Source organism: Aegilops tauschii, chromosome 2 (genome assembly GCF_002575655.3).
Source record: "Aegilops tauschii subsp. strangulata cultivar AL8/78 chromosome 2, Aet v6.0, whole genome shotgun sequence".
Lineage (NCBI taxonomy): Eukaryota > Viridiplantae > Streptophyta > Magnoliopsida > Poales > Poaceae > Aegilops > Aegilops tauschii.
Window position 1 is genome coordinate 82,226,130 of NC_053036.3, and position 67,297 is coordinate 82,293,426.

A 67,297-nucleotide genomic window follows, 5' to 3' on the forward strand; every position below is an offset into this window, starting at 1 on the left:
AGCTACATAATTATTTAACTATTCATTGATCTTCACTTATATCTTTTTGGAGTAGTTTGTCATTTACTCGTGTGCTTCACTTATATCCTATGAGTAAATGGTTGAATGATTTGAATATCATAAATCTGAAATTATATATGTTTCATATGCTTATCCCATGGGGAGTAATGACTTCACATATAAGAAGTAGAGGTGGTAAATTTATTGAAGGTTAGCAAACATTGTATTGGTCACTTGAACAATTCATGAAAGAATATTGAAGGAAGAGAGATTTCACATATAAGTATACTATCTTGGACATCTTCTCTGATTGTGAGCCCCATTAATTATTTTCAAACCCGAGCAAATTAGTTGAAGTTGGACAAGGAAGACAACATAATGAGTTATGCTTGGGTATATTTGTATAGAAGTTCTATTGTTATGGATCCTCTAACATGTGGTGCTTGCTATTTAGAATCCTTTGCTAGCCAAAATATCTGTACTAAGCGGGAATACTGCTTGTGCATCCAAATTCCTTGAACCAAGTTTCTTCCATGAGTGTCCACCATATCCACCTATATGCGGTATTTACCTGCCGTTCCAAGTAAATTTGCATGTGCCAAACTCTAAACCTTCAAATAATAATCTGTTTTGTATGCCCGAATCGCTCATGTAGCGACTAGGGGCTGTCAGTATCTTCCATGCTAGGTGGGTTATTCTCACGATGAGTGGACTCCGCTCATCATTCACGAGAAATGGCTGGTAACTGGGATGCCCAGTCCTATGATCAAAAGATCAAAAACAAAATCGCAAATAATTTAAACAAAACTCCCCCAGGATTGTTGATAGTTGGACGGCACCCGTTGTTTCGGACAAGCCGTGGAGTGTGATTGTTGGTGGAGGGGGAGTAAAATCTTTACCTTTCTGTTTGGGAACCGCCTATAATGTATCTAGTATGGAAGATATTGGGAACTCTTGGTCGTTATGTTGACAATGAAAGCATACCTCTCAAAATTATTTTCATCTCCGTTTTAAAGCTTCGAACTCTGGCACCTATGCAAATCCCTGCTTCCCTCTGCGAAGGGTCTATCTTTTACTTTTATGCAAGAGTCAGTAGTATTCCTTCTCATTCCAACCTACTCTTTAGTTGGCAAGCATCATGTGATGGGGAAAGATCTAAGCATATATGGCCATTCAAATATATTTGATCATGAATTATTATTGTTGACAATTATCTATATGATAAATAAGTTGGGAGGCGAAACGTTAAGCCCCTATCTTTCTCTGTGTTCGATGGATGCTATTTGTTCTAAAAATATGCTTTGAGTGGTAGCAATCATGGAAGACTATATGATAGTTGAGTATGTGGGATTTTCTAAATCAAAGCTCTTACATAGACCCTTCCTGGAAATAAGATGAATTGCAATTGTTTGATGACTGAGAACTGTTTGTTAGTTTTCAAGAAAGTTTATGATCTGTACTTTAACATGTGAATAGCTTGTTACTTGATCATGAGAAGCTTTATGATATGAGCTACTATTATGACATATAATGATGCTAGAAAAGGTTATTGAAATTATCAGTGATCAAACTTGTGCACCTGCTAGCATTCACACTTCATAAATTATTTCTTTTATCATTTACCTACTCGAGGACGAGCAGGAATTAAGCTTGGGGATGCTGATACGTCTCCAACGTATCTATAATTTATGAAGTATTCATGCTATTATATTATCCTTCTAGGTGTTTTATATGCATTTATATGCTATTTTATATGATTTTTGGGACTAACCTACTAACCTAGAGCCCAGTTCCAGTTTCTGTTTTTTTCCTTGTTTTTGAGTATCGCAGAAAAGGAAAACCAAACGGAGTCTAATTGACCTGAAACTTGACGGAGCTTATTTTTGGACCAGAAGAAGGCCATGGAGTAAAAGAGTTGGGCCAGAAGAGTCCCGGGCTGCCCACGAGGGTGGGAGGCGCGCCCACCCGCCTTGGGCGCGCCTCCCTACCTCGTGGATAGCCCGAAGATCTCCTTGACTTGTTCCCGACGCCAAAAGCTCTTATATATACAGAAACCCCCAAAACATAACCGAGATCGGGAGTTCCGCCGCCGCAAGCCTCTGTAGCCACCGAAAACCAATCTAGACCCATTCCGGCACCCTGCCGGAGGGGGGATCCCTCACCGGTGGCCATCTTCATCATCCCGGCGCTCTCCATGACGAGGAGGGAGTAGTTCACCCTCGGGGCTGAGGGTATGTACCAGTAGCTATGTGTTTGATCTCTCTCTCTCTCTCTCGTGTTCTTGAGGTGGTACGATCTTGATGTATCGCGAGCTTTGCTATTATAGTTGGATCTTATGATGTTTCTCCCCCTCTACTCTCTTGTAATGGATTGAGTTTTCCCTTTGAGGTATCATATCGGATTGAGTCTTTAAGGATTTGAGAACACTTGATGTATGTCTTGCATGTGCTTATCTGTGGTGACAATGGGATATTCACGTGATACACTTGATGTATGTTTTGGTGATCAACTTGCGGGTTCCGTGACCTTGTGAACTTATGCATAGGGGTTGGCACACGTTTTCGTCTTGACTCTCCAGTAGAAACTTTGGGACACTCTTTGAAGTTCTTTGTGTTGGTTGAATAGATGAATCTGAGATTGTGTGATGCATATCGTATAATCATACCCACGGATACTCGAGGTGACATTGGAGTATCTAGGTGACATTAGGGTTTTGGTTGATTTGTATCTTAAGGTGTTACTCTAGTACGAACTCTATGATAGATCGAACGGAAAGAATAGCTTCGTGCTATTTTACTACAGACTCTTGAATAGATCGATCCGAAAGAATAACTTTGAGGTGGTTTCGTACCCTACAATAATCTCTTCGTTTGTTCTCTGCTATTAGTGACTTTGGAGTGACTCTTTGTTGCATGTTGAGGGATGGTTATATGATCCAATTCTGTTATTATTGTTGAGAGAACTTGCACTAGTGAAAGTATGAACCCTAGGCCTTGTTTCCTAGCATTGCAATACCATTTGTACTCACTTTTATCATTAGTTACCTTTATGTTTTTATATTTTCAGATTACAAAACCTATATCTACCATCCATATTGCACTTGTATCACCATCTCTTCGCCGAACTAGTGCACCTATACAATTTACCATTGTATTGGGTGTGTTGCGGACACAAGAGACTCTTTCTTATTTGGTTGTAGGGTTTGCTTGAGAGATACCATCTTCATCCTACGCCTCCCACGGATTGATAAACCTTAGGTCATCCACTTGAGGGAAATTTGCTACTGTCCTACAAACCTCTGCACTTGGAGGCCCAACAACGTCTACAAGAAGAAGGTTGTGTAGTAGACATCAACTACCCGCGTCGAAGGGTTCTGGCCGGCCTGCCAGGGCGCTGGCGGGAGCTGCTGTTGTGGCTGGCCGGCGCCCCGCCCTAGGAGGCCGACTGCTGCTGCTGCTTGTGGCCACCGCGGCCACCGCGGCACTCGGCGGGTGGCGGCTGCGGAGCCGGCTGCTGCGGCGGGTAGGGGAACCCGGGCAGCGGCGGCACCTGGAAGGGGCCCGGTCCGGGCCGCGGCTGAGGGGCCGGGGTGGTGGGTGGGGCGCCGCTGCGGGTACCGGCGGTGAGGGTCGTGTGAGTGGCCCGTGTGCGCGACATCCACATCCTCCTCTCCTCCAGCTTCAGGTACGCCACGACCTTGGGAAAAGTCGGGTCGGTGATGAGGGGGATGTTGAAGGCGGCGTTCCCGAAGTCGTCGTTCAGGCCGGCGATGAGTGTGTTGAGAAGAAGCTCATCAGAGACCTTCTCACCGAGGTCACGGAGCTCGTCAAGAAGCTTCTTGAGGCGCATGCAATAATCGTCAACGGACGAGTCGTGCTGCTGACACCCAAAAAACTCGCCGTGCAAGAGAACCTTGCGCTGGAGCGCGTTGTCGGTGAAGAGGCCGTTGAGCTTGGTCCAGACGGTGTGAGCGTCATCCTCGCAGAGGCCACCGTGTGGAAGAGGTCCTTCGAGATGGTGGTGTAGAACCAACGGATGAGAGTGGCGTCGATGGTCATCCACTCCTCATCGTCCTCCATGAACCGGGAATCCACGGAGCCATCAATGTGATCCCGGAGATTGTACTCACGGAACACAAGGGAGAAGTACGTCTTCCAGCATAGTAGGTGGAGGTGAGATGATCGAGGACGACGGGAACCCGACCTAGGATGTTGAGATCGCGGATGATGACGGGGTCGGGGCCGGCGAATGGGTTGGTGCGGGTGGTGCCGGAGGAACCGGGGGATGCCATGGGTCCGGGAGGGGAGGTGGTGCGGCGCAGCGTGGGGAAGGCGGCGCGGCGAGGAAGAGGCGGCACGGCGAGGGGCGGCGCTGCTAGGGCGGCAGCGCGGTTAGGGTTAGGGAGGGAAGTGCGGAAGCGGGTAGAGTGGGTGGCGGTTGGACACGGACGGCGGCAGCGGCGGCGTGGTGCGGCAGCGGCGGTAGAGGGTTAGGGTTTAGGATCGGAGGTATGATACCATGTTGGATACGAGAGTTTTGGCAATGCGACTCGATGTATTGATCGGTGCATAACGCACATATATATGAAGTACAAAGTGGGCCACAACCTAAACTATACAATGACTAGGAGGTGGGCCGAGGTATACAATATACATACACAAATATTCAACACTGGGCTTGGGCTTGGTATGAGGAGCAAAAGGGTAACTTTACGCTTCGCTCTTGCTATAGTATGATTATCAATACAAAGCTTTCTAAGGAAGAATGGATAGAAGAAGAAGAGGGAGGCTCAAATGGCAGAAGGGACGGGGAGTGCTGGACATCTTTGTGGCATCTCCAAGTCCCCTCAAAAGTCAAAGTGTTTGCTTGGCGCCTTGCTCAACGGTCACCTCCAAAGGCCGACCTTTAGCACCACCAAAACATGTGTACTTTGAGTGTTTGCTATTTATGCAGGGCAGAGGACAATTGGCGACACTCTCTGCTGGACTGTAACATGTCTAGGAGTACTTGGGCCCTTTTCAGATGAAGTGATGGAGGAACATATGCTGCTGAACAGGGAACCCAAAGTGCGGAATTGGCTCTTTGCTATGAATGATAGTCTTTCAACAGAAGAGTTCACAAACATGGTGGTGACACTATGGGCAATCTGAACACGTATGAATAAAAGCTCTGCGAGGTTGTCTCAATTTTCTTTTGTAAAGATGAAGCTCGCGTGGGAGAGAAGATCATGAGAGAGAGAACTAAGCCATTCCCACCTTTGCTTCCCCTTCTTCCTCTGAACTTGTAACCCTAATTCCTCCAAATTCCAGAGTAATTGTTCCCCAAATCCTATTTGGTGGGCTGCCATTAGGTCAGGGTTCATTACTCCGTGACGGGCTTTCACAGTAAGTGGCACGACCCTGACCTCCAGCTTCATGCCCGCAGCACAATGACTTGCACACTGCAGATGAAGTAGCTGCCCTAAAAAATTGCAGATGAAGTAGCGTCTCCCGAGGCGGTCGAGTTGGACAGCTGGCCAAATAAAACCATCTACGTGGCACAGTAAGTAAGCACTGACTTGTGAGACCGACTTGTCAGAATGTAAGAAATAAAAATTGAAGGGGTAAAAAGTGGTAGCAGTTTCGTTAAACTGGATGAAATGGAGAAGTTTCTGTTAAATGGGGTAAAACCTGTCACAAACCTGAAACTTAGGGGTAAAAACTGGAATTAACTAAAAAAATGACAGAAAAGTTCAGAGTCCTGACAACCTCCAACCTTTCATCTCATATCAGCCATACAAAGTTAGCAAATATCATGCTTGTAGATTGGGTCTTCAATTAGGGGACGGCTTCAAGCCATTAATATGGAACATAAAAAGATTTGGCATCTGAATCCACGTACTAATAACATTCTTCGACATTCCAGTGTAGTTTTGTTGGTGCATGGACTGAACCATAAGCAAAGTTATTACACACAAAACAGAAGTGCTATGAAACGTTATGCATATTGATGAGTAGTGAACTGCGAGATAGGCCCTCTAAAACTATCCTTATGCACCAACCCTACGAGTCAGACAATGCTCGTACAGTCAACATTTATCACAATCATATACATGTTTTAGAGGGCTCTTCACAGTGTCTACATTTTCCAACTTAAAAATTGTCTTGGCCCTCTTCGCAGTGTCACCACCGCAGGAACTACAAAAACAGAGATGCCTCAAATTGTCAAAAATAAGAAGTCAAGGCCTCAAGGGGAGATAAGGCTGATTCAAAACGTGAAATTTCATTCAGAATCTGAGGACCTGAAAGTATCAAACTTACCTCGTGATGATTTAAGTGGGAAAAGTACTATTGCCAGTTGCTACCATGATCATTTGGATGACTTGCTTCTGTTTGAGAATTGCAAGAGAAACATTTGAGTTACAGGTCATCATCTGGTAAATGCAAGTAGACAAGTAGTGATAACATGTTGAGACAATTTTACCTGAAGATTTAATCAAATCATTCATGCAGATGAAAGCTTCCACTACCTCAGGACTTGCTTTAGTATTCAGAAAAGCGACCCGTTTATCCTCTTTATCAAATGCAGAATCAGCGGAAACTGCATACCCAGGTATTGCTAAAATATCACGTGCAACCCTTGCAAGAGTCGGATATGTCGAAGTGTTATTCTTCCACCATTTCATAATATCAAAACAGTTATTTTGAGGGGAAAGCTCTGCTCCAAGGTACTCGTTAAGTTCTTTAAATTCATCATGTCCTTCTGGGTTAATGTAACTCTGACTTGCATCATTAAATGATTCACTGCCAGTCCAGTCCAAATGTAGATCACTAATTGTTTGGTTTAAGACATCAATAGTTGGTTCATTGACATGGCTAGAGTATCGGATAAAGAGATCATACATCTTTGCGCGCACCTCTGAGATATACATGTCAGCGTCATGGCCAAAAGTCTGTCTAGAGCGAAGTTCAACAAAGCTGATTTTGTACCTTGGATCAAGAACAACAGCCAGAGACAGCCACAAATACCATTCTCTCCAATTCTCTTCAAACTTTTTCTGCATATCTTCAATATCTAAAACATGCTCGATGTTTACCATTTTAGATGATACCCGCAGAGCTGTCCTCACACTCAAGATTGCATTGTAATATGAATTGAAAGTCAGGTTTTGAGGACTGGAAATTACTTTGATTGCATGATAGATTGGCCATGCAGTCTTGCAAAAGCTTTCTGCCGCTTCTAGTTGTTCAGAAGATGGTTTGAGATTTGGCCAAAGAACAGGATCCGACTCTTCAATATTCGGGTATGCTTTAAAGAATTGCAAAGCTACTTCAAATGAATAGAGAGTCAGGTACCATCTTTGTGATCCAAAAGAGGGACGACTTAGGCGTAGCTTTGAAAGAATTTCCTCATATTTCTTCTTACGCGCTGGGGTGTATGTCATGCAGCGAAAACAAGACGCACTTGCTTCTAGAACGAAGTCTTTGAGTTCCCACCCGAAAAGGTTATTAAGTGCAGTTACCATGCATGGAATGCTCAATAGCTTGTGTTTCGCAACAAGATAGTTCTGTGCTGATATATTTTCTTCCAGCTCCATTATTACCTTGCTATCACGAGCACGTTGAAAAGTCAGTCCTAGAAGCTTCTGCCCAAGAGACCATCCATCAACTGTTTCTTTTATCGTAGCCTTGACAGGGTTTCCATTATACTTCCATAGATCGGTGTTTAGCTTCCTGAAGGAGTTCCAATCAGGCAACATGCTCAAATACGAATCAAGAAAGTATTCGCCGATGTTTGAGCAGACACATCTTATGATTCTTCTGTTCATCACCCAGTCCTCATCAATAAATTGCACTCTCAAACATAAAAAGTTCTGGTCAAGTCCATGTTCCCAGTCTGCTAGTGAAAAGAAAACTCCGCCATGTAACAATGCTATTTTTTCCTTCAGTTCCAACTGTTCTCTTTGAAAAATACCAAGAATCCTTGCTTCCGTGATGGCTTGCGGCACCATGTTAAACATAGGATTAATCCCGGCCAAAAAGTTTCTAAAAGTTGCACTGCCAATAATTGAAGAACTGCAAGAGTTGGAGTTCGAGATTACTGCTCTAGTAAGCACCTCAAGGGACTTCTCTTGATCAAAGTTGCACGTCTTTGAGGCTGATGAACTAGACTGTGAAGATGGGCCATTTTGACAACCACCCTCAACGATAGCCCGTACCGAGCAAATCTTAAGATGTCGCCTCAAGTGGCTTGTCCCTCCAGTACTTTTTCCACCGAGTTGCTTCTCACAATGGTTACATCGTGCACTATGAACCTTTCCAGCTCTTAAGATAGGAGTAAATTCTTCCCACACCTTAGACTTGGATCTTTTCCTCCTACCAGTATTAGTGGCTTTCGGGGAAACGACAGGTTCATCAAGTTGTAAAAGTTGATCCATGATCGCAAGGTCTAGTTCTTCCCCAGACATCATATCTCGAGAACAAGTGATAATTAGTAGGCAGCCTCAAATCACCAATCTGAAAAAGGAAACATGTACTTCATCCACTGTAAGGATTGTAAAAGTATATATAAAGCAGATTTGCTTGACACACTGATAAAGCTATCCACAAATAAGACCCACTCGATTTGTAGATCGTGAACAACAAAAGCAACCTCTGTACAGGGCTGATGATATATACTGCTAGTTTATCTGAACGCAGCTTATTGGATGGGTAATGCGTGCTCAGGAATTGGAATTGCAATCGATCTGCTGACAATACTGCAGCGAAGTATGTCCTTTTTAGGGAGCGTTTCGAATCATGAAATCGGCCTGAACAGAACTAGGTAGAGATCTATTACTACCACATACGTAGATACTCCAAATAAAAGGGAGTATGCAGAGGCCGGGGGTCGTCCTCCTTTTCCAAAAAAAAAGAAGGGAAATTACAACTAACAATACTACCATTATCAGCTGTTTCTCACTTTCCAAACATCCTGTTAAATGGTAAGAATAAGGGTTTCTACTGCTACAATGGTTCAGCGCAAGTCTTCAAAATAGATGGGGGTCCAAGAATAACTGCATTAAACGACAGGACCTTCCCCCGCAAAAAAAAAAAACGACAGGACCTTGAAAAAGAAGAGGGGGGAGATAGAAGCGACAGTGAATCACCCGTTGGACGTGGGAAGGCTTGTGGGGGATCGAAGCGGCCGTCTCGCTCAATCCAACCTAGCAAAGGGACCGAAGGCTGAGAAAAAAATGGAACTGTTGACTCAAAAATGAGTGAGATCTGTAGGCCGTAGACTTCACTAGCACCAAGTCGTCTCTTGGGAAGCTCAGCGGCGGACTTATTTAATGCTACCTCTTCACAAGCCCCACCCTGAAGATGAAACCCAGGGTGGGGCCGAGGACTCGCTAGCCCACGTAGCTCTACCGAACGGGAGCTCCTATCTGCAGGGTGGGGCCGAGGACTCGCTAGCCCACGTAGCTCTACCGAACGGGAGCTCCTATCTGCGCCAAATCCTATTCGGCGCCGAATATATAGTGCATTTGGTACAGGGCGCATACCTCCCTCGTACGCTTTGGTTTGATAACGGGCCGGCCCATCGCACGTCCGCCTGTTCTTTTTTTTGTCTGTTTCTATAGACTGCAAAAAGAGCGTGCACAAGGCAGGATTCGAACCCGCGACGTCCATATTAAAGTACGACGTCATGACCACCCGACGAATCGACCTCGCGTGTTAGCATAGTGGGTTGTTTCCCTTTTCTCCTTCTTCTTCTTTCTTCGTATTTTTCTCTCTGTTCCTTTTTTCTTTCTTTTTCCAAATCCGTGAAAATAATTGCGAAAGAAATTTGTGAACTTTTTTCTTGAAAGTTGATGAACTGTTTTCAAATTCGTGAACTTTTTTCTTGAAAGTTGATGAACTTTTTTCAAATTCATGAACTTTTTTCTTGAAAGTTGATGAACTTTTTAAAAAATCAATGAACTTTTTTCTTGAAAGTAGATGAACTTTTTTCAAAATCGATGAACTTTTTTCCAAAATCGCTGAACTTTATTCAAAATTTATGAACTGTTTTCAAATTCGATTAATTTTTTACAAAATTTTGTGAATTGTTTTCCAAAATTGATGAACTTTTTTGAAATTCGTGAAAAAAAATTAAAGTTTGATGTTTTTTTGAAAATCAGTGAACTTTTTAGAATCCTTGAGCATTTTATTTTTAAATTATGTTATCTGAGATTCCAAATTTATTTCTTGAAATTTAACCACGAAACGATCGAGTTTTTTTCGCTTCAGCAAACAGAATGATCGAGAAGGGGTAGCGCGCATCGTTCGCGAGCGCGTCGGCACGTTCTTGGGCCGGCCCACATAGCCAGGCGCGCGGGCGCTGGTTTCCTCTACTGGCGCATAAGGCGCCAGCGAGGAGCTCTCTCCCTATCTGCCGCATGGCACTCGTTAGCGCCAAAAGGTTCTCCCTTCGCTGAGGCGAACATCTGGTTGGCCCGGCCCACGTACGGGTTTCGTGTGTTCGTCGTTCGCTGTCTCTTCCTTCGCTGTTTCCTGCCGGTATTTTTTTTTTCGTTTTTCTTCTGTGGTGCTTTGCTTCCGTTCTTTTCAACGTTTTGTCCGGTGTTCAGAGGTTTTGATCTGTTTTTTTTTGTTTTGGTTCCATTTTCCTTTGGTTTTTCCTTTTTCGTTTATTTTCTTTTATCCTTTTCTTCTTCTCATTTTTGTGTGCTATATAAAAATTTCAGCGCGTATTACAAAAATGTTCATTGTATATTAAGTAAATCTTCATCGTATTTATGAAAGGGTCACCATGCATTAGAAAATGTTCATTGCATATTACAAAAATGTTCATCATACATATAAAAAAATGTTCACCATATATTAAGGAATTGTTTAACGTATTTTAAAAATGTTCATTGTGTATTTTAAAAAACACCGTATATAATGAAAATGTTCAATGTGTATTTAAAAATTGTTCATCATATATCATAACAATGTTCAATTTGCATTTAAAACTATTCAGCATATATCACAAAAATGTTCAGCGTAAATCAGAAAAAGGTTCAACGGTGAAAAACTTTCATTTATTTTCTGACGCTTCCTTTATAGTTCTTAAAGGTTCACGCGGCATTTAATCACAAATGGTTTAGCTGGTGTAGTGGTAAAGATCAGTTGCTAGCATTTGGGGCGGTTGTGAGTTAGAGTCCTCCATGTGACATCTTTTTTTGTGATATTTTTATGACGACAACGAATGGGCCGGCCCATTCAGGTCGTGCGTCCTGCGCGAAACGTTGTCAATTTGACTCTAACGAGCGTCAGCCAGGAGGTCTCCTGCCGAATCCTGCGGCAAATAGCAGCCGGACGCGCACACCAATGGCCACATGGGCCGGCCCAACAGCAGGAGCGCAGTATGCAAAATTCCAATTATTAGTGCTGTGGCTGGGAGTCAAACACAAGACCTTAAGCTCTCAGACGCACCAGCATACCAATGCACCAACCAAGAATTTGTGACCAATAAGTAGCGCGATACTTTAAGAACTCGGAATAGCCACAGATTTGAAACATTTTTGAAATTTCAAGCGTGTTATTTTCTGAAAAATTGAATTATTTTTAAACGCAAACATTTTCAACATTATGAGCAAAATTTTGAAAACGTGAACAATCCTGAAAATATGGAACACATTTTAAAATAAAAAAATGAGAACAAAATTTTTAACTCTGAACTTTCAAGAAAACGAAAAAAAATCAATATTGCGGACCATTTTAGAGAAATATATTTTTTATACTTTGACATTTTCTGAAAATGGGAACAAATTTCAAAATTCTGAAAACTTAGGAAAATGGCAACAATTTTGTTCAACATGAAAAAAATTTAAAATGTTTGAACATTTTATGAACACACGAACAAACTTTGAAAAAGGAGAACAAAGAACTACGAACATTTTTTGAAAACATGAATAAAATTTGAAACTCCAAACATTTTTTAAAACATGAACAAATTTTGAAATGACAGAAAATATTTGGAAAACATGAACAAAATTGTGAAATTTCAAACTTTTTGGAAAACATGAACAAATTTCTAAACTTCTGAAAAATGCGAACATTTTTTGAAAAATTCAATAAATTCTGGGATTTTCAAAAAAACGTAAAAAACAAACAATTTTGGAATATGTGAAATATTTTTGAAAATTGCGATTTAGAAAAAAGGCAAACAAGAAAATATGAACTTGAAAAAGAAACAAAAAAACGAAAACAATGAAATTAAAAAAAAAACCAAAAAAAGAAATTAATCAAAAAAACACAAAAGAGAAAAAGAAACAAACAAACAGAAAAAACTGCTAAACCGGTATAAAAACAAAGACCGGCTAAGGGAACCTTCTAGAAGGTTCCCAAAATCAGCTGCCTCCCTATGGGGGAGTGGACCGACCCAATTCTCGCGCTCGGGGGAATCGCGTGTGCGAACGCTCGACAGTTTGACGCAGTAAGCGTCAAATAGGATTTTCCCTACCGATCCGCCGAGGTCACACCCTAAACGGTCTGGACCATAGTGTCTAGAATGTTTTTCTATCATCCAACGCAGTGTTGCAAACGTGAACGTGTCCGATTGTCCGAATACCCGCAACCCGGTCACAAACTGGTGGGAGGTTACAGAAGTAGGTACTTTCATCACGTAGGCCTCTGACACCCCCGGTCTCCCATTTCCCTTCTTCCGGACCACCCCCCCCCCCATCTTCATTCCTCCTCTCTTTGCTCCATATCTACACCATCTCAGTCCGACCCTGCAGTTATACCACTCCAGTCGTCGCCTAGACCTTACCGGACACCCGCCTGGGACTACGCCACCGTCCACACCAGACCCGTTCGCAGTCAAGTATCCTTCGCCCTCTGTCGATGCCGTCCATGGCGGACACCACGCTTGTCATGTGTTCAGCCAAATGCCAGATATATTTTTAACGCATCATTGCTTTGAATCAAGCATGATGTCGACATACTCAATGATGAAGGATGAGTTGTTGTGCAATGCCTGGATGACCTGGAGTGCGGACTTTGTTGGCCTGAAGCAATGGGGCACGTTCTTTTGGCAAAATGTGCATTTTTTTTGTTTCATGAGCAAAAACACTTCGCACCTTGCAACTTGCACGTGATTCATGACGCAATGTGAAGTCGCAATCCCATCGGTAGTACACCGTCTCAAACTTGGTCATGAAGTATTGTTGTGCGATCGCACAAGTGGAAAGAGGGTGGCCGTCGGGATCGTCTATCATGGTGATGGTAAGTTTTTCTTCTTTTTGTTCTACATGTTAGTCAGTTTATTGGTTCATTCAATGTTGCAACTTGAAGACCACGTTATTGCATAGTCCGGACGTGTTGCCGCTCTACCTAATAACGGAGGGCGGGCCATTCATGTTGATGCATTATTGGATGAAACTTAAGGGGCGCGGTGTGTGGATGAACAACACTTCGCCCCTGGGATCTTTTCGGATGTAATAATTATATTTGAAATTTGTTGTAGTAGAATATTTGCATGTTACTTATAGATGAAATATGCGAGTGTTATTTTCTATAATTATTTTGAGTGCTCCATACATAGGAAAAAAATATAGAGGTGGACATGGTGCACAGGGTTGGATGACAGGCTACCATATCCGTGTCCATGAACACATCCGATGCGTCCACGGGCGTTTACCGTGTCTGATTTGGGTACGCCGTTGGAGATCCCTTAGTATCCAAAAGGGTCGTTACTTCTTTAAAATATGCTAGAGTGCTCGCCTTTCGAGGGCATTCACGCCTTTTGTGTCGTCCGATCTGCGCGTGCTTCACGTCGTTGCCTGCCTGGTGCCTTTGCCCCCGTTTGATCGGGTTTTTCCTTGCCTCACCTTTCCAGTGGCCTCAGAGATCTATGACCTATGGACCGCGTGCGCGCTCGGGGTCATCTTTTTGTAGTTTTTATTCGTTGCACCTGCATGGCATTTCCTACGACATTTTGCCATGGGAATGTCCGTGCCTTTCTTTGCTGTTGGCCTACCCTGGGTTGGGTTATGTCGGGTACATCTCATGTATTGTTGCTTAGGTGATGGATGGTCGGTAGTTTCCGGGTGAGGTGTGTTGGCCACTCTTCATGTGTTTTCGGTGGGAATTGTGCGAAGGTTAATTCTTTGTCTGTGAGGGCCGCCGTTGTGGTGCTTTGTCGTTCGGTTGTCCCTACTCTTGCCCCTTGGTCTTTTCGTTTGAGGTAGGTAGTTTCTAAGTCCCATTTCCCTTGCTCGTCTTCTACTCACTTCCTCCCTTCCTTTCTTCGTTATACTTACAAGCCTTCGGAGTTGTTGTTTGATATCCGCATGTGTCTTTTCCTCGCATGGTTTGTTCCTGCTACGGTCTATTGCTTCTATGTTTCGCCTCCCTTGCCTTTTGTACCTTCATTCACTTATCGTCCTTTTCTTTCTTCGCTATATCACTATCCCAGGAAAACATAAAGCCACATGATGTGTCATCACATCCTTGCGACCCGCTTTGCCGACAGCAGCACGCTTCCCCTCACATCTATGAAATCATCGCCCGAAGTAGGTCATCGCCTATGGGAGCATGTTGATCATCAATTTACTTGCCATATGGTCCAAAAACAAATTATACAAGCATGTACAGAAGAGGAACAAAAGTAATGATAAATGAGCTTTCTTAGCGATGGTATTTTTTTTCTACTGGTTGACGAGTTCATGATGTATCAATTAGAGAGAAAAGGGCCATGATTGCGAAGTTAGTTATTTGGCTTTACACTTCCATATTTCATTACCCTCCCCTCGCATGTTTCTTCTGAGTTATATGTTGTTTCTCATATGTTCACGAACAAAAAGGGGAGTCTTTGGAAATGTTGCTTGGTGTTTAGCATGGTGTTGATACTACATCCGCTTCTTTGAAATGATGTTTATATAAAATGTTTACTAAACATAATTTATCCATGTCAAGATTGAGAGGACAAGGATTTGATGGTGCCTCAAATATGCCTGAAACAATTTAGCCATGTCAAGAGTGGGGAGATTATGTTAGTAAAAGACCAACATCAAGAGACACGTTTAGCAAGGCCCGGTGATTCACTTTGGGGATCACATCACAAAACTCTAATCTGGATCTTTCAGATGTGGAATTATGTGGTTGAAGTGCTACATGGCATTTCTCTTAACATGCTGATGATAGAGGTTTTGGGTTCGGGCTATATGATAAACATGGAAACCTTTGAAATTGTTCTTGTCTTGCATTTGATGCTTCAAATGCTTGGTTAATGGTTTGTCACAAGCATTGCAAAAAAAGATCAGAATATAGTCTCAGTGAAGTGGCTATTCCATAACTTGAGAGATCATGGATGGGAGCCTCTGTTGATGGCTACTACTAGCTTCTGTGCTGCAAGAAATATTCCAGTGCCCAATATGGACGACAACATTCCAGCTAGAGGTTACCCAAGAAGCCCAGAAAAAGTGGTAACTTGCTTCCATCATTACAAGGTGACCATATTAACTGAGATGTTGGATGGAAACATAATTGAGATGAATAATTGATTTAGTGAAACTTCCACACACAAATGTTAAAGTGCATTGTTTGCCTTGATCCTAGAGGCTCATTTAGCAACTTTGATCATGATAAGTTAGTTGAGCTTGCAAATATTTGTTCTATTGATTTCTCTTCACACTAGCACTATCTTTGACTGGTTCACTCAACATATATATAGCGATGACGAGAAGAGGTCCTGAATTATTGTCTTGTGATAATTTGAGTTGTCTTGCTCTCAAGTTGGTATAAACTAGACACCATTTCGTATTTCCATTGGTTTATTGCCTCGTTGCATTTGCATTGGTATCACTGGTGGCAAAAACATCAGTTGTGAGGGTTTTTTCAGCCTTGATTATCATACATTTCCATGCTTTGAAGAAGTGCTGAGGCCATCTATACAACTTAAAGGTATTACTCCTAGCTTATCAAAAGCTACAACTCGCTTAACACACTTCTGCAAAGATTTAGATTCGTATGTGTTTGCTTCACATGTTGTAGGTGTCACTTGTTATTTATCAATTTGTGGGGTTGTATTGTGGCATCAAGTGAGCATTTCAAGCGGCAAGACTCTATGTTAGTACTTTTTGAAGACATTTTTATGTTTTGTGATGTCTTTGGTAATTGAATTCCATGACTTTTAGTGTGGTAGACTTGCATTTGTTACAAAAAAAAGACTGTAATTGGTACCCCCAGCTAAGTTCAATTCCTGGATCCGCCACTGATTAGATCCCCTATGCATGATCGATTAAACGTCAGAAAACACATTCAGCATCCTAGTTGATACAAATGAAGCGAGTATTAAATCTTACCTAAAAAAGGAGTAGCATATATAGATCCACATGTGTACTATAGAAAGAAAAGAAGATACCTGGTTGCTTACCCAAGTTATCTAATTTGCACAAGACTCTCGGCATAATTAGTTAGATGTAAAATCACCGCCTTTTCCGACCCAGGATAATGGTATCTTGTGTCTTGAACACCCGAAGAAATCCTCTTTATCTCAGAAGTCTGGGTGTCATACCGGTACACGTCATCTTCCTTCGTCAGAAGCCACATCCCCTGATGAAAAATAACCCTGGGAGGTCTCGTAGCCCTACAACCTTCAGGCTCTATGATCAAGTCATCAGGACGACGGATCACCGTTGCCCAGCGTCGACTCCATTCGGGCCTCTGCTCGACCCCAAAGCTCAAGGTCCAAACCTCTAGCTCTAGGTTTGGGAAGCCCAAGCAGACGCAGCACAGCTCGCCCTCCAACTCCACGAAGTGGGCAGGCCTGAAATCGGACGGAGGGTGTGGACTGTGGAACCATGCTGAACTCCTCGTCGGCCAAGCTGAACCGAACGAATGAATTTGACGGGTTCATTCGACCTTGGTTTAAAACACATTTCCAGTAGATATAACCTTTGACATGAACCGGAGTTTGTCCGACGATCCAGTGCGGCGGATCTGCCGTCTGCCGCCATGAATCGGTGCCGAGGGTGAGCACCTCGAACCTGCAGACGAGCCTGTACTTCTTGCTGTTGGGAAGGTTTTCTTCGTAGAAAAACCTCGCCACCTTGTACTTCTTGCTGCGGGGGTCGAACCCGAACCCTACCCTCGGGAACGTGAAGGTGTAGTGCTTCCGTTCTGGTAAGGTGACGAACTCCCACCCGTAGAAAAGAGCCCTTTAGTCCCGGTTCGCAAAGGCCTTTAGTCCTGGCTGTGCAACCGGGACTAAATATGCGCGACTAAAGACCCCCCCTTTACTTGCGCCTCTTACGAACCGCGATTAAAGGCTTTAGTCCCGGTTCTCGTGACTGACCGGGACTAAAGGCCCGTCCACGTGGCCGGCAGGGGTCCGTCGGGGCGGAGGACCTTTAGTCCCGGTTCTCGTGGCTAACCGGGACTAAAGGCCTCGTCCGCAGGTTTAGGGTTTTAGCCCCCCTAAACCTGATTTCTTTTTAATTTGTAGTGTTTTATTTCTTTTATATTTTATTTTGTGTTTTGTTTTAATTTTGATGAAGTTTCAGTACACATATTTTACGATACTATATACATGCATATGAAATTTCAAACAAGAAGAATTCAAGAGGAATATATAATATATATTCAATCTCGGATGACCATATACAACTTCGAACAAGTTTCCATACACAATTAGGATGGAGGACTATATACAACTTCGAACAAGTTTCAATCTCGGGTATGCATATAAATGTCTGCGTCCTCGGTATAGTGTTCTCCTTTAGGATTGATGACTTCCCTGAAGAAAAATCCTGCTAATTCATCTTGAATTGGTCGGAAGCGAGCTTCTGGACTAAGCCTCCTCCGCAAGTTATCCGTCGCCTTCCGCACGCTATCCGATGCCTTCCGCTCAGAGGTTAGTCTCCGGATGTTCTCACAAACATAGTATCCACATAAATTGGTCCCCGGTGGCTGCTTATCCACATTAACTAACCTTCTGAAATCTAGCTCATGTTTGAATTCACCGACAATTTCTTCTGAGAACCGTCTCCAAATCCTACAGGGCAAAGAAAATTAAATGAACAAGGGAGTTATTAGTTACTTGATATTAGGAAATGAACGAAAGAGACCGATCGATATAGAGCTCAAATGATTGAAAATAATTACTTTTGCAGCATTTTTCTCATGTCGGCCCAACGCTTTGGATCCGAATCCATAGAGTCCATGATTAGAACTCTGGAGGTGTGAAGTTCAATATTTAGCAGAATCCAGTGGAACCTGCGGACACGTTACATGCACAGTCATGCATAACTCATCGATTAGACATACCATGCATGGAGTAAACAAAAGAGAATGGGCACAAGAGAGAAACACTCACCCAAAATGGTAAGGAAATAGAATATGACTTTTGAGTTGATGCTTTCTAAGAAACTTGTACAAGTCTTTCTCCACGTCTTCGGGGTGATATTGTAACACATGTCCATTAACGATATGTGGGTCAATGAACCCAACATCATGGATATTTCTTATTTTGCATTCCCAAATCTTCAATCTGCATAATAGCGTACGCAACAATATAGTTATATATATATAGTGCAGGCAATGAAAAACGAGATGAGGTAGAAATAAATCACTTACAGAACGTAGCAACTCAGCATAGATTTGTCGAGGTCGCGCAGATTGAACAGCTGGAACAATTCACTCATATGAACTTGTACAGAGTACCGTTTGGTGTGATGCTCCTCTGTAACATCCGCATAAATATATTCTTTGTCGGCCCATGTTATGAATTGCTTGTACCAACGTAGCAGACTTCGCATTTGTGGCGGTAGACTCTTCTCCCGCGCAGGCTCGACGAAAGGTCCATTCCGCACATATTGTAATGCTACTTCACATACTGGCGCATCCTCAAGGCCTAAGAAGGCACGAAGAGTCAAACCCATCTCGGACGCTTGTTTCATGGCACTCGCTACAGTCAATCCAAGTGCTGCCGCAGCTGCTATGATCTCAGGGTCCTCTTCCGGACCGGCTTTCACTATGAGCGGGGGGATCGATTGTTTCTTCTGCATCCCGAGCTGGTCAACTTGTTTCCCGCTTTTTTTACTTTCTTCTTTCTCCTCCTTCAATATTTTTGCTTGCCTACGAAGTTCATGTCCATAGTCGTCAGGCATATTCAGCTCGGCTTGGGACGGTGTCGTCAAAAAATCCTTAGCCCACTTCTTTTGCTTCTCAGTGAATACTTGCTTGGGCTCAGGCTCTTTTATCGCCTTCCATTTCTCATAATCAGCAGACGCGGCCAATTTGGTTTCAGCTTCACTAAGTTCCCCAGGCCTTGGGAGGAGAGGCTTCAGTGATGGCTCCGGTACCCTTGTGGTCTTAGGTACATAAGGGTCCGGGTTAATAGTCCAGGAGCGGGTTTCCTTGCTGTCCGCCTGCTTCTGCTTCTTCGCCGGAGGTGGATTGGGGGGCGTCGTACCCGCCGGAGGAGGATTGGGGGGCGTCGTACCCGCCGGAGGTTGTGGATCGGGGGACGGCGTCGAATGGTGTGAAGGAGGTGTAGGTGAACCACCACGACCACCACCACCGCCACCACCACCACCACCACCATCGGAGGGGGGTGGACTTGCTAGCCTTGGCGCCTCGCCTGGAAACACTATGTACTTCTTTTTCCATAGAATGATCTGGCGCTTGACATCTCCAAGTCTTCTCTCCCCTTCGGGTGTAGGTTTGTCAATCTCCAGGTCCTCAAACCCTTGGACTATGTCTTCCACCGTGACACGAGCATAGCCATATGCAATGGGGTTGTTGTGATGGAGTGCTCCAGGTGTACAGGGTAAAGCACTGCCGCTAGCTACCTTCGTGGAAACGTTCCCCACGGGATAATGCAGATCACATTCTTTCATCTCCTTTACATCATCCACGGGGTAGTGAGGCTCCGGTGCACGAATCTCGATCATCGGTGCACTAGCACCAGGCGGGGCATCCGTGGAAGCCACGCTGCTTCTCCGCTGCTGGCTTCCGCGATCCGCTTCATGATCTTCATGCGGCCCTGCAGCCGATTTTTCTTTTACTAGTTCATGCACGGTCTGCTTCAACTCATGGAGTTCCGATGCAAACTTCGTCATAAGATCTGCATCCCGGTCCGTCTTTCTCTTACGGCTTCTGTAACAGTACGGGTCATTGTCCTGGGAAAACCCTACTTTCCACGGAACTTTGCCTTTGCCTCGTACACGTCCTCCGTGTTCATCATTCCCGAGGGCTGTTGTCAGTGCGTCTTTCTCTCTGTTGAACTTGATCAAGCCCTCTTGAGCTTGGGTCATTGCGTCAATAAGGGCTTGGGTGGGAGCAAACTGTCTCTGCCGGTGAACACACACCCCTGTCTCCGGATCTAGCGATCCCCCATGCCCGTACCACCAGCTTTTGGCCCTTGGGTCCCATCCCTCTGTACCTAGAGGGATTCCTCGCACCCTCAGGTCCTCCTCCATCTTCTGCCACCTAGGCTCCGAAAGGCGGTATCCTCCTGGCCCCATAATATGATGGAACTTTTTCTTACTCGCATTATCCTTATTTTTTTTTGATATTTCCTTGAAATGCTCCGATTGCTTTTGCCTCACAAATTCTGGCCAATCATCTTTCAGTTTCTCATGTTGTCCATTGAAATCCGGAGTCTTGCCCTTGTTGACATAGTCACGGGTTAAATTTTTCTTGAAGTTCCGGAATGCTTCGCCCATCTTCTGAAGAGCGAACTCTTTAACTAGCCTCCTCCTCTGACGTCCACCCGGAACCTCGTTACCGAATTCATCGACTTTGTTTCATTCCAGAGGTAGAATGAAATGTTCCATAAGCTTTCTCCAGCAATCCTTTTTCGTTCTCTTGTCGACAAAACTGAAACCAAGACGTGCCTTCTTTGGCTCCTTCCATTCCTGGACGGTGATCGGGACGTTGTCTCTAACAACGACTCCGCATTGGTTGATAAACTTTGAGGTGTGCTGTAGGGGCTTGCCGGTTTCACTGACAAACTCAATGGCATATGTTTCTCCTATTTTCATCGCCTTGGATTTGCCACGCTTTGTCGTACTCGATCCGGAGGGCTAAAAAAAGAACGCGCGTTAATACATATGTATTCACATTTCAGATAGTTTGTATCATGAGAGGCTCAATGTATATATATACCTCGCCGGAGGTGGTTGCTACTTGCAATTCGAGATCGTCGTTTGTTAACGGTTGACCTCCGTCGACAATGTCCGTTCCTTCACCTTCTTGATCATCGACAATCTCTGTTCCACCGTCAAGGTTCAGAAAAGAAGAGACTACATCCTCTTCTTGCTCATATTCTGAGCCCGGCACATAAGGAATCTCGTTGTTGATGATGCCCATTAGATAACGTTCAGCCTCCGGATCCCTAAGCGGCTCGGCTCTATCGTTCGCCATATGTCACTCCTGCATGTAGTAAAAATTCTTTAAGTATAAAGGAATTAAAAAATAAGATTAAGGCGACATACAGGAGGAGGAATTAAAAAATAAGATTATTGAGCACTGCCAAGTATTTTGTTTTGTTTTCTTTGTTTTTCTTTTTGGTTTTCATTTGGTTTCTTTCTTCTTCCTTTTTTCTTCTTTTTTTCTTCTTCTTCCTTTCTTCTTCCTCTTTCTTCTTTCTTTCTTCTTCTTCCTTTTTCTTTCTTCTTTCTTTCTTCTTCTTCCTTTCTTCTTCCTTTCTTCTTCTTTTTTTCTTCTTCCTTTTTCTTTCTTCTTTCTTTTGGTTTTCATTTGGTTTTCATTTTTTTCTTCTTCCTTTTTCTTTCTTCTTTTTTTCTTCTTCCTTTTTCTTTCTTTCTTCTTTTTTTCTTCTTCCTTTTTCTTTCTTCTTTCTTTCTTCTTTCTTTTTTTCTTCTTCCTTTTTTTCTTCTTCCTTTTTCTTCTTTCTTTCTTCTTCTGTTTTTTTCTTCTTCCTTTTTTTCTTCTTTCTTTTGGTTTTCATTTGGTTTTATTTCTTCTTTCTTTTTGGTTTTCATTTGGTTTCTTTTGTTTTGTTTTCTTTTTTTTCTTCTTCCTTTTTCTTTCTTCTTCCTTTTTCTTTCTTCTTCCTTTTTTCTTCTTCCTTTTTCTTTCTTCTTTCTTTCTTCTTCTTCCTTTCTTCTTCTTTTTTTCTTCTTCCTTTTTCTTTCTTCTTTCTTTTGGTTTTCATTTGGTTTTCATTTGGTTTTCATTTTTTTTCTTCTTCCTTTTTCTTTCTTCTTTTTTTCTTCTTCCTTTTTCTTCTGTTTTCTTTTGTTTTTCTTCTGTTTTTTCTTCCTTTTCTTCCTTTTTTCCTTTTTCCTTTTTTCTTCTGTTTGTTTTTCTTGTGTTTTCTTTTTTCTTTCTTCTTCCTTTTTCTTTTGTTTTCTTTTTTTTCTTCATTTTTCCTTTTTTCTGTTTTTTTCTTCTGTTTGTTTTTCTTGTGTTTTCTTTTTTCTTTCTTCTTCCTTTTTCTTTTGTTTTCTTTTTTTTCTTCCTTTTTCCTTTTTTCTTCCTTTTTCTTGTTTTTCTTCTGTTTTTCTTTTGTTTTCTTCTTCCTTCTTTCTTCTTCTTCCTTTTTCCTTTTTCTTTCTTCTTCTTCTTCCTTTTTCTTCTTCCTTCTTCTTCTTCTGCCGGCGCGCGGAGGACGGCAGGCAGGGGCAGCGGGCGGCGGGCGGCAGGGCGTCGGGCGGCGGGCGGCGGGCGGCAGGCAAGGGCAGGGGCTGCGGCGGGCAAGGGCAGGGGCACGCTGCGGCGGCGGCGGAGCGCTAAGGGCAGGGCACGGGCGGCGGCGGCGCTCACTTGGGACGGGGGCGGCGGCGCGCAGGGCTTCGGCGTCGGGGCAGGGCTTCGGCGTCGGCGTCGGGGCAGGGCGTCGGGCGGCGATCGGCGTCGGGGCAGGGCTTCGGCGTTGAGAGAGGAGAATGGAAAGTGGCGGAAACTGCTAAGTGCAGTATATATAGACGTACCTTTAGTCCCGGTTGGGGAGGCGGACCGCGACTAAAGGTACCCTTTAGTCGCGGTTGGCCACACCAACCGCGACTAAAGGGTACCTTTAGTCGCGGTCCACCTCCCCAACCGGGACTAAAGGGTTTTGGCGCCGCTTTCGTTCCCGCGCAGAAAGAGCCTTTAGTCGCGGTTGGGGACAACAACCGCGACTAAAGGCTTAGTCCCGGTCCGCCTCCCCAACCGGGACTAAAGGCCTTGTGCTGCTACGCCCGCGTCGAAAGTTTAGTCCCACCTCGCTAGTTGAGAGGGGCGCGCAGTGGTTTATAAGCCCCACTGCCGCTCCCCTCTTGAGCTCCTCTCCATTGCAGGCTTACGGGCCTAATTGTCACTGCTATGCCTGATGGGCCTACTAGGCCTTCTGCGGGCCTGAATCCTGGCCCATCGATGGGTTTCTAGTCGTATTCAGGCCGTGGTGGCCCAGTAGGTGGCATATTTTTTATTTTTTGCCTGTTTTTTGTTTTCTTTTTTGCTTTATTTATTTTGTTTTGTTTCTACTTACAACAAAAAACTTATTTATTTTATTTTATTTTGTTTCTAATTACTTATTTATTTTACTTTATGATAATTATTTTTGCTATTAAAGTTTCTAACAAAAAAAGTTCTTTATGGAAATTCTTTTAGCTTTCAATGATTTTAAAATCTTAAAAATACAATTATATATCAAAAAAATCAGAAAATAAAACTAATTCATTTTAAAATCTTAAAAATACAAATAATATATCAAAGAATCAGAAAAATAAAACTAATTCATTTTAAAATCTTAAAAATACAATTATATATCAAAAAAATCAGAAAAATAAAACTAATTCATTTTAAAATCTTAAAAATACAAATAATATATCAAAAAATTCAGTTCATCGATCCCTTGAAGGTTTGACAAAAGGTTTGATACGTCATTCAGTTCATCGACCAAATACAAAGTTTGGTACAATAAATTATTACACATCAATTCTTCCCTTGTGTCCCTGCTTGCTTACGATTGTGCCGTATCCATGGAGCATCCTCATCATTTAACTTAATGCTTGGGTCAGTGTTCACTTTGAAGGGCGGAATTTCACCAAACATATTATAATCTTCTGACATGTCTGTCTTGTCCTCCACTCCCACGATGTTTCTTTTCCCTGAAAGAACAATGTGGCGCTTTGTATCATCGCATGATGTACTGATCGTTTTCTTATCTTTCCGTTTCCTCGGTTTGCTACTCATGTCCTTCAAATAAAAAACCTGAGCGACATCTTTGGCAAGGACGAATGGTTCGTCAAGGTAACCAAGATTGTTGAAATCCACCATTGTCATTCCGTATTGCTCGTCCACCTTTACCCCACCTCCTGTTAGCTTGAACCATTTGCACCGGAACAAAGGGATCTTAAAGGAGGGTCCATAGTCAAGTTCCCATATCTCCTCTATGTAACCATAATATGTGACCTTTCGCCCATTCTCGGTTGCTGCATCAAAGCGGACACCACTGTTTTGGTTGGTGCTCTTTTTATCTTGGGCGATGGTGTAAAATGTATTCCCATTTATCTCGTACCCTTGGAAAATCGTTATAGTCGAAGATGGTTTCTTGGCCAACATGTACAGCTGATCTCCAACATCATTGTCATTCATTAAATGTTTTCACAACCAACTGCCGAAAGTCTCCATGTGGGCCTTTCTAATCCAGGATTCAGGCTTCCCCGGGTTGTCCGAGCGTAAAATATTCTTGTGCTGCTCGAAGAACGGAGCCACCAAGCTGGAATTTTGCAGAACTGTGTGGTGTGCTTCAGTCATAGAATGACCGTCCATACATATCGTTGATTTCCTTCCGATCGTGCCTTTTCCACTTAGTCTCCCCTCGTGCCGCGATTGAGGAATACCAATCGGCTTAAGGTCAGGAACATAGTTAATACAGAACTCAATTACCTCCTCATTTCCATAGCCCTTGACGATGCTTCCTTCTGGCCTAGCACAGTTACGAACATATTTCTTTAATACTCCCATGAACCTCTCAAAGGGGAACATATTGTGTAGAAATACAGGACCGAGAATGGAAATCTCTTCGACTAGGTGGAGCAGGAGGTGCGTCATAATATCGAAGAAGGATGGTGGGAACACCAACTTGAAACTGACAAGGCATTGGACCACATCGTTCTGTAACCGTGGTAGATCTTCTGGATTGATTACCTTCTGAGAGATTGCATTGAGGAATGCACATAGCTTCACAATGGCTACTCGAACATTTTCCGGTAGGATCCCCCTCAAAGCAATCGGAAGCAATTGCGTCATAATCACGTGGCAGTCGTGAGACTTCAGGTTTTGGAACTTTTTCTCTGCCATGTTTATTATTCCCTTTATATTCGACGAGAAGCCAGACGGGACCTTCATACTGCTCAGGCATTCAAAAAAAATGACCTTCTCTTCTTTGGTAAGAGCGTAGCTGGCACGACCTTGAAACCATTCCGGATGCCGGTCATCTGGGTCTTTCAAAAGTTGTTGGTCCTGCCGTGCTTCCTTTGTATCATTTGTCTTCCCATACACGCCCAAGAAGCTTAGCAGGTTCACGCAAATATTCTTCGTAACATGCATCACGTCGATTGCAGAGCGAACATCTAGGACTTTTCAATATTCTAGCTCCCAAAATATAGATTTCTTCTTCCACATGGGTGCGTGCCCGTCAACTCCCCGCGGAACTGATTGTCCGCCAGGACCCTTTCCAAAGATGACTTTCAAATCCTTGACCATATCAAATATCTCAGCACCAGTACATTCCGCAGGCTTCGGCCGGTGATCTGCCTTGCCGTTGAAATGCTTGCCTTTCTTTCTTACGTTATGATTTCGGGGAAGAAATCGACGATGACCCAGGTACACGTTCTTCTTACAATTAATCAAACGTACACTTTCAGTCTCATGTAAGCAGTGCGTGCATGCATTGTATCCCTTATTTGTCTGTCCCGAAAGGTTACTGAGAGCAGGCCAATCGTTGATGGTTACAAAAAGCAACGCTCGTAGGTCAAATTCCTCTCCTTTGTGCTCATCCCAGACACGTACACCAGGTCTGGCCCACAACTGTAAGAGTTCTTCAACTAATGGCCTTAGGTACACATCGATGTCGTTGCCGGATTGCTTAGGGCCTTGGATAAGCACTGGCATCATAATGAACTTCCGCTTCATGCACAACCAAGGAGGAAGGTTGTAGATGCATAGAGTCACGGGCCAGGTGCTATGGCTGGAGCTCTGCTCGCCAAAAGGATTCATGCCATCAGTACTTAGACCAAATCTTATGTTCCTTGCGTCAGCTGCAAAATCTTTGAACACTCTGTCGATCTTTCTCCATTGCGTTCCATCAGCGGTGTGCCTCAACTCCCCGTCGGACTTACGGTCCTCTTTGTGCCATCGCAACGACTTGGCATGCTTTTCGTTCCTGAACAGACGTTTCAACCGTGGTATTATAGGAGCATACCACATCACCTTGGCGGGAACCCTCTTCCTGGGTTTCTCGCCCTCAACATCGTCACCAGGGTCATCGCCTCTGATCTTATAACGCAATGCAGTGCATACAGGGCATTCATTCAAATTCTCGTATTCACCGCGGTAGAGGATGCAGTCGTTAATGCATGCATGTATCTTCAGAACCTCTAAACCTAGAGGGCAGACAACCTTCTTTGCTTCATACGTACTGGCGGGCAACTCGTTATTCTTCGGAAACATATTCTTCAACATTTTCAGCAAATTTTCAAATGATGAGTCACCTACACCTTCCTGTGCCTTCCATTTTAGCAAATCCAGTGTGCAGCCCAGCTTTTTCAGACTATTATCGCATCCTGGATACAACGACTTTTTGTGATCCTCTAACATGCGATCCAAATTCTCCCTATCCTTGTCAGTTTCGCAGCGTCTCCGTGCATCAGCAATGGTCCGACCAAGATCATCAGCGGGCTCATCATGTGCCTCTTCTTCACCTTCACCTAACCCTTCCCCACCTTCAGCATCATCCTCCATGAAAGTATCACCGAAATGATCATGATAGTTGTCATCGATATCATCCCCTTCTTCATCTTCTTCCATTCTAACCCCTCTTTCTCCATGCTTGGTCCAACAATTATAGCTTCGCATGAAACCGCGCCGAAGCAGGTGCATATGAACCTCTCTTGAGGAGGAGTAACCCTTCTGATTCTTACAGACAGCACATGGACAGATAATAAAACCTCGCTGCTTGTTCGCATTTGCCACTACGAGGAAATCTTTCAAACCCGTAGTGAACTCGCCGGAGAGTCGGGGACCGTACATCCATTGCCGATTCATCTACATTATTATTATATAAAGTATATAATTAACCATCATGCATTTGTTAAACTAACTAGCTAGAAATAATACAAATTAAACAATGAACTACACACATGCATATTTTATCAATGACACATGAAAGGTTCAAGTTGCTAACCGCGATCGCGGAGGAAAAATAAATGAGAAAGCTCAAGTGTGGCTCGGACACTTCATATCATGTTTGTTTCAGGCTCTCGGGCATTTCATCGAACACCTTGTGTGCATAGGAGGAACCAAAAGCAAACCCACCACCCCCTTCTGAATATTGTGAAGCAGTGAGCTGAGTGAAGTGAAGTGAAGTGAGCTGAGTCCTATATATAGGGATGGGCCTTTAGTCCCGGTTGGCCTGGTCAACCGCGACTAAAGGCCTTCGGGGACCTTTAGTCGCGGTTGGCCAGGCCAACCGGGACTAAAGCCCCCCCCCCCCCCCCCCCCCCCCCCCCCCGCGCCAGCTGTCGACCGAGCGCGCTGGGCCCAGATAGTTGGTCGCGGGTCTCCTCCCGAACCGCGACTAAAGACCCTTTTTGTCGCGGTTCGATTATTTTGGGGACTAATGGGGGCGTATGGAAGCCTCTTTTTCTACTAGTGTCCCTCGTCGCCGGGTTGCAGACCACCAGCTGCTGCCGCATGGTGGAGATGAGGATCAGGCCGTCGCAGTGCAGCGGGCTGCTCCACAGGGAGATCCCTCCGGGCAGCTCCTCCTGGTGCACCAGCTCCTCCACGTCGCCGACGCGGTACCTGTAGAAGGACATGCGGAAGGCGCTGTCGTTTTCGTTCGTGTGGAGATCTTCGCGGTCGTACGCGCAGGGCACCATGAGCAGCGACGGGCGGATCTTCTTGGAGCACTCGTGATGAGCGGTGATGAAAACTGGGTCGGATAGCATGGCCTGCCAGGCCTTGCAGACGCACCTGAAGCGGAGGACGGACCTGGACGGCAGCCATGACAGGATCCCGAAGATGACCTCGGAAGGGAGGTAAGGCGGCGGCGGGGGCGGCGACTCGGTGGTAAGAATCCGCTTTGCCGTCCGCGGCCGAGGGGGAGATGCCCGGACATCGGCGGATCGTTTGATCGCCATGGTTGAATTGATGTGCCTTTAAATTTGAGGCGCAAAGACGAGCTATAATATGGTTCTGGTCTTCTGGAGGACGGATCGGTTCGGCGCTGAAACATGCCTGAGCTAGGTTCGATTTGGTGGGTTATATGGACCGGGATTTTGGAATTCTAGCGTGGGACGGTTTGGATTCCGATTCGGTGAACTCAGGCGCAGGCATCTGAATCCGCATCGTCTTCTTTCCGCCCGCCATAATTTGCGTATTGCGTTCATTTAAATCTGGCGTATGCCGAGCGCAAATTACACAAGTACGTATTCACAACTCTGCGCCGAGCGCTGATTACAAACATTCATACATCGATATATAGAGGGAGCGATGGCTCGCGCGCGGGCACATACGTACATACGGAACAAACGACACGCGTATACGCGCGGATATAAGCATACCTAGTAACGATATATAGGTAGTAGTTTCACTTGCTGAAATCGATGGTGCCCGTGGAGAGCACGTTATCCCCGGTGGTGGGGTGCGCCGCCGGCACGTCGTCCACCACCGAGCCCCCCTGCTGCCAGACGTGGGTGAACTTGCTCCCCTTCCCTGGCAGCGCGACCGTCGCGTACACGACCATCTCCTTGCCGTTCTTCGCGTACTCGGCCGCCACGTCCGACACGGGGAACGCCAGCTCCGCGGCGTCCGCGGGCGCCATGGACGGCGCGTAGCTGCCGAGCAGCGTCGGGTACGCGACGAGGCTGCCGTTGGAGTGCCGGAACGCCACCACCGCCTGCGTGCCCACCATGCCCGTGCCGTTGGGGTTGAGCCCCCACGCCACCCACCCGCCGGCCTTGCTCGTCTGCGGCGCGCGGAACGCCACGGCGACCTTGTTGCCTTCGGCCGTGTAGTTGTAGTGCAGCGTCGTGCCGAGGCGCGGCAGGGCGGCGCACGACGCGTACAGCTGGTTGCTCGAGAAGGTGTGGCTCGCGCATGACGACGACGCCTGTGCGTCGGCCGGAGAGAAGGACGAGGCGGCGATGGTTGCGAGCAGGAAGAGGGAGAGAGACATGGCCGCAGTGCCAGTGGAGTGGAGAGCTGAAGCTGCCATGGCTTGGGAGAAAATGATGGAGTTGCTGTCTGTGGACTGTGGAGTGGAACAATGAGAAGGTACTGGTTAGGTAGTGCAGTGTGATTAGAGGGGAGGAGCTAGGTGGGGTTTATAAAGGAGCTAGGGTTTGGTGGGGAAGATGAGGTTGCTTGGAAAATGGAAATGTACAGTGACACAAGTGAATCACGTCTGATATGGGATCAACTGGGTAGGTGACCTAGAAATTGGATCACCGGCCATTGTACTCGTCGGCGATACTCGTGGAACGTTAGTTGGTGTCATGGAGTGGTAAATAGCTCCGCGCAGCACACCGCAACCAAAATACTCTCTTCATCTGAGAATTAACAAAGCCTTAGTTTATTTTATAAAATTGTTGATTTGTATCTAAAATTAGTGAATAACATAAAAATATCACAATTCATGTTAGGGTTCTAAAAAAACTACCAAAAAATTGTTTATGACTGATAACTATCGGAATTGGCGTCGGCTATTTCAAAAAACCCAAATCACGCATTGCTAATAAATTAAACCGGTTTATGACAGGTCGAACCCGCACCTAAACAAACCGTTTGTTTGACTGTTTGTTTGACCGTTAACAAAATGTTCACCTTATTTTGGGGGCACTGGCCCTCATGTTACACACCTCCTCTTTGCCGATGACAGTATTGTCTTTCTTGAGGGGACTAAAGAGAATATGGAGGCTCTCAAGAATATCTTAGCGCAATAAGAAGTAGCCTCTGGACAGCGAGTCAACCTACAAAAATCATCGATCTTCTTCGGGAAGGGTTGTCAAAAGGAGAAGAAAACGGAGCTCAAAACCACACTTGGTGTGCAGTCCGAAGCTTTGAGTGAGAGATACCTGGGTCTCCCAACATTGGTTGGAAGATCAAAAGATGGTACTTTCAAATATGTAACTGAATCCTCAAAAGGAAAGGTTAGTGGATGGAAGGGACAAGGTTTGTCAAAGGCTGTGAGAGAGGTTCTTGTCAAGTCGGGCCTCCAGGCGGTACCTACCTTCACCATGAGCTGCTTTCGCCTTACAAAGAAGATGTGCGGGAATCTGACTTTTATCTCTTCGAAATTCTGGTGGAGCGCAGCGAATGGGGAGAGGAAGGTGCACTGGATCTCCTGGCAAAAAATGTGTGCAGCAAAAAGAGACGGAGGCATGGGGTTTAGAGACTATGAAGTTTTCAACCAAGCTCTGCTCGCGAAACAGGCTTGGCGGATTCTCCATGCCCCTACTTCTCTATGTGCGAGGGTTCTCAAAGCAAGGTATTCTAAGGAGGACTCGATCCTCACAGCGACCTGCTCTCAACAGCATCATATACTTTCAGAAGTATCCTGCATGGTCGTGATCTTCTTAGAGAAGGGCTGATTTGGCGGATTGGATATGGTACCCAAGTTTGAATTCATCACGGCAACTGGATCCCAAGGAGTAGCAGTATGAAGCCGTTGGGTCAGCTGTACATGCCGGGTGTTACGAGAGTTGCACATCTTCTCTCTGCTGATGGGAAAGGTTGGAATATGGGAAGATTGGAGACCATGTTCACTCCTGATGATGTGCAAGATATCAAGCAAATAGCAGTGGGAGGGCCCAGCCATGAGGATTACCTGGCGTGGAACTACACGAAGAACGGGTGCTTCACTGTGAAATCGGCATACCATATGAAGTTGGCCATGATAAGGGCGGGATCCGGACAGCTGGGATCCTCATCTTCGGTCAATAAGCATCACGGGTTTATGGCTCTCTGGGATACACAAGTGCCAGGAAAGGCCAAGATTCACATGTGGAGACTTAACAGAAACGGCCTGGCTCTCGGAGCCGAACTTCATCGTCGTCGGATTAAACCTGGGGTTTTTTTGTGTTGCATGTGGACGGGAGGAAACAATTCACCACAGATTGTTGTCATGTCAGCATTCGGTTCAGTTCTGGCAGCTTCTTCACTCGGAGATGGGAGTCTCGGTGGCGATCCCACCGTCTCAGATCGGCTCCCAGAGTGAGTTGGCGAGCTGGCTCCTTGTGACGCCCCAAGACCGACGCTCCAGAAGACTTCCATATATTTCATGATCACCGTGTGTTTCTTTTTGCTTGCTCTATTTATTTTGCATTGCATCATGTCATCATGCCATCATGTCATTTAATTTTTAAAACTCAACTAAATAAATTGCATGGATCTTCGATCCATTTAAATCGAGGGAAATGCACATGGTGATTTCTCTTTATAACATATATCCTCCCAATATTATTAGGGAGCTATATTAAAATATTCCATTAATTGGAGTTCACATAACACACGTGCAATTTAATTCCATGCCTTTTCCATCTCAATATTCTTGACCTCAAACTTTTCCCATAAATTCTTTCTTCACTTTCCGGAGCTCCACCAAAAATCTCAACATTTTGGCCACTCCTAAACCTTGTCCTAGTTCAAACCATTTTAATTAAATTCAAATAAGTTTGAATTTAAATCTTGCATTCGTGCCAACTTCTATTTTCTCAGGCCAAGCGCATTTTTGCGAGTCCAGGAAAATTATCCGCGTGTCCAACTTCTTCCCCTAACCTCTCTTTCTTTTCTTTCTTATTATCTCTGTTTTTTTTTCTTTCTTATTTGCTCCTCTCGGCCCAAGGCCTCCCGCAGCCATTTGGCCCTAGGCCCAGCCGCCCCCACCTAATCCTAACCCTAGCCCGATCCCCCCTGTTCACTCGCTCCCTCCTACCGATCCCCCTTCTCCTCAGCGCCGCCTCCGCACACACGCCCGATCCCGCGCGCCCCTCCTCTTGCCTTGCCCGATCCTCTGCTCCCGGCCATCTTCGCTCGTGACCCGTCAGGCCGCCGCGCTGTCAGCCGCTGGCGACCTCCGCTGCCCGTCTTCTCCGCCGCGCGCGCGCCCTCCTCCTCAACCATCAGCCGCAAGTCCTCCTCCGTCGCGCCCGATCCCCTCACCCGCTACGACCAGGAGTGTCGCCGCCCTCGACCCGCCTCGCCGTCGTCCATGGCCACGCCTTCGCCAAGTGCCAGCGCAGCCTCGCCGCATCCTGCCGTTCTCCTACGTCGCCGGACCTGCGCCGTCCTCTGCTTCCTGTACGGCGACCAGGAGCCACCTCGCCCGCGTGTCTCCTCCACCAGCAGCCTGCAAAGCCCGAGGAGAGCCGAGCTCCTCCCGCTCCCCATGGTTGCTGCTTCCCCTGCCCCGAGCGTCCCTGCAGCCGGCGTCCAAGTCCCGCGCCCCATGACCTCGCTGCATCTCGCGTCGCTGCTCATGGCCTGCACCAACCTCCTCCTCCGCTGTCAAGTCCGTCGTTCCCCGTCGTACCGTCGCTGGAGTTCACGCCCAAGGCCCGCTGCAACCTCACCTTCGGCTATGCCCTTGCCTTCCTGTGCTGTTGTCGCTGGACGCCAAGACCACCGCTACACCTGTACATCACGCCGTTGTTCGTTGCACGCCAAGACCGCCCCCGTGGATTTTTCCAAGTACCACTACGACCCTGGTGCGACTATGCGGATTCGCCAAGTACCCCACCGGCAAGACTGATGCCCGAACAAGCACACCGACTCTGTGGATTTCGGCAAGTCCCTCGACGACCGACGCTTAGTACCACTACGATTGCCGTGTACATCTACCGACGCCAAGACCGAGACTACCAAGTACACCCCGGATCAGCAAGTTCGGCTACCATCGCCGTAAACTGCTTCCCGAACGTGTGTATCACTACCGTCGCCGAAGACCCGTGTAACGGAACCGTCAAGTTCGACTACCTTCGCGTGTACCACTACTTCCCCTACACCGCATCGAACCCGATCCGTTCCGAAAACGCACGCTTTAAAGGTATAACCGCCGAGATGACCTTCCGAGAACGATTTTTTTGCGATGCATGAGATGCCCGTGTTTGCACCATGTCCGAGTTGTTCCTTGCGCGTTCTTTGTTGCCTTGCCATCGACACGTGGGAACCCGGTTGCCGGGATCACCCCACCATCTTGCCTGACACGCTCACGCCACGCTTTCTTTTGCATCAGTATCTCCATGAGCTACCTGAACCGATATGTTGTTGTGGCATCATTTTCGGATTCGTTGTCGTGGCACCTCTTTCATCCACCATGGTGACAAATGCCTCATATCATTTTATACCAACATTTTCATTAAATTGCATAAAACTTGTATATGTCATCCGCATCATGATAATAACATCTAAATGTTTAATATTGTTGTTTGCATGAAAATTGCTAAATATGCATATGGGGATTTTCCAGAAATATTGGTTGATGTTTCCAGCCTTATTTAAACTTGCCTAAATAGTTAGATTATTTATTCTTCACCTCTTTCATGTTTAACAACATTTAATATTGATGAGTGGCATAAACAAGAGCGGACTAAATGATTGAATGTGGTGTTTCATCAATATTGATCTCCACTTAGTTTGTAGTGTTGTTTGTTGCACTTTGCCATGCCATGAATCATTAAACTGGACATGCATCAAAACTTGATTGTGCATCATGACATGCTTATGTGATGGTTGTTTACCGTATTGTTTGCTTCTTTCCGGTGTTGCTTCTTCTTGATAGTTCCGGTAACGTTGCGATTGTGAGGATTCGTTCGACTACGTTGGTTCGTCTACTTCATGGGTTCGGTCTTCTCCCTAGCAGGATTTCAGGCAAGATGACCATTACCCTCGATATCACTTCTATCTTTGCTTGCTAGTTGTTCGTTCTATCGCTATGTCGCGCTATCTACCACTTGTCATATCATGCCTCCCATATTGCCCTGTCAAGCCTCTAACCCACCTTCCTAGCAAACCGTAGTTTGGCTATGTTACCGCTTTTGCTCAGCCCCTCTTATAGCATTGTTAGTTGCAGGTGAAGTTGAAGATTGCTCCATGTTGGAACATGTTTATGTTGGGATGTCACAATATCTCTTATTTAATTAATGCATCTATATACTTGGTAAAGGGTGGAAGGCTTGGCCTTATGCCCGGTGTTTTGTTCCACTCTTGCCGCCCTAGTTTCCGTCATACCGGTGTTATGTTCCTTGATTTTGCGTTCCTTACGCGGTTGGGGTTATGGGACCCCCTTGACAGTTCGCTTTGAATAAAACTCCTCCAGCAAGGCCCAACCTTGGTTTTACCATTTGCCACCTAAGCCTTTTTCCCTTGGGTTCTGCAGACTCAAGGGTCATCTTTATTTTAACCCCCCTGGGTCAGTGCTCCTCTGAGTGTTGGTCCGAACTAGAGCCCTTTGCAGCGCCACCTCGGGGAAACTTGAGGTCTGGTTTTAGTTGTACGGATTGCTCATCCGGTGTGCCCTGAGAACGAGATATGTGCAGCTCCTGTCGGTATTTGTCGGCACATTCGGGTGGTCTTGCTGGACTTATTTTACCATTGTCGATATGTCTTGTAACCGGGATTCCGAGTCTGATCGGGTCTTCCCGGGAGAAGGAATATCCTTCGTTGATCGTGAGAGCTTGTGATGGGCTAAGTTGGGACACCCCTGCAGGGTATAAACTTTCGAAAGTTGTGCCCTCGGTTATGTGGCATATGGGAATTTGTTAATATCCGGTTGTAGAGAACTTGACACTTAACTTAATTAAGATGCATCAACCACGTGTGTAGCCGTGATGGTCTCTTTTCGGCGGAGTCCGAAAAGTGAACACGGTTTGAGTTATGTATGAACGTGAGTAGTTTCAGGATCACTTCTTGATCACTTCTAGCTTCTCGACCGTTGCGTTGCTTCTCTTCTCGCTCTTATTTGCGTATGTTAGCCACCATATTTGCTTAGTGCTTGCTGCAACTCCACCTTATTACCCCATCCTACCCATAAGCTTAAATAGTCTTGATCTCACGGGTTTTGAGATTGTTAAGTCCTTGTGACTCACAGATACTACCAAAACAGTTGCAGGTGCCGATGATACCAGTGCAGGTGATGCTACCGAACTCAAGTGGGAATTCGACGAGGCCCTTGGTCGTTACTATGTGTCTTTTCCGGACGATCAGTAGTGGTGTCCAGTTGGGACGATCGGGGATCTAGCATTTGGGATTGTCTTCCTTTTATTTGGATTTGTCCGTAGTCGGACCATATATGTGTACTCTGAATGATGTATGTTTAATTAATGTATTGTGTGAAGTGGCGATTGTAAGCCAACTCTTTATCCCATTCTTGTTCATTACATGGGATTGTGTGAAGATGACCCTTCTTGCGACAAAACCACAATGCGGTTACGCCTCTAAGTCGTGCCTCGACACGTGGGAGATATAGCCGCATCATGTGTGTTACACTCCTAGACTGGTTCTCTAGGGCGTCGGGCGATGAAAGGGAGGTGATGATACATTCGACATATGGTTTATGGCTGGCCCGGAATGAGGCGAGAGATAGGAAAAGAATTGCACCGCCACATGAAATCATATCTACGGCCGTAGGTCACATGCATGAGTGGAAAGAGGTGCATGCAAATCAGAGGCAGCCGGCTATGCCACAGCCACACCAAAGTTGGCAGGTTCCAGATGAGGGCTGGGTTAAGGTCAATGCCGATGGAGCGGTCTCGAAGCATGGGGACAAAGGAGGAGGAGGAGGAGCGGTGGTGAGAAATCACCAGGGTGCCTTCTTGGCGGGATTGAGTCACCACTTCCCCAACATCACTGATCCGGAAGCAACAAAGATTCTGGCATGCAAAAGGGGCTTGGAGCTGGCAAAGGAGGTCAATGCAGAAAGAGTGCACGTCGAGGTTGATGCCTAGAACGTGGTGCAGATGATCAAGCAACCTTCCAAGAACCTGGGAGCGGCTAGCCGCTGGGTGGAGGAGATCAAGATCTTATTATGTTCTTTCGTAGATGCTAAAGTGTCTTGGGTTAGGAGATCCGCTAATGTTGCCGCACATAAATTTGCTAAGGTAGGTGTAGGAGATGAACTGTGTAAGGTTTGGTTGGGGGCTCCCAGGACTTCGTTCTGGATGTAATTCGGATGACATTCTGAGCTATGTTGGTTAAATAAAAGCGGCAGCAAATTTCCCTAAAAAACAAAATGCTCACCTTGTTGTATTGATTTGTTCAGTTGGTGTGAAATATGCTAGTGTATGCACTCAAAAATAACTAAATCTCAGTTGAATATATTTAAGAAAATGTTCACTGTATTGTAACAATATGTTCATCTTGTGCAACAATATGCACGGGTTTGTTCTCATAGTTCCAAAAAATTATAAAACCTTGCACGGGTTTTACGTCGGATCGACCGAGGAGACTAAGATCAATTATTTGTTGGAAATTACACATGTGTAATTGTTCTATACTCCAATGGGGGACTAAGAGTTGTTGCGGCTGCGATTGGGGATTGAAGCTCCAATGGGGGAGCCGCTTATTTGGGCGCCTCTGCTCAAGCACCGTTCGATCCTTATACAAGGCCTTCAATGGCGACGGCGCTTGCGCGAGGGGTGAGATCGGCACGGCGGACGGCGGGCGGCGGCGCATAACTGACTGCTGATCCCCTTTCCTCTCTTGGTGGAACCTTTGCTTGTGGGCTTTGGTGGGCTCATAGGTCCAACTTCAGCCCACCACCGCGTATTTCTTCCCCGTCTCCCAAAGCTTCATCAGTGATCTTGGTCAAATTCAAAAGACCAAACCGACTTCTGCTGCAAATAATCGCGAGTTGGGTCGCTTACTGTGGTCTCCTTCGGTGCAAGGTTTTTTTAATCAACGCAGATGGTGTCGTGAATAAACAGGGGGGCGAGGAGCTGATGTTGCAGTCTATCGAGATCACAACGGCAAATACATGTGATCTTCCTCTATTACTCTCGGTGGTGTCACCGATGTAGCGGTTCTTGATGCAATGACAAGCAAAGAAGCGCAATCTTTAGCAAATGATTTGTTGGTGATGGACATTTATTTCTTCGGACAATAGTTCGGTCGTCAAGGATATTGAAGCCAACGTGGTCGTTGGGGGGGGGGGGGGGGGGGGGGGCTCATGCTGTGGTGATCAAGGAGGTGAACGCGAGGAAAAGGATTTTGAAGCTTGTTGTTTTATCTGTGAATCTAGAAGTAGAAACTTTGAGCTCGTTGTTCATTGATGTTGGTAGGAATGGCTGGCTGGGTGACCCACATTATCTTGTAACAATTCCTCTGAACTCAAGGAGGTGAACGCGAGGAAAAGGATTTTGAAGCTTGTTGTTTTATCTGTGAATCTAGAAGTAGAAACTTTGAGCTCGTTGTTCATTGATGTGGTAGGAATGGCTGGCTGGGTGACCCACATTATCTTGTAACAATTCCTCTGAACATTTGCTATCGAATAAAGTGTGACGAGGTTTTCTAAGAAAAACATGTTGCGTATTCAGACTTCACTTGGTGGAGTGGCGACGTCTCACGACGAAGTAACTACGTGGCCGGTGGTGCATTGATGTTGTGAGGTGAGGCGCGACTGTTGCGCAGAGAAGGACGTGCCGGTGCAAGGGGATTGTCGTCGGTGATTCTACAGGCGGAGGCGGTGCTACGTACAAAGATGTCGTCGCCGTGCTTCGAGCGCGACCTCATGGAGCATTGGTGCTGCGACAGGGCGAGAGCGCAGAGGGAGAGAATCAGAGGGTCATGCACACACGCATTGGACGCTACAAAGGCGGTCGAAATTTTCTACTCCACAACTACTTGCGCCTAGGGACGACCGGCTGCACAAACCTGGGAAACATCATGTTCTATTTAGGAAGAATATTATCTAGTTCACACTTGTTAGGAATGAGTGACAAATAATGTACAATAGCCGGTGACACTTCACATGCCAGGATGACATTTGCGAACGCCGTGATTAGCAGCTTTAGTGTTTTGGGGATTGCGTTTGTTACAGCAAGCATAACATTTCATTTATTTTAGTGCATTTTTCATCCAAAAATTGCCACCGTCAGATCTTGATCCTGTGGATATGAGGGTCACTAGCAAAATCGCTATTTGCCTCACTCTAAAGAAGGATGGAAAGCCTCATGTGTGAAAGGTCATCAAACAATTTCCTTTCTTCTTTCGTTTGTCCCATCTTTATCAACTTCTACTCCTTGGCTAGCTTGATGCTCACATGTCTTGCTTTTGTTGATGAGACAAGAACTTTCATTGGAAGAGAGCAGATACCAATTCTAAACAACCATTAGAATTGCCTCATTCAAACGGATGATTGTCATTGATAAGACAGGCAGGTCCCTCCGATCCAAATTGTACTAAAAGTTGTACTAAAGTAGCGTCAATTAATATGGATCAGAGGGAGTACGTAAGATTATTAAGTCTTTCTCTTACATCAGTGGGTCTATTTGGTACGACGAAAATTAAGAGGGGAAATAGAAAAACAAACTAAAATAATAGATGGAGAAAATGAAAAATAAATATGATTGTATGAAGCTAGATAAATAAATACGTAGTTGCTCAATACACAATAATATAATTTCAAAGTTCATGACATTAAATGTTCAAATCTCTAAATTAAATACCAAAAGTCATACCATTTATTCTAAATAAAGGATATATCCAATTCTAGCCCCGTGAATGCGTGAAATTTTAATGAAGAAATAGCATGCCAAACTAAACTAATACATTGAGAAAATAAAAAAAATACATATGACCATAATAAGCCACAAACATCAGAAAGGAGGTGCTCAATACACAACAATATAATGTTCTGAGCATTAAATTTTGTATTCTCTAAATTTAAGTATTGTCATACCATGTTTTCTAGAGATATATGCATTTCTATCCACGTGAATGCCCAGGTGCACCTGCTAGTTAACAAATTAATTAATCAATCATGTGTTTGTTTCGAGGTTCATACAGTTCTCATGGAAGGACCACTGGGGCAATACTCTGGCTACATTTAATACATAGCTCACCATATATCAAGCAAAAGAAAATGAAACGGATGGAGTATTTTGTAGTGAGTTCACCATATCAAGCAATAGTTAATTTGCTGCCAATAGATAAGGTATTCCTACGAGGCATCAAATGAATGATAGCCAAAGATATCCCTGGATAGAGGAACATGACACCAAGAAATTAATTATCTCCCAAATTTTCTTCATCCATCCACCTCTATATATGCATGGCCAAAGAAGCATCACATCCAAACCAAGCCATTGAGCAGGTTAGAAACAAGTTATCTCTTGTGATGGTGCTTCTCGAAACCAAGAACGTAGTGCCTTTGTTCATGGTGACCACGACGATCATGGCTTTGGCCATGTCACCCTGCTTCGGTCAAGGAGGTGGCAATATATCATGTTTAGGTACTTTAACTACTTTGTTCTTATAATTTTACATGTCGGCGCGATTTGACTTTGATCATTGCTCTTTTATATTGCAGTTGTTTGCGAAAAGCTGCCAGGATGCACGCTTGACAAGTGCAAACATTCATGTGTCACGTCGGGGATTACCAATTTTACAGCAACTTGTGGTGATCTTAAGGCGTTTGAAAGCTGCTGTTGCAAGTACAATTGTAAACGGGTTCCTCCTGTTTGAGGAAGGTTGGATCCGCAACTTTCTTTGCATTATGTAAAAATAATGTACAAAGATAGGAAGTCGGACGGATCATCATGACTGTTGCACTGCATGTGGTCCGATCAATTAAAACAATGTCAAAATAAATCTAATATATTTCTATCTTGCGCATTAATCTATACCTACTAATAAAGCAAGGTGCGTTTATTCGATTTTTTCATCCGTTCACCGCCAAAAAGTTTCTTTTCCCTATCCGGGGTGGTACTAAAGTTTTGTGAGTCCGTTTGGTAGAAAAGAGAAAACAAATTTCGTACATGGGCCGCGCACATTGTGGCCCGGCGAAGCCAGCCCACAGAGCTAGAAAAATCCTCTTTACCGCACGTCGCGAAAAATAGTCTGATCTTTGCACGTGGCCCAAGACCGTGCCGGCCCATTTTCGTTTATTTCTGTGTTCTATTTCTATTTTCGATTTTGTTCCTTTCTCTATTTCTTTTTTCATTTGTCCCTGCAAACTGTAGAATTTTTTTCCTTTTTTCTGAAATACAAAATTTTAAAAATCAAAATTTTGGAAAACAATTCCGAATTCCAAAAGTCGTTCAAAATTAAAAAAATCCCATTTTTTTAAAATATATTTGAATTTCCCAGAAGAAAAATCGAGATTTTCAAAATAAAATTGCATTTTAGAAAATGTTCCATTTTTTCTAAAAATATTTTGGTTCTCCAAAAAAATTGAGATTTTCAAAATAAAATTGAATTTTAAATATGTTCCGGATTCTATAAATATTCTTGTTTAGTGAAATGTTCACAAATTCAAAATAATATTCGTGGTTAAAATAAACACATTTTCAAAAATTATTCGGAGTGTTCAAATCTTGTTCCTGTTTTAAAAAAAAATCCCAAATTAAAAAGAAGTTAGCACTTTTTCAAAGGTTCATGTTTTTAATAAATGTTTGTGAATTTTAAAAAATTCTTCCTATTTCAAATGTTGTTCATCTTTTTCCAAAATGAACGAAGTTCTCGTAAAACTTTTAGGGATTTCATTGTTCTTGTTTCCAAAAGTATTTTGCAATTCATAAATATTAATTTATTTTTGGAAAGTTCAAAAAAAATTAAAAAGGTTTTGAATATGGTAATGCAGTGTGTTCTTTAACGTTCGCGCTGGTCATTGGTAAGCAGGACCTGTTTATTCGAGTGGCTAGCACCCAGTGGTCGAGTTTTTAGGTCGTGAGTTCGATCCTTCAACTCGTCATTTTTTTGGATTTATACTCGTGCCTTACAAACACAGGTCCTTTTGGTGCCTGCTAGTGGGCTGGCCCAGACGTGAACTATTGAGCGTCCCATGCGCTATTTAACGATAATAGAGAATATTCTTTTTGGCTATATTTAAAAGAAATTGTGGGCACAAGCCCAGAATATACTGATTTGGCTCTAATGAAAAGAACTGTGGGCACGTGACCGCTAAAAAAACAAAGAGAATAAACCCTGATAAAGAAAGGACTGCGTGGATTATGCTAATGAAACTTGATTTATGCACTGCAATTAGTAATACATCCGGTAGGAGAGAGTGATGAAGCAACCGTACACTGAAGGTCGCTGCACAGCCACCAAATGAGGAGGGAGCCACAACCCCGACACCGGGGTGAACCCAAAGGAAAAAAAGCACGAGTTGGTTGGTCGATGCCACGCCAACTAACCCCACCAATATCAAGATCTCGCGTGCCAAACATGACCCGCGAGAAGACCATAACTCCTCGCTCTGTCGCCTCACTGCTGTGCAGACCATTTTTGGTGCACATATCAATTATCTCTCCCGTTGCTTCTCAAAAGAATATATCTACTGTTGCAACGCACGGGCATATGTGCTAGTTTAATCTAAACTATAAATCAATTGGAACATAGTGCTATCAAGGTTACTCATTTTGAGCTTAAAGAAGGAACAAGAATCAATGATGCAGCCCTATCCGCCCAGAGATGAGTTTCTGCGCAAATTTATAATATAGCATTCATATAATCTGGATGCGTACACGAACCAACCTCGTCTACATAGCATAGCAGGAACAAAACTACCACGATCTATGTCGACAAGGAATCAAGATCAACATATGGTTATCCCACTAAGTTCAAAAGCATGACATAATACAATAATGTTCTTACACATGCATAATACCATATGCTAGTAGAGAACTACATGCATAAAAAATAGGGTAAATGATGGTCAAGCTGCCTGGTAAGTTTGACGACGTTCGCCACACTCACAATCCTGATAATTCTACTCTTCACACTCTGAGCAATATATCGTAAATGAAATAATCCAATTAAACTATCATACCATAGATAAGAATCAAAAGAAAAATAAAACAAATATGACTAGGTTAAGCAACATTCATTTAACTAGGTTTAGTATCTAATATAGATCTCTATGAGCTCTCGGGTGGTAGATGAATGAACCGAATCACGAGTTAATAGATATATTGCTATACAAGCTTTGTAGTTGAGATAATACAGAACATGATCAAAGCGTTTGGAAATCAACATACGAAATGGTATAACAGATTGCATATGCCATAAGAATTCATTTGCAAAAAGAATCAGTTGAACTCAAGTTATAGTGAAAATGAAGTTTTAGTTTTAAATTCAAATTCAAACAGGTTAAAGAATATTTGAAATTTGAGTATACATGATATGAACACCAAGTATATGATACAAGAATCCATAGGCAAAAGGAACCAACTGAATAGGTGATATGGTTTACAAAATATGATCAAAATAACATGTGAATTTAAATTGAAAGTTCAAAAATTAATAACCTGGTGTCAATAGAAAGAGGGTCTCACAAGGATCACTTTGCAGAAAGTTTCACCTCAAACGGAGTTATGTTTAAAAGGTACGAGACTTTGAAGTTTTAGGGGTACTTTTGCGGAAGTGCATGACACGTTGTTATTTTTAGTTCACAGAAAATGGTTTGTGGCTGAAATAACTTGGGATGTTGGATTTAAGTCGCAATGGACGCTATGGATAAGATGGTACCGGTTCGATGAGATCGACCTCTAGCTGTTTGAGTAAGTGACAACAAACGGTCCTAATATGTCCACATGGATAGGGTTTGCATGGGATCTTCCTCATCAGGAATCTTCTCCGGAGACGAGAAGACGGCGGCGCTGCCATTGGGCTTGTGAGCATAGGTGTCAGGGAAGTTTTAGGAGAGTTTCGGCACGATACAGTGGATTCATCGGTGCAATTGGTGGTGACCGAGGTGCCCTCGTGCGGAGCTGCGGATGGTGCTTCGGCGCTCTCCGGTGAGATCGGGCGATCTTGGGAAGCTTGGTTCTATGCATTTGATATGAGGGGAAAAGCTAGGGAGTTGAGTATCATGGAGGCGATTCAACCAACGAAGAGAGAGGGGGGAGAGAGAGGGGAATGGAGGGAGGGAGAGGGGGGAGAGAGCTCAGGGTACCTCGGGATCGACAGGATTGACCGAAAACGAAGCTCAGGCGACAAAACCGGGCGAGGACGGTGTGCTTGATGCTGAGGAGAAAACTGAGTGCTCAATGCGGTAATCGAAAGAGGGGGTAGAGGGGGTCGCTTTATGGTGCGAGATAGACCGAATCACAAAAGGAGCATGGAGAATTGGGTGAGGCTAGCGTGAGATATGCGGGCTCAACGCGTGCTCGGCCAGGAGCGGTCAGGAGACCAACCCAAGGAAGAAGGTGACTGTGGGGTCTGATACGTCTCCAACGTATCTATAATTTATGAAGTATTCATGCTGTTATTTTATCATTCTTGGATGTTTTACAATCATTTTATAGCAATTTTATATCATTTTTGGGACTAACCTATTGACCCAGTGCCCAGTGTCAGTTGCTGTTTTTTGCTTGTTTTTTACATCGCAGGAAATCAATACCAAACGAAGTCCAAACGCAATGGAACTCCACGGAGATTTTTTATGGGCCAGAAGACATCCATTGGGCCAGAGCAGCACCTCGGGGGTGCCCCGAGGGGAGCACAACCCACCAGGGCACGCCAGGCCCCCCTGGCGCGCCCAGGTGGGTTGTGCCCACCTCGGTGGCCTCCCGCACCCCCTCTTTGCACTATAAATTCCCAAATATTCCGAAACCCATCGGGGTTAACCTAGATCAGAAGTTCCGCCGTCGCAAGGCTCTGTAGCCACCGAAAACCAATCTAGCTCCGTTCCAGCACCCTGCCGGAGGGGGGAATCATCTCCGGTGGCCATCTTCATCATCCCGGCGACCACCACGATGAGGAGGGAGTAGTCCACCCTCGGGGCTAAGGGTTTGTGCCAGTAGCTATGTGTTTAATCTCTCTCTCTCTCTCTTGATCTATATCATGGGCTTTCTTAATATAGTTAGATCATATGATGTTTCTCCCCGCTATACTCTTGTTGCGATGAATTGAATCTTTACCCTTTGAAGTTTTGTCTTGTCGGATTGAATATTCAGAGATGAGAACACATGATGTATGTCTTGCGGTATGAATACTTGAGGTGACAATTGGGGTATCATATTGATTCACTTGATGTATGTTATGGCACTCAACTTGCAGATTCCCGAGGTGACGTTGGGGTAATCTATGCATAGGGGTTGATGCACGTTTTTATTGTCTTTTCTCCGATAGAAACTTTGGGGTCCCTTTGTAGTTCCTTGTGTGGATTGAGTATTATGAATATGAATTTGCTTTGGTGTTATTTTAGTACGAACTCTTGATTAGATCGATCAGAAAGAATAGCTTGCGTTATTTTAGTACGAACTCTAGGATAGATCGAAAGGAAAGAATATCTTTGAGGTGGTTTCGTACCCTAGAAACAATTTCTATCTTTTGTTCTCCGCTAATAGGAACTCGGGAGTGATTCTTTATTGCACTTTGAGGGCTAATCATATGATCCAACTATGTTAGCACTGCTAGGAGATTGCACTAGCGAAAGTACGGCCCCTAGGACTTGTTTTCAAGCATTGCAATATCGTTTTTGTGCCCTTTTACTATTTGCTACCTTGTTGTTTTTATTTATTCAGATTATAAAAATATATTTCTACCATCAATATTACACTTTTATCACCATCTCTTCGCCGAACTAGTGCACCTATATAATTTGCCATTGTATTGGGTGTGTTGAGGACACAAGAGATTTCTTGTATTTGGTTGCAGGATCGTTTGAGAGAGACCATCTTCATCCTACACCTCTCACGGATGGATAAACCTTAGGTCATCCACTTTAGGGAAAATTGCTACTGTCCTACAAAACTCTGCGCTTGGAGGCCAACAAGTGTCTACAAGAATAAAGTTGCGTAGTAGACATCAAGCTCTTTTCTGGCGCCATTGCCGGGGAGGTGAGTGCATGAAGGTATATCTTTAGATCTAGCAATTGAATCTTTTAGTTTCTTGTTTTATTACTAGTTTGGTTTATAAAACAAAACTACATAAAAATGGAATTGAGGTTGCACCATATTATTGATCATCTTTATAATATCTTTCTTGAAAATGATGGATCGGAAAATTGTGCTCAATTGCTAGAAGAAGAAGTCAATAAAATGTTTGGCACAAAATATTTGAATGATGAGCATAATTGCAATGTTGTTAGTATGAATTCTTGGAATATCCATAATGCTAATGATATGCAAAGCCATAAGCTTGGGGATGCTATGTTTGATGAAAATGATATTTTTAGTCCCCCAAGTATTGATGGGAATATTTACTATGATGAAAGCATGCCTCCTATTCATGATGATTATGGTGATGACATGTATGCTATATTTAATAATAATAACCATGGAACTTGTCATCATGATTTTAATTTTCATGCTACCTCTTGAGCTTGCGTTGGTTTTTCCCTTGAAGAGGAAAGGGTGATGCAGCAAAGTAGCGTAAGTATTTCCCTCAGTTTTTGAGAATCAAGGTATCAATCCAGTAGGAGACTACACGCAAGTCGCCTCGTACCTACACAAACAAATAAGAACCTTGCAACCAACACGATAAAGGGGTTGTCAATCCCTTCACGGCCACTTGCAAAAGTGAAATCTGATAGAGATAATAAGATAAACATTTTTGGTATTTTTATGATAAAGATTGCAAAGTAAAAATAGATTGGAAACTTATATGATGGAAAATAGACCCGGGGCCCATAGGTTTCACTAGTGGCTTCTCTCAAGATAGCATAAGTATTACGGTGGGTGAACAAATTACTGTCGAGCAATTGATAGAAAAGTGCATAATTATGAGAATATCTAGGCATGATCATGTATATAGGCATCACGTCCGCGACAAGTAGACCGAAACGATTCTGCGTCTACTACTATTACTCCACACTTCAACCGCTATCCAGCATGCATCTAGAATATTAAGTTCATAAGAACAGAGTAACGCATTAGGCAAGATGACATGATGTAAAGGGATAAACTCAAGCAATATGATATAAACCCCATCTTTTTATCCTCGATGGCAACAGTACAATACGTGCCTTGCTGCCCCTGCTGTCACTAGGAAAGGACACCGCAAGATTGAACCCAAAGCTAAGCACTTCTCCCATTGCAAGAAAGATCAATCTAGTAGGCCAAACCAAACTGATAATTCGAAGAGACTTGCAAAGATAACAATCATACATAAAAGAATTCGGAGGAGATTCAAATATTGTTCATAGATAATCTTGATCATAAACCCACAATTTATCGGATCTCGACAAACACACCACAAAATGAATAACATCGAATAGATCTCCAAGAGAATCGAGGAGAACTTTGTATTGAGATCCAAAGAGAGAGAAGAAACCATCTAGCTAATAACTATGGACCCAAAGGTCTGTGGTAAACTACTCACACATCATCGGAGAGGCTATGGTGTTGATGTAGAAGCCCTCCATGATCGATTCCCCCTCCGGCAGAGCGCCAGAAAAGGCCCCAAGATGGGATCTCACGGGTACAGAAGGTTGCGGTGGTGGAAATAGGGTTTCATGGTGCTCCTGGATGTTTTCGGGGTATATGGGTATATATAGGAGGAAGAAGTAGGTCGGTGGAGCTGTGAGGGGCCCACGAGGGTGGGGGCGCGCCCAGGGGGCAGGCGCGCCTCCCTGCCTCGTGGCCTCCTCGCTTCTTTCTTGACGTCCACTCCAAGTCATCTGGATTACGTTTGTTCCAAAAATAACTCTCCCGAAGGTTTCATTCCGTTTGGACTCCGTTTGATATTCCTTTTCTGCGGAACACTGAAATAGGCAAAAAAAACAGCAATTTACACTGGGCCTTCGGTTAATAGGTTAGTCCCAAAAATAATATAAAAGTGCTTAGTAAAGCCCATTAAACATCCAAAACAGATAATATAATAGCATGGAACAATCAAAAATTATAGATACGTTGGAGACGTATCAACTCTCATGATAGTTATTTTGTTGAGTTTGCTCCCACTACTATTCATGAGGATAAATTTGCTTATGTGGAGAATAATAAAATTTCTATGCTTATGTATCATGAAATGAATGCTTTATGTAATGGTTATATTGATGAATCTATTCATGATGCTACTGAAAATTATTATGTGAGAGGAACTTATGACTCATGATGCTCTCTTTATGTTTCAATTCTTATCTTTTATGCGAGCGTCATTGAAATCATCATGCCTAGCTAAAAGGCATTAAAGAAAAGCGCTTGTTGGGAGGCAACCCAACACTTTTACCCACTGTTTTTATATGTTCACATGATTATGCTACTGTAGTAATCATGTTTTATTGTTTTTGTTTCAATAAAGTGCCAAGTAAAGCCTTTGGGATCATGTTGGGTGATAGTTGATTTGACCCTGCTGAAAAACAGAAACTTTTGTGCTCACGAAAACAAGTCTCATTTTTAACAGAAGAGTGCCCTTCAGTTGATTCTTTTTGCAGAAGTTTAATATACAAATTTCTCACGTGGTCCTAATTTTTTCATAATTGTTTTAGTAGCAGAAGTATGGTTTGAGTACAGATTACTACAGACTGTTCTGTTTTTGACATATTCTCTTTTCAATGCATAGTTTGTTCGTTTTCTAGTTTCTATGGCTTATATTGCTCAATATAAATTCTGGAAATGTTATGCTACAGTAGGCATTGTGTGGAAACAATTATGAATCTTGTCTTTGACAGTACCAAAGTGAAATGATTTGCTCTTTATCATACTAACCTATCTCACGAAGTTCCGTTAAGGTTTGTGTGATTGAAGTTTTCAAGTTTTGGATGAGATATTGATATGAGGAGAATAAGGAGTGACAATACCCTAAGCTTGGGGATGCCCAAGGCACCCCAATTTAATATCCAAGGAAGATCCAAGCAACTAAGATTGGGGATGCCCCGGAAGGCATCCCCTCTTTCGTCTCCAACATTATCGGTAACCTTACTTGGAGCTATATTTTTATTCGTCACATGATATGAGTTTTACTTGGAGTGTCAATCTATTTTGTTAGGATTTGCTTTCTGTTATTTATAATAATGTTTTGCATCTTTTATTTCAATAAAAGTGGCATTGATAGCCTTTGACATGCTTATCTTGCAAGTATACATGTTGCTGTTTGAAAACAGAAAGTTTATCGATGTTGCAAAATTTCCCGAGGAAAGTCAGAATGTGATAAAATGTTGAAACTTTTTGCATAATAAGATCTGATAAATTTTCTACAATGTGGTATAATGTCATAATGTTTTGAGTTGAATAAGTATTGATTCTCTTGCATTCTTTACAGAGTGTACTGTTTTGGCAGATTGCTGTTATGTTTGCATTGTTTGCATATGTTTGCTTGTTTAATGATTCTATTTAAGGATAGGACTATTAAATATGCAGAGGCATTTAGTATGCAATGTTGAATAATAATTTTAGTGATTTGCTACAGTAGAGAATGATAAGGTTTTTGCATTGGTTTATACTAACTTATCTCACGAGTTGTTGTTGAGTTTTGTGTGGATGAAGTTTTTAAGATTTAGGGAAACTGTTATATAAAAGGAATTAAGGAGACACAAAAGCTCAAGCTTGGGGATTCTCAAGGCACACCAAGATAATATTTCAAGAAGTCTCAATCATCTAAGCTTGGGGATGCCCCGGTAGGCATCCCACCTTTCTTCTTCAACAATTATCGGTTAGTATCGGTTGAGCCTAAGTTTTTGCTTCTTCACATGATGTGTGCTATTCTTAGAATGTCATTTTATTTGTTTTTGCTTGTTGTTTTAATAAAATACTTAGATCTGGAAGTTTTTTAATAAAGAGAGAGTCCACAATTAGCTACCTATTTACTTAACTACTCGCTTGATCTTCACTTATATCTTTTTGGAGTAGCTTGTCATTTACTCTTGTGCTTCACTTATATCCTATGAGTAAATTGTTGAATAAATTAAATGTCATGAAGTTGAAATCATATCATGCCTAGTGATAGCTTCACATTTGGGTTTAGAAAGTGAAACCTTTTGAGGCTTGACAATCACAATATTGGTCATACAAGCAATTCACGAATAATTAGTATAAGGAAAAGAACTTTCACATGCAAATACACTATCATGGAAATCTTTTGTGATTGTGAGCCCCCATCAAAATATTATATGCCAAAATTGTTGACGTTGGACAAGGAAGACAACGTAATGATTTATGTTTGCTCATATTCACATAGAAGTCATATTGTCATAGATCCTTCAACATGTGGTGCTTGCCCCCCATCTTTGCTAGCCAAAAATTTAGCACCAAGTAGAGATACTACTTGTGCATCCAAAAACCCGTAAACCCAAATCTTATTTTCAAGAGTCCACCATACCTACCTAAGGATTGAGAAAGATCCTTCAAGTAAGTTGTCGTCGGTGCAATAAGGCAATAAAAATTGCTTCTAAAAGTGTTAGATCATTTAGTGTAAGAGAAAATTGAGCGTTGTACGAACTTATGATGGCAAAGCAATAAAAGCGATGGACTGCATAATAAAGGTTGTATCATAAGGGGCAATATAACGTGACATTCTTTTGCACTAAGGGGTTGAGCATACAAACAAATAAGCGCATGGCAACCTCTGCTTCCCTCTGCGAAGGGCCTATCTTTTACTTTTCAGTATTTATTTTTATGCAAAGAGTCAAAGTTATTCTCCCTATTGTTGGGGAACGTAGTAATTTCAAAAAAATTCCTACGCACACGCAAGATCATGGTGATGCATAGCAACGAGGGGAGAGTGTTGTCCACATACCCTCGTAGACCGACAGCGGAAGCGTTATCACAACGCGGTTGATGTACTCGTATGTCTTCACGATCCGACCGATCAAGTACCGAACGTACGGCACCTCCGAGTTCTACACACGTTCAGCTCGATGATGTCCCTCGAACTCCGATCCAGCCGAGTGTTGAGGGAGAGTTTCGTCAGCACGACGGCGTGGTGACGATGATGATGTTCTACCGACGCAGGGCTTCGCCTAAGCTCCGCAACGATATTATCGAGGTGTAATTTGGTGGAGGGGGGCACCGCACACGGCTAAGAGATCTCAAGGATCAATTGTTGTGTCTCTGGGGTGCCCCCCTAACGATATTATCGAGGTGTAATTTGGTGGAGGGGGGCACAACACACGGCTAAGAGATCTCAAGGATCAATTGTTGTGTCTCTGGGGTGCCCCCCTGCCCCCGTATATAAAGGAGCAAGGGGGAGGCAGCCGGCCAAGGGGAGAGGCGCGCCATAGGGGGGAGTCCTACTCCCACCGGGAGTAGGACTCCTCCTTTCCTTGTGGGAGTAGGAGAAGGGAAGGGGGAAGGAGAAAGAAGGAAGGGTGCGCCCCCCTTCCCTAGTCCAATTCGGACCAGACCATGGGGAGGGGTGCAGCCACCTTTTGAGGCCTTTCTCTCCTTTCCCGTATGGCCCATTAAGGCCCAATACGAATTCCCGTAACTCTCCGGTACTCCGAAAAATACCCGAATCACTCGGAACCTTTCCGAAGTCCGAATATAGTCGTCCAATATATCGATTTTTACGTCTCGACCATTTCGAGACTCCTCGTCATATCCCCGATCTCATCCGGGACTCCGAACTCCTTCGGTACATCAAAACTCAATAAAACTATCATCGTAACGTTAAGCGTGCGGACCCTACGGGTTCGAGAACTATGTAGACATGACCGAGACACGTCTCCGGTCAATAACCAATAGCGGGACCTGGATGCCCATATTGGCCCCCACATATTCTACGAAGATCTTTATCGGTCAGACCGCATAACAACATATGTTGTTCCCTTTGTCACCGGTATGTTACTTGCCCGAGATTTGATCGTCGGTATCTTGATACCTAGTTCAATCTCGTTACCGGCAAGTCTATTTACTCGTTCCGTAACACATCATCCCGCAACTAACTCATTAGTCACAATGCTTGCAAGGCTTATAGTGATGTGCATTACCGAGTGGGCCCAGAGATACCTCTCCGACAATTGAAGTGACAAATCCTAATCTCGAAATACGCCAACCCAACAAGTACCTTTGGAGACACCTGTAGAGCACCTTTATAATCACCCATTTACGTTGTGATGTTTGATAGCACACAAAGTGTTCCTCCGGTAAACGGGAGTTGCATAATCTCATAGTCATAGGAACATGTATAAGTCATGAAGAAAGCAATAGCAACATACTAAACGATCGAGTGCTAAGCTAACGGAATGGGTCAAGTCAATCACGTCATTCTCCTAATGAGGTGATCCCGTTAATCAAATGACAACTCATGTCTATGGCTAGGAAACATAATCATCTTTGATTAACGAGCTAGTCAAGTAGAGGCATACTAGTGACACGCTGTTTGTCTATGTATTCACACATGTATTATGTTTCCGGTTAATACAATTCTAGCATGAATAATAAACATTTATCATGATATAAGGAAATATATAATACTTTATTATTGCCTCTAGGGCATATTTCCTTCAGTCTCCCACTTGCACTAGAGTCAATAATCTAGTTCACATCGCCATGTGATTTAACATCAATAATTCACATCACCATGTGATTAACACCCATAGTTCACATTGTCATGTGACCAACATGTTGGAAATATGCCCTAGAGGCAATAATAAAAGGTTATTATTATATTTCTTTGTTCATGATAATCGTCTATTATTCATGCTATAATTGTATTGTCCGGAAATCGTAATACATGTGTGAATACATAGACCACAACATGTCCCTAGTAAGCCTCTAGTTGACTAGCTCGTTGATCAACAGATAGTCATGGTTTCCTGACTATGGACATTGGATGTCATTGATAACGGGATCACATCATTAGGAGAATGATGTGATGGACAGGACCCAATCCTAAGCATAGCATAAAAGATCGTGTAGTTTCGTTTGCTAGAGCTTTTCTAATGTCAAGTATCTTTTCCTTAGACCATGAGATCGTGTAACTCCCGGATACCGTAGGAGTGCTTTGGGTGTGCCAAACGTCACAACGTAACTGGGTGACTATAAAGGTGCACTACGGGTATCTCCGAAAGTGTCAGTTGGGTTGGCACGGATCAAGACTGGGATTTGTCACTCCGTGTGACGGAGAGGTATCTCTGGGCCCACTCGGTAATGCATCATCATAAATGAGCTCTATGTGACTAAGGCGTTAGTCACGGGATCATGCATTGTGGTACGAGTAAAGAGACTTGCCGGTAACGAGATTGAACAAGGTATTGGGATACCGACGATCGAATCTCGGGCAAGTAACATACCGATTGACGAAGGGAATTGCATACGGGATTGATTGAATCCTCGACACCGTGGTTCATCCGATGAGATCATCGTGGAACATGTGGGAGCCAACATGGGTATCCAGATCCCGCTGTTGGTTATTGACCGGAGAGGCGTCTCGGTCATGTCTGCATGTCTCCCGAACCCGTAGGGTCTACACACTTAAGGTTCGGTGACGCTAGGGTTGTAGAGATATGTGTATGCGAAAACCCGAAAGTTGTTCGGAGTCCCGAATGAGATCCCGGACGTCACGAGAGGTTCCGGAATGGTCCGGAGGTGAAGAATTATATATGGGAAGTCCAGTTTCGGCCACCGGGAAAGTTTCGGGGGTTACCGGTATTGTACCGGGACCACCGGAAGGGTCCCGGGGGTCCACCGGGTGGGGCCACCTATCCCGGAGGGCCCCGTGGGCTGAAGTGGGAAGGGAACCAGCCCCTAGTGGGCTGGGCGCCCCCCATGGGCCTCCCCCCATGCGCCTAGGGTTGGGAACCCTAGGGTGGGGGGGCTTCCCACTTGCCTTGGGGGGCAAGGCAACCCCTTCCCCCCTTTGGCCGCCCCCCCCCCTTGAGATCCCATCTCCAGGGCCGGCGCCCCCCCAGGGGGCCTATATAAAGGGGGGGAGGGAGGGCAGCAACTGAACAGCCTTGGGCTCCTCCCTCCTCCCCTGCTACACCTCTCCGTCTCGCAGAAGCTCGGCGAAGCCCTGCCGAGACCCGCTACATCCACCACCACGCCGTCGTGCTGCTGGATCTCCATCAACCTCTCCTTCCCCCTTGCTGGATCAAGAAGGAGGAGACGTCGCTGCACCGTACGTGTGTTGAACGCGGAGGTGCCACCCGTTCGGCACTCGGTCATCGGTGATTTGGATCACGGCGAGTACGACTCCATCATCCACGTTCATTGGAACGCTTCCGCTCGCGATCTACAAGGGTATGTAGATGCACTCCCTTCCCCTCGTTGCTAGTATACTCCAAAGATGCATCTTGGTGAGCGTAGGAAAATTTTAAAATTATGCTACGATTCCCAACAGTGGCATCATGAGCCAGGCCTATGCGTAGTTACTATGCACGAGTAGAACACAAAGCAGTTGTGGGCGTTGATGTTGCCAATTCTTCTTGCCGCTACTAGTCGTTTCTTGTTTCGGCGGCATTGTAGGATGAAGCGGCCCGGACCGACCTTACACGTACGCTTACGTGAGACAGGTTCCACCGATTGACATGCACTAGTTGCATAAGGTGGCTAGCGGGTGTCTGTCTCTCCTACTTTAGTCGGAACGGATTCGATGAAAAGGGTCCTTATGAAGGGTAAATAGAAATTGGCAAATCACGTTGTGGTCATACGTAGGTAAGAAAACGTTCTTGCTAGAAACCTACAAACCACGTAAAAAACTTGCAACAACAATTAGAGGACGTCTAACTTGTTTTTGCAGCAAGTGCTATGTGATGTGATATGGCCAGAAGATGTGATGAATGATATATGTGATGTATGGGATTGATCATATTCTTGTAATAGGAATCACGACTTGCATGTCGATGAGTATGACAACCGGCAGGAGCCATAGGAGTTGTCTTTATTATTTTGTATGACCTGCGTGTCATTGAATAACGCCATGTAATTTACTTTACTTTGTTGCTAAACGAGTTAGCCATAGAAGTAGAAGTAATCGTTGGCGTGACGACTTCATGAAGACACAATGATGGAGATCATGATGATGGAGATCATGGTGTCATGCCGGTGACGAAGATGATCATGGTGCCCCGAAGATGGAGATTAAAGGAGCATAATGATATTGGCCATATCATGTCACTATTTGATTGCATGTGATGTTTATCATGTTTTTGCATCTTATTTGCTTAGAACGACGGTAGTAAGTAAGATGATCCCTTATGATAATTTCAAGAAAAGTGTTCCCCCTAACTGTGCACTGTTGCGAAGGTTCGTTGTTTCGAAGCACCACGTGATGATCGGGTGTGATAGATTCTAACGTTCGAATACAACGGGTGTTGACGAGCCTAGCATGTACAGACATGGCCTCGGAACACACGCAATACACTTAGGTTGACTTGACGAGCCTAACATGTACAGACATGGCCTCGGAACACGGAGGACCGAAAGGTCGAGCATGAGTCGTATAGAAGATACGATCAACATGGAGATGTTCACCGATCTTGACTAGTCCGTCTCACGTGATGATCGGACACGGCCTAGTTAACTCGGATCATGTTTCACTTAGATGACTAGAGGGATGTCTATCTGAGTGGGAGTTCATTGAATAATTGATTAGATGAACTTAATTATCATGAACTTAGTCTAAAATCTTTACACTATGTCTTGTAGATCAAATGGCCAACGTTGTTCTCAATTTCAACGCGTTCCTAGAGAAAACCAAGCTGAAAGATGATGGCAGCAACTATACGGACTGGGTCCAAAACCTGAGGATCATCCTCATAGTAGCCAAGAAAGATTATGTCTTAGAAGCACCGCTAGGTGATGCACCAATCCCACAGAACCAAGACGTTATGAACGCTTGGCAGCAGCGTGCTGATGATTACTCCCTCGTTCAGTGCGGCATGCTTTACAGCCTAGAACCAGGTCTCCAAAAGCGTTTTGAGAAACATGGAGCATATGAGATGTTCGAGGAGCTGAAATTGGTTTTCCAAGCTCATGCCCGGGTCGAGAGATATGAAGTCTCCGACAAGTTCTTCAGCTGTAAAATGGAGGAAAATAGTTCTGTAAGTGAGCACATACTCAGAATGTCTGGGTTGCACAACCGCTTGACTCAGCTGGGAGTTAATCTCCCGGATGACGCGGTCATTGACAGAATCCTTCAGTCGCTTCCACCAAGCTACAAGAGCTTTGTGATGAACTTCAATATGCAGGGGATGGAAAAGACCATTCCTGAGGTATATTCGATGCTAAAATCAGCGGAGGTAGAAATCAGAAAAGAACATCAAGTGTTGATGGTAAATAAAACCACTAAGTTCAAGAAGGGCAAGGGTAAGAAGAACTTCAAGAAGGACGGCAAGGGAGTTGCCACGCCCGGTAAACCAGTTACTGGGAAGAAGTCAAAGAATGGACCCAAGCCCGAGACTGAGTGCTTTTATTGCAAGGGAAGTGGTCACTGGAAGCGGAATTGCCCCAAATACTTAGCGGACAATAAGAAGGCCGGCAACACCAAAGGTATATGTGATATACATGTAATTGATGTGTACCTTACCAGTACTCGTAGTAGCTCCTGGGTATTTGATACCGGTGCGGTTGCTCATATTTGTAACTCAAAACAGGAACTACGGAATAAACGGAGACTGGCGAAGGACGAGGTGACGATGCGCGTCGGGAATGGTTCCAAGGTCGATGTGATCGCCGTCGGCACGCTACCTCTGCATCTACCCACGGGATTAGTTTTAAACCTCAATAATTGTTATTTAGTGCCAGCTTTGAGCATGAACATTGTATCTGGATCTCGTTTAATTTGAGATGGCTACTCATTTAAATCCGAGAATAATGGTTGTTCTATTTATTTGAGAGATATGTTTTATGGTCATGCCCCGCTGGTCAATGGTTTATTTTTGATGAATCTCGAACGTGATGTTACACATGTTCATAGTGTGAATACCAAAAGATGTAAAGTTGATAACGATAGTCCCACATACTTGTGGCACTGCCGCCTTGGTCACATTGGTGTCAAGCGCATGAAGAAGCTCCATGCAGATAGACTTTTGGAGTCTCTTGATTACGAATCATTTGACACGTGCGAACCATGCCTCATGGGTAAGATGACCAAGACTCCGTTCTCCGGAACAATGGAGCGAGCAACCAACTTATTGGAAATCATACATACCGATGTGTGTGGTCCAATGAGTGTTGAGGCTCGCGGAGGATATCGTTATGTTCTCACTCTCACTGATGACTTAAGTAGATATGGGTATGTCTACCTATTGAAACACAAGTCTGAAACCTTTGAAAAGTTCAAGGAATTTCAGAGTGAGGTTGAGAATCAACGTGACAGGAGAATAAAATTCTTACGATCAGATCGTGGTGGAGAATATTTAAGTCACGAGTTTGGTGCACACTTAAGGAAATGTGGAATAGTTTCACAACTCACGCCGCCTGGAACACCTCAGAGAAATGGTGTGTCCGAACGTCGTAATCGCACTCTATTGGATATGGTGCGATCTATGATGTCTCTTACCGATTTACCGCTCTCATTTTGGGGTTATGCTTTAGAGACTGCCGCATTCACTTTAAATAGGGCTCCGTCGAAATCCGTTGAGACGACACCGTATGAATTATGGTTTGGGAAGAAACCTAAGCTGTCGTTTCTAAAAGTTTGGGGATGCGATGCTTATGTCAAGAAACTTCAACCTGAAAAGCTCGAACCCAAGTCGGAAAAATGCGTCTTCATAGGATACCCTAAGGAAACTATTGGGTATACCTTCTACCTTAGATCCGAAGGCAAGATCTTCGTTGCCAAGAACGGGTCCTTTCTGGAGAAGGAGTTTCTCTCGAAAGAATTGAGTGGGAGGAAAGTGGAACTTGATGAGGTGATAGTCACCCCTTCCGAACCGGAAAGTAGCGCAGCGCGGGAAAATGTTCCTGTGGTGCCTACACCGACTGGGGAGGAAGTTAATGATGATGATCATGAAGCTTCAGATCAAGTTACTGAACTTCGTAGGTCCACAAGGACACGTTCCGCACCAGAGTGGTACGGCAACCCTGTCCTGGAAATCATGTTGTTAGACAACGGTGAACCTTCGAACTATGAAGAAGCGATGGCGGGCCCGGATTCCGACAAATGGCTAGAAGCCATGAAATCCGAGATAGAATCCATGTATGAAAACAAAGTATGGACTTTGACTGACTTGCCCGATGAGCGGCGAGCCATAGAAAACAAATGGATCTTTAAGAAGAAGACGGACGCGGATGGTAATGTGACCATCTACAAAGCTCGACTTGTCGCTAAGGGTTATCGACAAGTTCAAGGGGTTGACTACGATGAGACTTTCTCACCCGTAGCGAAGCTGAAGTCCGTCCGAATCATGTTAGCAATTGCCGCATACTATGATTATGAGATATGGCAGATGGACGTCAAAACGGCATTCCTTAATGGCTTCCTTAAGGAAGAGTTGTATATGATGCAGCCGGAAGGTTTTGTCGATCCTAAGAATGCTAACAAAGTATGCAAGCTCCAGCGCTCAATCTATGGGCTGGTGCAAGCATCTCGGAGTTGGAACATTCGCTTTGATGAGATGATCAAAGCGTTTGGGTTTACACAGACTTATGGAGAAGCCTGTGTTTACAAGAAAGTGAGTGGGAGCTCTGTAGCATTTCTCATATTATATGTGGATGACATACTATTGATGGGAAATGATATAGAATTCTAGGAAAGTATAAAGGCCTATTTGAATAAGTGTTTTTCAATGAAGGACCTTGGAGAAGCTGCTTATATATTAGGCATCAAGATCTATAGAGATAGATCAAGACGCCTCATTGGTCTTTCACAGAGTACATACCTTGACAAGATATTGAAGAAGTTCAATATGGATCAGTCCAAGAAGGGGTTCTTGCCTGTATTGCAAGGTGTGCAATTGAGCAAGGCTCAATGCCCGACCACGGCAGAAGATATAGAAAAGATGAGTGTCATCCCCTATGCCTCGGCCATAGGGTCTATTATGTATGCCATGCTGTGTACCAGACCTGATGTAAACCTTGCCGTAAGTTTGGTAGGAAGGTACCAAAGTAATCCCGGCATGGAACACTGGACAGCGGTCAAGAATATCCTGAAGTACCTGAAGAGGACTAAGGATATGTTTCTCGTTTATGGAGGTGACGAAGAGCTCGTCGTAAAGGGTTACGTCGACGCTAGCTTCGACACAGATCTGGATGACTCGAAGTCACAAACCGGATACGTGTATATTTTGAATGGAGGAGCAGTAAGCTGGTGCAGTTGCAAGCAAAGCGTCGTGGCGGGATCTACATGTGAAGCGGAGTACATGGCAGCCTCGGAGGCAGCACAGGAAGCAGTCTGGATGAAGGAGTTCATTACCGACCTAGGGGTGATTCCCAATGCGTCGGGCCCGATGACTCTCTTCTGTGACAACACTGGAGCCATTGCCCTTGCGAAGGAGCCCAGGTTTCACAGGAAGACCAGGCATATCAAGCGTCGCTTCAACTCCATTCGTGAAAGTGTTCAAAATGGAGACATAGATATTTGTAAAGTACATACGGACCTGAATGTAGCAGATCCATTGACTAAACCTCTCCCTAGAGCAAAACATGATCAACACCAGGACGCAATGGGTGTTCGATTCATCACAATGTAACTAGATTATTGACTCTAGTGCAAGTGGGAGACTGTTGGAAATATGCCCTAGAGGCAATAATAAAAGGTTATTATTATATTTCTTTGTTCATGATAATCGTCTATTATTCATGCTATAATTGTATTGTCCGGAAATCGTAATACATGTGTGAATACATAGACCACAACATGTCCCTAGTAAGCCTCTAGTTGACTAGCTCGTTGATCAACAGATAGTCATGGTTTCCTGACTATGGACATTGGATGTCATTGATAACGGGATCACATCATTAGGAGAATGATGTGATGGACAGGACCCAATCCTAAGCATAGCATAAAAGATCGTGTAGTTTCGTTTGCTAGAGCTTTTCCAATGTCAAGTATCTTTTCCTTAGACCATGAGATCGTGTAACTCCCGGATACCGTAGGAGTGCTTTGGGTGTGCCAAACGTCACAACGTAAATGGGTGACTATAAAGGTGCACTACGGGTATCTCCGAAAGTGTCAGTTGGGTTAGCACGGATCAAGACTGGGATTTGTCACTCCGTGTGACGGAGAGGTATCTCTGGGCCCACTCGGTAATGCATCATTATAAATGAGCTCTATGTGACTAAGGCGTTAGTCACGGGATCATGCATTGCGGTACGAGTAAAGAGACTTGCCGGTAACGAGATTGAACAAGGTATTGGGATACCGACGATCGAATCTCGGGCAAGTAACATACCGATTGACGAAGGGAATTGCATACGGGATTGATTGAATCCTCGACACCGTGGTTCATCCGATGAGATCATCGTGGAACATGTGGGAGCCAACATGGGTATCCAGATCCCGCTGTTGGTTATTGACCGGAGAGGCGTCTCGGTCATGTCTGCATGTTTCCCGAACCCGTAGGGTCTACACACTTAAGGTTCGGTGACGCTAGGGTTGTAGAGATATGTGTATGCGGAAACCCGAAAGTTGTTCGGAGTCCCGGATGAGATCCCGGACGTCACGAGAGGTTCCGGAATGGTCCGGAGGTGAAGAATTATATATGGGAAGTCCAGTTTCGGCCACCGGGAAAGTTTCGGGGGTTACCGGTATTGTACCGGGACCACCGGAAGGGTCCCGGGGGTCCACCGGGTGGGGCCACCTATCCCGAAGGGCCCTGTGGGCTGAAGTGGGAAGGGAACCAGCCCCTAGTGGGCTGGGCGCCCCCCCATGGGCCTCCCCCCATGCGCCTAGGGTTGGGAACCCTAGGGTGGGGGGGCTTCCCACTTGCCTTGGGGGGCAAGGCAACCCCTTCCCCCCTTTGCCCCCCCCCTTGAGATCCCATCTCCAGGGCTGGCGCCCCCCCCAGGGGGCCTATATAAAGGGGGGGAGGGAGGGCAGCAACTGAACAGCCTTGGGCGCCTCCCTCCTCCCCTGCTACACCTCTCCGTCTCGCAGAAGCTCGGCGAAGCCCTGCCGAGACCCGCTACATCCACCACCACGCCGTCGTGCTGCTGGATCTCCATCAACCTCTCCTTCCCCCTTGCTGGATCAAGAAGGAGGAGACGTCGCTGCACCGTACGTGTGTTGAACGCGGAGGTGCCGTCCGTTCGGCACTCGGTCATTAGTGATTTGGATCACGGCGAGTACGACTCCGTCATCCACGTTCATTGGAACGCTTCCGCTCGCGATCTACAAGGGTATGTAGATGCACTCCCTTCCCCTCGTTGCTAGTATACTCCATAGATGCATCTTGGTGAGCATAGGAAAATTTTAAAATTATGCTACGATTCCCAACACAACACCCAAAGGGTTTACTAGAGTCAATAATCTAGTTCACATCGCTATGTGATTAACACCCAAAGAGTACTAAGGTGTGATCATGTTTTGATTGTGAGATAATTTTAGTCAACGGGTCTGTCACATTCAGATCCGTAAGTATTTTGCAAATTTCTATGTCTACAATGCTCTGCACGGAGCTACTCTTAGCTAATTGCTCCCACTTTCAATATGTATCTAGACCGAGACTTAGAGTCATCTAGATTAGTGTCAAAACGTGCATCGACGTAACCCTTTACGACGAACCTTTTGTCACTTCCATAATCAAGAAACATATCCTTATTCCACTAAGGATAATTTTGACCGCTGTCCAGTGATCTACTCCTAGATCACTATTGTACTCCCTTGCCAAAATCAGTGTAGGGTATACAATAGATCTGGTACACAGCATGGCATACTTTATAGAACCTATGGCCAAGGCATAGGGAATGACTTTCATTCTTTTTCTATCTTCTGCCGTGGTCGGGCTTTGAGTCTTACTCAATTTCACACCTTGTAACACAGGCAAGAACTCTTTCTTTGACTGTTCTATTTTGAACTACTTCAAAATCTTGTTAAGGTATGTACTCATTGAAAAACTTATCAAGCGTCTTGATCTATCTCTATAGATCTTGATGCTCAATATGTAACTAGCTTCACCGAGGTCTTTCTTTGAAAAAACTCCTTTCAAACACTCCTTTATGCTTTGCAGAATAATTCTACATCATTTCCGATCAACAATATGTCATTCACATATACTTATCAGAAATGATGTAGTGCTCCCACTCACTTTCTTGTAAATACAGGCTTCACCGCAAGTCTGTATAAAACTATATCCTTTGATCAACTTATCAAAGTGTATATTCCAACTCTGAGATGCTTGCACCAGTCCATAGATGGATCGCTGGAGCATGCATATTTTGTTAGCACCTTTAGGATTGACAAAACCTCCTGGTTGCATCATATACAACTCTTCTTGAATAAATCCATTAAGGAATGCAGTTTTGTTTATCCATTTGCCAGATTTCATAAAATGCGCCAATTGCTAACATGATTCGGACAGACTTAAGCATAGATACGAGTGAGAAACTCTCTTCATAGTCAACATCTTGAACTTGTCGAAAACCTTTTTGCGACAATTCTAGCTTTGTAGATAGTGACACTACTATCAGCGTCCGTCTTCCTCTTGAAGATCCATTTAATCTCAATGGCTCGCCGATCATTGGGCAAGTCAATCAAAGTCCATACTTTGTTCTCATACATGGATCCCATCTCAGATTTCGTGGCCTCAAGCCATTTTGCGGAATCTGGGCTCACCATCGCTTCTTCATAGTTCGTAGGTTCGTCATGGTCAAGTAACATGACCTCCAGAATAGGATTACCGTACCACTCTGGTGCGGATCTCACTCTGGTTTACCTACGAGGTTCGGTAGTATCTTGATCCGAAGCTTCATGATCATCATCATTAACTTCCTCACTAATTGGTATAGTAGTCACAGGAACAGATTTCTGTGATGAACTACTTTCCAATAAGGGAGCAGGTACAGTTACCTCATCAAGTTCTACTTTCCTCCCACTCACTTCTTTCGAGAGAAACTCCTTCTCCAGAAAGATTCCGAATTTAGCAATAAAAGTCTTGCCTTTGGATCTGTGATAGAAGGTGTACCCAACAGTCTCCTTTGGGTATCCTATGAAGACACATTTCTCCGATTTGGGTTTGAGCTTATCAGGATGAAACTTTTTCACATAAGCATTGCAACCCCAAAATTTTAAGAAACGACAACTTTGGTTTCTTGCCAAACCACAGTTCATAAGGCGTCGTCTCAACGGATTTTGATGGTGCCCTATTTAACATGAATGTAGCTATCTCTAATGCATAACCCCAAAACGATAGTGGTAAATTGGTAAGAGACATCATAGATTGCACTATACCCAATAAAGTACGGTTATGACGTTCGGACACACCATTATGCTGTGGTGTTCCAGGTGGCGTGAGTAGTGAAACTATTTCACATTGTTTTAACTGAAGACCAAACTCGCAACTCAAATATTTGTCTCCGCGATCAGATCGTAGAAACTTTATTTTCTTGTTACGATGATTTTTTACTTCACTCTGAAATTATATGAACTTTTCAAATGTTTCAGACTTCTGTTTCATTAAGTAGATATACCCATATCTGCTCAAATCATCTGTGAAGGTCAGAAAATAATGATACCTGCTACGAGCCTCAATATTCATCGGACCACATACATTTGTATGTATGATTTCCAACAAATCTGTTGCTCTCTCTATAGTTCCGGAGAACGGCGTTTTAGTCATCTTGCCCATAAGGCATGGTCCGCAAGCATCAAGTGATTCATAATCAATTGATTCCAAAATCCCATCAGTATGGAGTTTCTTCATGCGCTTTACACCAATATGACCTAAACAGCAGTGCCACAAATAAGTTGCACTATCATTATCAACTTTGCATCTTTTGGCTTCATTATTATGAATATGTGTGTCACTACGATCGAGATCCAACAAACCATTTTCGTTGGTGTGTTTGACCATAGAAGGTTTTTATTCATGTAAATAGAACAACAATTGTTCTCTAACTTAAATGAATAACCGTATTGCAATAAACATGATCAAATCATATTCCTGCTCAACGCAAACACCAAATAACACTTATTTAGTTTCAACACTAATCCCGAAAGTATAGGGAGTGTGCGATGATGATCATATCAATCTTGGAACTACTTCCAACACACATCGTCACCTCTCCTTTTACTAGTCTCTGTTTATTCTGCAACTCCCGTTTCGAGTTACTACTCTTTAGCAACTGAACCAGTATCAATTACCGAGGGGTTGCTATAAACACTAGTAAAATACACATCAATAATCTGTATATCAAATATACCTTTGTTCACTTTGCCATCCTTCTTATCCACCAAATAGTTGGGGTAGTTCCGCTTCCAGTGACCAGTCCCTTTGCAGTAGAAGCACTTAGTCTCAGGCTTAGGACCAGACTTAGGCTTCTTCACTTGAGCAGCAACTTGCTTGCCGTTCTTTTTGAAGTTCCCCTTCTTTCCCTTTGCCCTTTTCTTGAAACTAGTGGTCTCGTCAACCATCAACACTTGATGTTTTTCTTGATTTCTACCTTCGTCGATTTCAGCATCACGAAGAGCTCAGGAATTACTTTTGTCATCCCTTGCATACTATAGTTCATCACGAAGTTCTACTAACTTGGTGATGGTGACTAGAGAATTCTGTCAATCACTATTTTATCTGGAAGATTAACTCCCACTTGATTCAAGCGATTGTAGTACCCAGACAATCTGAGCACATGCTCACTAGTTGAGCGATTCTCCTCCATCTTTTAGCTATAGAACTTGTTGGAGACTTCATATCTCTCAACTCGGGTATTTGCTTAAAATATTAACTTCAACTCCTGGAACATCTCATATGGTCCATGACGTTCAAAATGTCTTTGAAGTCCCGATTCTAAGCCGTTAAGCATGGTGCACTAAACTATCAAGTAGTCATCATATTGAGCTAGCCAAACGTTCATAACGTCTGCATCTGCTCCTGCAATAGGTCTGTCACCTAGCGGTGCATCAAGGACATAATTTTTCTGTGCAGCAATGAGGATAATCCTCAGATCACGGATCCAATCCGCATCTTTGCTACTAACATCTTTCAACATAATTTTTCTCTAGGAACATATCAAAAATAAACACAGGGAAGCAACAACGCGAGCTATTGATCTATAACATAATTTGCAAAATACTATCAGGACTAAGTTCATGATAAATTTAAGTTCAATTAATCATATTACTTAAGAACTCCCACTTAGATAGACATCCCTCTAATCCTCTAAGTGATCACGTGATCCATATCAACTAAACCATGTCCGATCATCACGTGAGATGGAGTAGTTTCAATGGTGAACATCACTATGTTGATCATATCTACTATATGATTCACGCTCGACCTTTCGGTCTCCGTGTTCCGAGGCCATATCTGTTATATGCTAGGCTCGTCAAGTTTAACCTGAGTATTCCGCGTGTGCAACTGTTTTGCACCCGTTGTATTTGAACGTAGAGCCTATCACACCCGATCATCACGTGGTGTCTCAGCACGAAGAACTTTCGCAACGGTGCATACTCAGGGAGAACACTTATACTTTGATAATTTAGTGAAGGATCATCTTATAATGCTACCGTCAAACAAAGCAAGATAAGATGCATAAAGGATTAACATCACATGCAATCAATATAAGTGATATGATATGGTCATCATCATCTTGTGCTTGTGATCTCCATCTCTGAAGCACCGTGCTTGTGATCTCCATCTCCGAAGCACCGTCATGATCACCATCGTCACCAGCGCGACACCTTGATCTCCATCGTAGCATCGTTGTCATCTTGCCAACTTATTGCTTTTACGACTATCGCTACCGCTTAGTGATAAAGTAAAACTATTACATGGCGATTGCATCTCATACAATAAAGCGACAACCATATGGCTCCTGCCAGTTGCCGATAACTCGGTTACAAAACATGATCATCTCATACAATACATTATATCACATCATGTCTTGACCATATCACATCACAACATGCCCTGCAAAAACAAGTTAGACGTCCTCTACTTTGTTGTTGCATGTTTTATGTGGCTGCTACGGGCTTAGCAAGAACCGTTCTTACCTACGCATCAAAACCACAACGATAGTTTGTCAAGTTGGTGTTGTTTTAACCTTCGCAAGGACCGGGCGTAGCCACACTCGGTTCAACTAAAGTGAGAGAGACAGACACCCGCCGGTCACCTTTAAGCAATGAGTGCTCGCAACGGTGAAACCAGTCTCGCGTAAGCGTACGCGTAATGTCGGTCCGGGCCGCTTCATCTCACAATACCGCTGAACCAAAGTATGACATGCTGGTAAGCAGTATGACTTATATCGCCCACAACTCACTTGTGTTCTACTCGTGCATAGCATCAACGCATAAAACCAGGCTCGGATGCCACTGTTGGGGAACGTAGTAATTTCAAAAAAATTCCTACGCACACGCAAGATCATGGTGATGCATAGCAACGAGAGGGGAGAGTGTTGTCCACGTACCCTCGTAGACCGACAGCGGAAGCGTTATCACAACACGGTTGATGTAGTCGTACGTCTTCACGATCCGACCGATCAAGTACCAAACGTACGGCACCTCCGAGTTCTACACACGTTCAGCTCGATGACGTCCCTCGAACTCCGATCCAGCCGAGTGTTGAGGGAGAGTTTCGTCAGCACGACGACATGGTGACGATGATGATGTTCTATCGACGCAGGGCTTCGCCTAAGCTCCGCAACGATATTATCGAGGTGTAATTTGGTGGAGGGGGGCACCGCACACGGCTAAGAGATCTCAAGGATCAATTGTTGTGTCTCTGGGGTGCCCCCCTGCCCCCGTATATAAAGGAGCAAGGGGGAGGCAGCCGGCCAAGGGGAGAGGCGCGCCATAGGGGGGAGTCCTACTCCCACCGGGAGTAGGACTCCTCCTTTCCTTGTGGGAGTAGGAGAAGGGAAGGGGGAAGGAGAAAGAAGGAAGGGTGCACCCCCCTTCCCTAGTCCAATTCGGACCAGACCATGGGGAGGGGTGCGGCCACCTTTTGAGGCCTTTCTCTCCTTTCCCGTATGGCCCATTAAGGCCCAATACGAATTCCCGTAACTCTCCGGTACTCCGAAAAATACCCGAATCACTCGGAACCTTTCCGAAGTCCGAATATAGTCGTCCAATATATCGATTTTTACGTCTCGACCATTTCGAGACTCCTCGTCATATCCCCGATCTCATCCGGGACTCCGAACTCCTTCGGTACATCAAAACTCAATAAAACTGTCATCGTAACGTTAAGCGTGCGGACCCTACGGGTTCGAGAACTATATAGACATGACCGAGACACGTCTCCGGTCAATAACCAATAGCGGGACCTGGATGCCCATATTGGCCCCCACATATTCTACGAAGATCTTTATCGGTCAGACCGCATAACAACATACGTTGTTCCCTTTGTCACCGGTATGTTACTTGCCCGAGATTTGATCGTCGGTATCTCGATACCTAGTTCAATCTCGTTACCGGCAAGTCTCTTTACTCGTTCCGTAACACATCATCCCGCAACTAACTCATTAGTCACAATGCTTGCAAGGCTTATAGTGATGTGCATTACCGAGTGGGCCCAGAGATACCTCTCCGACAATTGGAGTGACAAATCCTAATCTCGAAATACGCCAACCCAACAAGTACCTTTGGAGACACCTGTAGAGCACCTTTATAATCACCCATTTACGTTGTGACGTTTGGTAGCACACAAAGTGTTCCTCCGGTAAACGGGAGTTGCATAATCTCATAGTCATAGGAACATGTATAAGTCATGAAGAAAGCAATAGCAACATACTAAACGATCGAGTGCTAAGCTAACGGAATGGGTCAAGTCAATCACGTCATTCTCCTAATGAGGTGATCCCGTTAATCAAATGACAACTCATGTCTATGGCTAGGAAACATAACCATCTTTGATTAACGAGCTAGTCAAGTAGAGGCATACTAGTGACACGCTGTTTGTCTATGTATTCACACATGTATTATGTTTCCGGTTAATACAATTCTAGCATGAATAATAAACATTTATC

At 44.2% G+C, this 67,297-nt stretch overlaps 2 protein-coding genes and 1 long non-coding RNA gene across 3 annotated transcripts; 1 reads left to right on the top strand and 2 right to left on the bottom strand.

Annotated features, from left to right (window-relative positions):
• Positions 1-16,629: 16,629 nt before the first annotated feature.
• Positions 16,630-28,330, bottom strand: LOC109744184 (putative F-box protein At3g17500). Its single transcript, XM_020303281.1, has 2 exons — positions 27,838-28,330; positions 16,630-17,132 (listed from the first exon to the last, which is right to left on the bottom strand). Exons 1-2 carry the CDS (start codon positions 28,328-28,330, stop codon positions 16,630-16,632), a joined length of 996 nt encoding a protein of 331 aa, XP_020158870.1.
• Positions 28,331-28,558: 228 nt separating this feature from the next.
• Positions 28,559-29,498, bottom strand: LOC109744181 (cytochrome b561 and DOMON domain-containing protein At5g47530). Its single transcript, XM_020303279.4, has one exon. It carries the CDS (start codon positions 29,404-29,406, stop codon positions 28,780-28,782), a length of 627 nt encoding a protein of 208 aa, XP_020158868.1. The 5' UTR covers positions 29,407-29,498; the 3' UTR covers positions 28,559-28,779.
• A 9,980-nt stretch (positions 29,499-39,478) lies between these two features.
• LOC120974430 (uncharacterized) lies at positions 39,479-40,023 on the top strand. Its single transcript, XR_005769832.3, has 2 exons — positions 39,479-39,637; positions 39,715-40,023. It is a non-coding gene; the product is annotated as an uncharacterized lncRNA (long non-coding RNA).
• The last annotated feature ends 27,274 nt before the right edge of the window (positions 40,024-67,297 follow it).

Bases quoted from the DNA above. Each gene is read 5' to 3' on its own strand.
- LOC109744184 (XM_020303281.1), bottom strand. From the start codon at position 28,330: ATGGCGATCAAACGATCCGCCGATGTCCGGGCATCTCCCCCTCGGCCG. The intron at 17,133-27,837 runs GTAGAAAAAGAG...TCACCTTACCAG, and splicing joins CCCGGCGACGAGGGACACTA to AACGGAAGCACTACACCTTC.
- LOC109744181 (XM_020303279.4), bottom strand. From the start codon at position 29,406: ATGGCAGCTTCAGCTCTCCACTCCACTGGCACTGCGGCCATGTCTCTC.